The 72,089-nt window shown below is 45.7% G+C and overlaps 2 protein-coding genes across 11 annotated transcripts; one reads left to right on the top strand and one right to left on the bottom strand.

Annotated features, from left to right (window-relative positions):
* The first annotated feature begins 10,906 nt into the window (after window positions 1-10,906).
* Window positions 10,907-13,468, top strand: LOC136551369 (probable indole-3-pyruvate monooxygenase YUCCA9). 2 transcript variants are annotated; one of them, XM_066542935.1, is made up of 3 exons: window positions 10,907-11,792; window positions 11,886-12,257; window positions 12,715-13,468. In XM_066542935.1, the coding sequence occupies exons 1-3, from the start codon at window positions 11,118-11,120 to the stop codon at window positions 12,895-12,897; spliced, it is 1,230 nt and encodes a 409-aa protein (XP_066399032.1). In that variant the 5' UTR covers window positions 10,907-11,117; the 3' UTR covers window positions 12,898-13,468. The 2 variants fall into 2 exon arrangements, with proteins under 2 accessions (XP_066399032.1, XP_066399031.1); XM_066542934.1 differs by having other exon boundaries at window positions 11,883-12,257.
* A 22,413-nt stretch (window positions 13,469-35,881) lies between these two features.
* LOC136549627 (pentatricopeptide repeat-containing protein CRR2, chloroplastic-like) lies at window positions 35,882-45,427 on the bottom strand. Of its 9 annotated transcripts, none has more exons than XM_066540979.1 (7): window positions 43,414-45,427; window positions 39,527-40,159; window positions 39,380-39,445; window positions 38,436-39,161; window positions 36,802-38,322; window positions 36,327-36,527; window positions 35,882-36,246 (listed from the first exon to the last, which is right to left on the bottom strand). In XM_066540979.1, the coding sequence occupies exon 1, from the start codon at window positions 45,198-45,200 to the stop codon at window positions 43,680-43,682; it is 1,521 nt and encodes a 506-aa protein (XP_066397076.1). In that variant the 5' UTR covers window positions 45,201-45,427; the 3' UTR covers window positions 35,882-36,246; window positions 36,327-36,527; window positions 36,802-38,322; window positions 38,436-39,161; window positions 39,380-39,445; window positions 39,527-40,159; window positions 43,414-43,679. The 9 variants fall into 9 exon arrangements, with proteins under 9 accessions (XP_066397076.1, XP_066397074.1, XP_066397078.1 ...); XM_066540981.1 differs by having other exon boundaries at window positions 35,883-36,246; window positions 39,045-39,161; XM_066540977.1 differs by having other exon boundaries at window positions 36,802-39,161.
* Window positions 45,428-72,089: the final 26,662 nt, after the last annotated feature.

Here is a 72,089-nt window from a genome sequence, read left to right as displayed (position 1 = left end):
CCGATAATGTGTTATTTCCCGGAGGCAACCACGTGTTTTGTCTTCTTTTTTGGGGGAAGGTTAGTTTGTGGGTTAGGTAAAGACAAAAACTTGTGCGACATGTGAAGCGAGCACCCAAGGGTCATCTTGGTAGCCTAGATTGTCGAGGTCCACGACTGTGAACCCGGCCTCATTTACTTGGTGTTGTTTGATCCAGTGGCATCGAAACAAGGTTACCTGTATATCCCTTTCATAGTCAAGTTCCCATATATCTTCAATGATGCCAAAGAATTAGATCTTTCACCCCATTCCATCGAGAGCTTCTATTCGAACATCGTTGTTTTGGTTCATACATGTACTATACTTTGCATGGGTATAGTACGTGTACCCATTGATCTCGTAAGCTTTCTAAGATGTCACTTGTCTCAATGGCCCCACCGCCAACCTACTCATTGTAATATCATCTGTGCTTTCTCCAGTCGGTATGTTTTGGTCCTTCAACCATGTAGATAATCGTTGCTTGTGTTGTTTCATAACCCACTCATCTGTACAGCTATTTCTCTCATTAATGATAGCCAAGTGTTCATCAATGTATGGTTGCATCAGTTCTCTACTCTACAAGACACTATAATGCGTCTAACTCACTTCTTTGTAATCATGGTCGATGAACACTTTTCTCCCATTGGTGCCCTTCCTAGCTAGCCTACCCTTGTACCAATCCCTATCTATACTTTTAGGGACTCTTGACAGTACTCAATAACTTTTTCAATACTGTAACCCTCTATCATGGAACCCTCTGGGTATGCTCGATTATGCATATATCAGCTTAGAACCAACATGAATAGCTCATTGGACCACATTTCATGCAAGTAGCAAGGGCCCAGGGCCTCTATCTGATGAACCATGTGAATCATGAGATGTGGCATTCTATAAAAAAAAGCGGGAGATAAACACATCTCTAGTTGGTTCTGGGTCTCCACCATGAAATCATGTAGGTCACTCAGCTCTTTCTTGCCAATCGTCTTCTATGAGATCTTCATAAAGAAGTAGCACATGCGGGTGATGGTCATTTTCAAGAACTCTGGCTTTATAGCCCTGATAGCAATGGGTAGGAACACTGTTAGCATCACATGACAATTATGAGCCTTGAAGTTTTTATTGATAGGTCCTTCATCGACACTAGCCTCTTCACGTTCGATGAAAACCTAGTTGAAACTTTGATCCCCCTAAGGAAAGTGTATATCGCCCTCTTCTCTTCTAGGGTTAGGTTGAAGCTAGCCATAGGCAGAGTGTATTTTCCATTACCCTTAGTTACCGGGTGAAGCTATGCTTCACATTTAGCTGCACCATGTCTTTCCATGATTTTATACCATCCTTTGTCTTGTCTGTGTCCATCAAGGTAGTAATGAGACTCTTAAAGATATTCTTCTACACGTGCATAGCATCAATGGCATGGGGGACCTTCAAGTTCGGCCAATAAGGCAGATACTGAAAGAAGATCGATTGTTTCTTAAAAGGTATGCCGACGACAGGAGATGTGCTTCTATCTTTCTTCATCCTATCCGGATTCTTCTTTTCGAGGACCACACGTATATTTTTCACCATTTCAAACATGTGTTGCCCATTTTTATGTCTCTCTGAAGGGGGTTCATTCTCCGGCTTGTTGTCATAATACCTTAAGTATATCTTGTTGTGGTATTTGTGATTTGTTTTTAAGAAGCGTTGGTACCTTAGGTAAATTGTCTTCTTGGATGCATCCAGGTATACCCATGTAGTACCATCCAAGCAGACTAAGCATCCCATATTCCATTTGATCTGTCCAGACAAAGCAAACAGCGCGGGGGTAATCATTGATAGTAACAAAGATCATGGTTCTACATATGAAGTCCTCCTTTCAAAACACATCGTACATTGGTTCCCCAAACCTCCATAGCCTCTCCATTTCTTGCATCAAAGGCTTGAGGAACACATCTATATCAATGCCTGCTTGTTTTGGACCCAAAATGAGAATAGTGAGGAGAAGGTACTTTCTCTTCTAACATAGCCATGTTGGGATGTTGTACATGGTCAAGATCATTAGCCATGTGTTGTGGTCATTGCTCCTCTCATTGAAGGGATTCATTCCATCAGTGCTCAAGCCAAACCAAACATTCCTTGAGTCAACGTTGAATTCTTTGTGCTTGTCATCAAAGCATTGCCATTGAGTACCATCGGCCGGGTGTGCAATCACATCATCAACCACCTTGTGCTCATCATCCCACCATGTCATGAGTGTGGCTTCCTTATGGTTTAGGAAGGTATGCCTCAAGTGATCGACCACTGGCGGGTACCACATTTTCAAGATAGGAATTCTTCTCTGCTTTGCATCATTGCCTAATGGAGTGCTCTCTAGGGGTTGAGAATCTTGTACCACCTTTTTCCCACCATTTTTCCTTTTGTTCCTTGTGGAGGCTTCATCTTCGTTGTAAAGGTCGTTGTTCTTATACTGACTGGCCCCACACCTAGGACATTTATCTAGTGACTTAAACGTGTTGCCACAAAAAAAGATATAGTGGTTGGGGCATGGATGGATTTTTTCAACCCCCATTATCAATATACTTATAACCTTCTTTGCTTGGTATGTGTTGATAGGAACTGAGTTTGGCTGTGGCAGCAACCATGACAGCAGACGCAATAGATCATTGAAACTATAGTTTAACCAGCCATACTTAGCCTTTAGGATGAGTAACTCAAGCACAAAATGTAGCATTATCCAGCGTGTCAGACAACACTTGTCAACACCATATACAGTCTCCTTCGATGCTTTTTTCACCCTATCTAAATTTTCTAGACCTTTCGGGCTCTTTAGTAAAATCTCTAGTCCAAGGGCCCAAATCTTGTCCTCTAAAGCATCAAAATCATCTTCATCCCCAATACATGCTCTGCCATCATTATTGGCACCACCTTCGTTGTTACCATCCCAACCACTAGCATCAATACCTTGTTCATTGCCAAACTCGGGATCCATTCGTGTATCAAGCTCTGCTGAATATTAGGATAGAGTTTCTAGGGTTTCATCGTCGTCTTCTGGATCATTGTCATTGTTAACAACCGTTTTACCATGATGAATCCACAATATGTAGTCCTGTAACACCCTAAATTTGCATCAATTTAAAATAGTTAATTTGATTTAATTATGTATTTTGTGAGCATTTAAATTTAGAAAAAATAATTAATTTGTTAAAAATAAAATCAAATATAGGTCTACATATATGTGTGTGCATCCATGCTGCTGCATATTTATGTTGTGATGCTTTGGTTTGATTGGAATTTATAAAAGAATTTGAATTTGAGTTTAAATTGGATTTGAAATTGTGTTAAGAAAATCGAAAAGAAGTTTTATTCTTTTTCTCTCTCTTGATTTCGGCCCAAGTAGCCCAGCTCTAGCCCACTCCCGCTGCAGCCTAGCTCGGCTAGCTTCCCCACGTGGCCCAGCTTTCCTACCATGCCGCTTCGGCCCATCCAGCATGCCAGCCCAGCAGTAGCCGCAGGCGCCGCGCTCTCCTCTCTCCCACCATGTCTCGCTGATGGCCTGGCCCTAGCTGTCAGACGCCTTCCCTCATCTCCCGCTCATGTCTGGCATGGACACTGCCACCGCCACCTGACTCCACGCCGCCCTAGAATCCCTGACCGCCACGCCTCCTCCCTTGCCTTGCGTCCCAAGTTGTTTCTGCCCCATAAAAGTTAAGCCACATTGTTCCGTTCTCTTTGTCCTGAGCACGCTGAATCGCTATAGCAAACCCTAGCGCCGCCGCCATCACCGCCTGCCTTGCCAAGCACCACGCCGCCCCCGTTCGCTTAACATCGCGGTAAGCTACTTAGCCGAGTTTGCCTTGCTCTCCTCTCTCTCCCGGTGTCTTTGGCCCATGAATCCATGGCTCGTAGGCCATGTTCCATGCGTGTCGCCCGCCTTTGGCCATGGTGCCACAGTCGGAGCTTGCCACCAACCTCACCGGTCGTTTCTCTCCCCCTCCGATTTAATCTGTGCCGTCCAAGTTAGATTTAATGGTCCAGATCTCACCATACCGATTTGGCTGTCTATTTTGCAAAAGAGCCCCTGCATTTTTTTTCTAAAGAACCCCTATATTTCTTCGTTTTCATGCCCACAGTCACTGGTTCAGTTTAAAATCCGATTTTATTAATATAAATTCTAAAATCAAGTTTCATCTATTTACAGTTTTGCCACAAATCTTGTTTTAGCCATAAAATCTTTGTTTTAACTCCAATTTGATCCGTTCAAGTTGCATTAGGTTCATAATTGAGTAATCTACATGTTCATATTACTGTTAAGTATGTTTTCAACTTTTAAAATTTGAGGTTAGATTTAATCTATTATTTTAATCAAGGAAATCTTTTTTAATTCGTAACTTTTTTGTTCTAGCTCCGATTTTTGTGATCTTCACGTCTGTGTGCTTATAGTGAGACATATATTCATTTTACAAACTTTTCATCTTGATTTTATGTTGTTGGTGCATTGTTCTAATCTATACCTTTTGTTTGCTATGCATGATTGCTTCTGGATGCTTGTATATTGCTGTGATTATCGAGTATAGACGGTGAGCAATTCGTGAGTGACCAAGAGTATTACTTTGACGAGTAGGATCAGCAGGAGCACTTTGTTCAACGCAAGTATAGCATGGGATCATCCTTGTTTCCTATTCACCTAAACACATTTAATTCATATTTGCATGTGTCATCTTGATAGGGATTTCCTAGAATTGAACTTATACCTTGTCTCCTATGGGATATGCATTGGGTAGCTTTGCTAGTGCTCAATTAAACCGTGATATTGTAACTTGACTAATGGTATATGCAATAAACATTAAAACATGACTTTTTAGCAACTTGGAAACATGGGGCTGGAGTATTTAGCTACTTTCTAAATGCTTCAGATTCCTCTCCCTAAGGACTTATATGTAAGTGATCATCCGAGACTTACAGTACAGCTGTGAGGGCTACATGGCTGTGGCTTTAGCTCAGTATGGGGACCTTTTATTGCTTGTTAGAGGTTACCTTTATGGCTTAAGAATGACTTGCTGAATCAGGTATAGGACAACATCTACTCTTATGTGTATAGCCATGATGGAATTGTGCCATTCGACAGGGGGTTCCTATATCTATTTGCCGAGTGAATCTAATGGCCCTAACTTGTTAGATGAACCTTTGAAAAGCTTCATAGTGAACCATGCCTGCTCACCTTGGAAGTGTTTTGGGAGTTATAAACCCGAGCATATGGGTATCACGACTCACAGTCAAAGTGTACAACCTCTACAGAGTGTAAAATTGGTATAGCGGCCTTGGAACATTTATGGAATAGATGATCACTAAGAATTACTCGTTTATGCTATTCATTATTTATGTTTACTTTGATCATTTGTTTTACTTTGGGATTGGAACAACTTATTGCTACTCTTATACTAAAATTGTGACAACTAAAAGCTAAATGCTATCAAAACCTATGTCAAGCCTTTTGAGCCTCATGAACCCCATGTTACACTTGTTGAGTACGACATATACTTATGCTTGTTTATTTTTATTATTTAGATAGAAATCCTAGATGAGTAACAGATGGCTATGGTAATGATGACTTTTCTGAAGATTACTAGACTTGTGGTCAACCAGTTGACACCCCTATGATATGGAGCTTCTACGAGAGTTTTTTTTATACTTCCGCTACATTTATGTGAAGACTATATCTTATTATTCGTGATGTAATAAACACTTGTGATGATACTATTTATAATTTATCGGCTTATGTGTGTGACTGATCTTTGGACGCACATAAGATTATACATTCCATTTTATCCTTGATATCGGGTGTGACAAGTCCTCAACAAATCCTCGCATAATCAAATATGATATAATGATATTCACATCTCTCCACACTATATGGTTCTTATAATCGTGACACGGACAAATAATTGAATCCTTATTTTGTGTCAACGTCATTGCATGGTTCTTTGCGGCTTGAATAAATTTATCCACCTCCTCACGGAAACCTGGCTTCCACCTTAACAAACCATACATCCATGACTTCTTATACTCCATCTTTTATGACAACAATAAAAGAAAATACATTAAAGGACTAATTATTCGGATATATATAAATGTATATACATGAATCAAATTAATAATTCATTGAAATAAATAATTATTATTGTTCCTAAAAGCAAATATAATGATATGATGCATATCAAACACCATGCTACAAAATAATTAATTAATGACCTATTTATCCATAACTAATTAAAATATACATTTCTTGATTACAATAAACAATTTCAAAGACAACAATTAGCAACAATTAATATTTCACCCACTAACCTTCATGCAAACTTAGTCCCATTTCGATAAACAAAAAATTACAAAAATGAAAAAAATAAAAAAAAAACCCTAGATCTAGATCTAGATCTAGATGTACATGACACATCCATAAAACTTTACTAATAGTCCACTAAATTAAAGAAAGATCGACTAATAAAAGGTGTACTCTTATTACTCTAACTAATTTATCCTAGTACTATCAAAGCTAGGGTCTAATTTGCTTCATACATGGCTCAAGTACCATAGAAGAGAGAGAAAAGCAAAACTCTAATTACTCACTGACCAACCATTAAAATTACAAAAAAACGCTTGGAATAGCATTTTTTTACCTTTTACAATCTCTCCACCAAACAAAATGAGACCAAAACCTCCCCCTTAGTAGAATAATTTTTGGGAGGTGCCCAAGATCTCCCTATCTTTTTTCATGGGTTGGAGTGGGCGACCCGAGGAAGAAGAAGAGTGGCTGCTCTATATATACATGGAGCATTTCTAGGGGTGGCTGGTAATAACCGTCACTACAAATCGAACAGTAAGGGCGGCTGGTGATTGAGCCGCCCCTACAAATCAACCCATTTGTAGGAGTGGCTCATATCACCAGTCACCTCTACTATTCCATTTGTAGGGGCGGCTCCTCTCGTGAGACCCTGGCGTGGCCACTGTAGGGGTGGCTGCAGAGTGAGCCACCCCTAAAAAAAGCCCCGTTGCTACAAAGCTTTTGTGTAGTAGTGATATATGATGGATAAAATTAATATAAACCTATGATAAAAGAAAAACAAACATGATAAGTGAAAGCAATGGTGAAAGGTCCTAATATGGCTAGAGGGGGGTGAATAGCCTATTTAAAAATCTACAAATCAATTGGAGCAATTTGATTAGTATGACAAATAGCGTAATGCAAACTTGCTCTAGCTCTACAAGGGTTGCAAGCCACCTATCCAACAATTCTAGTTGCAATAATTACTAAGGCACCCAAACTTGCTATGTAACTACTCACTAAGAGCTCTCAATCTTGCTACTCTAAAGAGCTCAACTAGATAAATGTAAATGATAAAGCAAGCTCTCAATTCTAATTACACTAAAGAGCTTGTATCAACTAGTTTGCAAGAATGTAAATAGGTGAGTAGGGTGATTATACCGCCATGTAGGGGATGAACCAATCACAAGATGAAGATTAAGCCAATCACCGAGAGAATGCAAATAACAAGAGACAATCGATTTTCTCTCGAGGTTCACGTGCTTGCCAACACGCTACGTCCCCGTTGTGTCGACCAACACTTGGTGGTTCGGCGGCTAAGAGGTGTTTCACAAACCTCGTCCACATGATAGGACACCGCAAGAATGGACCCACAAGTGAGGATAACTCAATGACACGAGCAATTTACTAGAGTTACCTTTCGGCACTCCGCCGGGAAAGGTACAACTCCCCTTACAATCACCGAAGGTAGCCACGAACAATCACCACCTCGTGCCGATCCTCCACTGTTGAACTAAGTTGTCTAGGTGGTGGCAACCACCAAGAGTAACAAGTGAAATCTGCAGCGCAACACGAATACCAAGTGCCCCTAGATGCAATCACTCAAGCAATGCACTTGGATTCTCTCCCAATCTCACAAAGATGATGAATCAATGATGGAGATGAGTGGGAGGACTTTGGCTAAGCTCACAAGGTTGCTATGCCAATGAAAATGTGCAAGAGTTAGAGCTACAACCGGCCATGGGGCTTAAATAGAAGCCCCCATGGAATAGAGCCGTTATACCCCTTCACTGGGCAAAACGCGCTCTGACCGGACGCTCCGGTCATACTGACCGGACCCTGAACTCAGCGTCCGGTCCACTGATTTATGCCATGTGTCACTCTGAGTTAAAACTGAACTGTCAGATCACAACGGCTAAGTGCTGACCGGACGCTCTGGCTAAACTGACCGGACGCTGGAGCCTCACCGTCCGGTCGAGTACAGTAAGGGTCCAAATCCATTTTTCCTTGACCAGACGCGTCCGGTCCACCTCGACCGGACACAGCCCAGCGTCCAGTGGTATACCCTAGCTACTGTACCACCAAGTCAGCGCAACCGGACGCAGGCAGTCAGTGTCCGGTGCATTCCTATCCAGCGTCCGGTCACTTGATTGACGCTAGCATCTCCTCTGTCTTCTTCACCCTTGCTCAAATATGCTAATCACCAAGTGTATCACCTTGTGCACATGTGTTAGCATATTTTCTCAAACATTTTCAAGGGTGTTAGCACTCCACTAGATCCTAAATGCATATGCAAGGAATTAGAGCATCTAGTGGCATTTTGATAACCGTACTTCGATACGAGTTTCACTCCTCTTAATAGTACGGCTATCTATCATAAATGTGATCACACTCACTAAGTGTCTTGATCACTAAAACAAAATGACTCCTATATTTTATACCTTTGCCTTGAGCCTTTTATTTTTCTCTTTCTTCATTTCCAAGTTTAAGCATTTGACCATCACCATGCCATCACCATTGTCATGATCTTCGTCATTGCTTCATCACTTGAGTAGTGCTACCTATCCTCATAATCATCTTGATAAACTAGGTTAGCACTTAGGGTTTCATCAATTAACCAAAATCAAACTAGAGCTTTCAAACGGTAGTATCTAGCTCAATCTACTCTATTTATACTCCATTCATCTTGAAATATAAAGGATCGAAATTTGTCCTAAGTCAAACTATGTTAAGTTTGACCAAATTTATAGAGAAGCGTATTAACATTTACCGCAACAAAAAAGGTATATTACACAAATAGATTTCATGGCGTATCCAATTAAGCTAATTTGAAAGCCTACATATTTTTCTTCTTTTCTATAAACTTGGTCAAGTTAATTATAATTTGACTTAACACAAAACTGGATCCCTTATATTTCAAGATAAAGACCTACTAATTAGTATTTTTTTGCAAAACCTACATGTCATGGTTTATGAAGTAGATTATCCAACTTATATTAGCATGTGGGTGCTCAAATGTTTGGTTACGGTTCTTTCACTAACAGGTGATGTTGCCATAGGCAATGAGACGTCTGTTATAACATTATCCTACTATTTTTTTTTTGCGAACATAACATTATACTATTAGTGTAAAGATAACCCCCTATCTTGGTTTTTTTCCGTTCAAAGCCATTGAGATAGTGTGTACAAAGCGTCGACCTATCTCTACTATGTCAGGGGGAAAATCTTTGAAAAAAAAATATCCTCCTCTAGTTTATTTCAATGCTTGCTTGAACAATAATCTCTCTGTCCCAAAATAGATGACATTTTAGATTTGGATACAAGAATTAAGGAAAAGTGAAAATGTGTTATGCACATAAAACAAGGAAAGAGATAGGGAGAAATATAGCGATAAATATGTGTTGGAAGAAGAGAAATGTGTATTGAAAAGTGAGCGCGCCAAGTATTTTGTGATAAAATTTGAATCCTATAAGGTAAAGTATTTTAGGACGGAGAGAGTACATTTTATTAATGGAAGCTATACATATATAGATATAGGCTCGAGCACGTACAATTGGTGATGCATGGTAGCTAGGCAGGCAGCAGGCAACACTTAAAGTTTGAAACCACTAATCTAGAAAATGACTAGGTTGAACCCGGATAATCAATCCCGAATCAAGCAACCGCGCGCCATGAATGTTGATGAACACGATCGATACACACACACCAGTTGGTGAGGCGGTAGGCTAGGTCCAACACGTCACGTACGGCAAGCAACATGCATTTAGCACCCGGCAACTGCACTGCACTGCACTGCACAGGATCGGATCGGATGGTGCCAGGTGTGCCATACCACGTACGAGTAGGATCGGAGGACGTACGTGCTAGCTCTCGGCCCACCGGGTTGGCAATTGCATATTCAATCCATCATCCATTGTCCCCGGCCTATTGGTTTGCTAAATGCTAGGTTGCTAAATGCTACTAGGTATAAATAAGTATAAGTCGGCTGTCCTGTTAGGTATGCATGCTGTAGTACTGATTCAGAAAATATTTCAGGAGGGCTGAACAACATTATTGTTCGATCTTAAGTCTCAGTCCTTTCTACACTATAGAACTTTGCCTAAAAATTTATAGAGGCTCCACAGGGGTTCCACTGCTGCGATACTGATAGGAGGGGCTTGAGCCCCCCGCCCCACCGCTGTGTCCGCCCCTGGTACTAGCTAGCTAGTTCGCTATCATGCAATCATGGTCCTTGATGCATGTTTATTTCCCATGATTCTATTTCTACACGTACACGGATCGATTGGAAAGGGGGACGAAAAACTGAAGGCACGCGCATGCTTTGCTATACTAGTATATGCTCGATGGAAGACTGATTGCAGCAGCTGCAGCTGCAGCAGAGCACAAGAGAGAACCAGATTCGGCTGCCGCCCGCCTGCATTGGCATATAACTAATCCCCACCCAGTCACCCACTGTCCGATCGAGTGGCCATCCGCCGCATGTCAACTTCCCCTGCCATCGCCCTCCGTTGGTTCCATTCCATCCAGCGCCTGCCCCCGTGCCCGCCCCCTTATTTAAACCCCATGAGTGCAACCCCCTCCTCCTACACAACCCGCCCATTGCACCTCCCTTCTTCCATCCTTCCTCTCTCCCTCACTTTGTTTCGCCCATCCGTCTCTCTCATCTCATACATACATACTCGAATACTCGATCCATCCATAACATATCCACACACACCCATACAGAGAGAGAAACAGCTACTAGTCTACAAGTAGGTAGCGAGCAGCTAGACTAGTGATTGATCATTTGATCGATCCATCGATGGCAGCAGCAGACGAATCAGCGCCGGCGGCGAGCCGGGTGGTGTGGGTGAACGGGCCGATCGTGGTGGGCGCGGGTCCAGCGGGGCTCTCCGTGGCGTCGTGCCTGCGCGCGCGCGGGGTGCCCTGCGTCGTGCTGGACCGCGCCGACTGCATCGCGTCCCTGTGGCAGCGCCGCACCTACGACCGCCTCCGCCTGCACCTGCCGCGCCACTTCTGCGAGCTCCCGGGGATGCCGTTCCCGGACCACTACCCGGAGTACCCCACCAAGCGCCAGTTCGTCGACTACCTCAACGCCTACGCGGAACGGTCCGGCGTCCAGCCGCGGTTCAACCAGGCGGTCACGTCCGCGCGCTACGACGCCGCCGCGGGGCTCTGGCGGGTGCGCGCCGAGGACGTTAGCGCTGTTGCTGCTGCTGAGGACGCCGCTGCGACGACCGAGTACATCGGCCGCTGGCTCGTCGTCGCCACGGGCGAGAACGCCGAGCGAATCGTCCCGGAGTTCGAGGGCGCGCGGGACTACGCGGGTCCTGTATCACACGTCTCCGAGTACAAGTGCGGCGAGGCCTACCGCGGCAAGCGCGTCCTCGTCATCGGTTGCGGGAACTCCGGCATGGAGGTCTGCCTCGACCTCTGCGACCACAATGCCCTCCCATCCATGGTCGTCAGGGACGCGGTGAGCACGCACGACACGACGCACCGACCACTCCATCCATCACTCGATTATTTCTCTTTGGCTGACTCGATTCAATTCTTTCTCGACAAGAAGGTGCACGTCCTGCCTAGGGAGATGTTCGGCGTGGCCACCTTCTCCGTCGCCGTCTTCCTCCTCCGCTTCCTGCCGCTCTGGCTGGTGGACGCCATCCTCGTCCTCCTAGCGCGCCTCTTCCTCGGCGACCTGGACAAGCTCGGCATCCGCCGCCCGCCCGGGGGCCCGCTCGAGCTCAAGAACGCCAGGGGCAGGACCCCCGTGCTCGACATCGGCGCGCTCGCCAGGATCCGCTCCGGACACATACAGGTCGTGCCGGGGATCAAGAGGTTCTTCCGCGGCGGCGCCGAGCTCGTCGACGGCCGACGCGTCGCCGCCGACGCGGTCATACTGGCCACCGGCTACCACAGCAACGTCCCTCAGTGGCTCAAGGTACAACATGTTGATTAACTTCATGCATGTCACATCCATAGTGCTTGGCTCACCTTTTTTTTCATTCATTCACAATAATAACGGTGGTTAATTAATAATATATAAAAACCTTAACTTTCATAGGATTTTAGTTGTTGAAGAAAAGAAAAATCTAAAGAGGAAATTATGCTAGCTAGCAACTAACTTTACAAACCATTTTTATGTGAACTTGATAAGAAGAGGTGTATTGTATTGTACCCAAAAGGGCCTCGCTGGCTCTAAAAAGGCTGGATAATGATGCCTAACAAAGCAGGGCTTAATTTCTAATGCCAATTTGACAGTTCTAAAGCCGTTAGGTAGTACTAAAAGTGCCATATCCTCCATCCTCTAAATACTATATCATAAAGTTTTTTTTTTTAAAAAAAAAACAGAACTTTCACTGTCATCTAAATTGGGGCTCTCCTCTTGTGCTGCTCAGGGAAGTGATTTCTTCACCGAGGAAGGGTACCCAAGGGTGCCGTTCCCACACGGCTGGAAGGGGGAGTCAGGGCTCTACTCTGTTGGCTTCACCAGGAGAGGCCTCTCCGGCGTCTCCTCCGACGCTGTCAAGGTTGCGCAGGACATCGCCGTGGAATGGGAGAAGCAAACCTCCACAAGATGATGATGACGATGATGATGATGGATGCCCATCAACTTACCGATTGATGACCTCTCATGCATGCATGGACCTGCTAACTTCAGATATCAAGCTTGTCATCATGCATGCATGTCCAGCAAAAGTGCAAAACTTGACCTAATTTGGCCAAGAGCTGTCCAAGCACAAATTCAGAGATATATAGGTGATCGATCATCTTGGAGCAGAGAACGAAGTTCAGGGTAACCATAATAAACCAAGAAACAGAGGAGAAGCAAGCGCGCATCGGCATACTACAGCAGCGGATCCAGGCTCCGGAGGTTCCGAAAACTGGAGAGCGAGCCTGCTTGGGCAATGGCAAGAAGGCCGGAGATATTGAGCGCGTCATGTAGAGCCCAGATTTTGCTGTACCCATGGGCCCTTGTATATGTACAGAGGAGTGTTATTATGTAGTAAAGTTGTGTATAGTAGTAGTAGTACCTTACCTCTAGTGGTTGGTAGAGTGTTAGCGTTGACATGCATGTGTACCATCTTGATGTTTATGTATGGAGTTGACAATGAGAATGACCTATTCTATTTAATTTTTTAAAACATTACAGTAACAGCTAGCTCCAAGTTAAGTTGTGTTTTTCTGTTCTATTTGGGACCATGTTTCCATACTATTTGCAATCAGGAAAAGGAAAACAGAGATTATTCAAGGTAGTCTTCTTCCTAACCATAGAACTCGGTCACTTTAAAAATGTCCAAAGAGATTTGACACTGTTAGGATTTCATACGAATACAGCTTCTGTAAAGTATCTCGCAGGATTGAAGTACAAGTCTGTCTCTATCCTGCCACAAAAGTTCATCAAAAGTTTGCTGCAATATGCAATTAATAAAGCAGGATAGGAAAAAATATCACATTTTGAGCATCCAGCAGCAACAAGTCATTATCTAAAAAAGGGCAGCAGACACGTAACAAGTTAACGTGATTTCTGTCACGCACCTAACTGTTCATATTTTGTGTTTTGTGTGTTTGGCATATGTCGAATCATTAAAAAATGTTACTAAAGTTCTTCACTTTGGAAGAAAAGAGAGCATTGAGCTATAGAGCATAAGTTCCTGCAAGAATTTCATATGATATTTTTGCGTACGGTGATAAGAACCTATGTTTCTCCATTGCAAATTAATGGGACCAATATGCTGGTTTTGGTTTGGTTTTACTGAAAGGAGTGGCAGGAGTTCTGCTGTCCATTATTAAAAAGAGAAAAAAAAAGGCCTACAAAGTACAACGCCCGGACGGTCCCAAATAAACTCATTGACATATATGCCGTTCTAATGATGCCTGAACTTTAATCTAACTTTGTTGTAGTGAAAGAACAGCATCATCGCGCTGGAATCCATGGATTACCTTTACATTACCTGGGGTTGCAGGGAATAATAAGGTTCAATACTATTCATCATTTGTGGTGGAAAATCTAGTAGAGAACACCAGATCTCATCTGACAGTAATACCACCCCTGAGCAAATTGCTGAAGGACCCAATGAAGAAGGGTATGCATGTGTATTTTGCCAAAAAGAAAACCCAATAACGTAGATCCACCGTCTCACCTATATAGTGCAGGTTAGAAGGCTCGAAGCTAGAGAGCTACTCGGCCTTGGCTCGCTTCAACAACCATGAACTTGAACACCTTTTTTTGAAACGAACCATGTAGAAAAGGTACTGATGATATTAAGTAGAAGAAAAGACAGAGACTGGGTAGTACAACAAAGCAATAAGAGCAACCTCAAGGGGCGGAACCAAGAAAAAACGACGACGATGACAACTAAGCCGAAAAACTGAGCTTGAACACTATGGTTAAGAGTTACTGTAATACTTTTAGTAATTGCTAGTCCCACACAGTCTCTGACCATGTTTTTTTCCCAAATCGTGTTGTTAAAGCCAAGCTTCAGCACCTAGTTCTTACATTGACGGATTCTAAGGAGCCTGATCGAGGAATGTACTCAAGGGCTCTTTTGGATACACCCATTCCTCATGTGGATTGAGTTTCCTCCTCAATCCAAAGGAGTTCCCTAACAGTATGATGCATGGTTCCACATTTTTGGTGACTATATATGGTCAGCCAACCTTTTTTGGAAAGTATCGTTTGAAAGTATATTTACCCACTCTTTTGTGGCCAAACAAGTCTAATAGACAATTTTTGAATTGAAATGTATCTGCCAAAAATTTTGCAGCAAACCTTGAACCTAACTTAAATCTCCGAAGATAAATTCCAGCTTACAGGCTGATCATCGTGTAGCACTCAAATCAGCCATTTTTGCGAAGACGGCAAGCAACCATGTATATTATATACGTTTAAATAGGCCAACGTACCAAGGGAAATAAAGCTGCTGGCATCCCTAAGCATGTGCGAAATAACTCCCCGCGCTTTTAACGATTCCTAATTAAGCAAATCCTATTTGGGCATGTTGTATGTACGTACTACGTACACTAAACGCGTGCGAAACGAGTCTGTACAAGCTCGTCGAGGCCACTGTGCAGAGCAGAGGAGGCGCCAGCGCCATGCTCCCTATCAGTGGCATTATGGCAGTAGACCCTCGCAGGACGCCTACAGGAAAGCGATGTGTCCGGAGCATCGGCACAAGGCGTGCAGAGGCGCTCCTCCCACTCCCTCCCCTCCCATCTCTTGGCGTGTCGTTTTCGATCGGTGGCCAGGCCACGGGAAGGATCGCCGATTCTAGCGTCGCTTTCCGAAACATCAAAACGCCTTAGCTGTGGCAATTCAATTCGGCGACTCCCATCCGTCCATTCAGCGGCCGGCCGGCCGGATACCTATGTCGACCACGCCACATACGCTGCTGCCAAGGTACTGACGGGTCTGGACAGGGGTCGATTACCCGGTGTCGCTGTTCAGAAAGTCAAACCGCCGTGAGATTGAATTTCCTCCCTCAATGTTCACCAAGTTGGTTTTGCCCCTATTCTCACACAAGTGGCGGAGCTAGACCAAAATTTTAAGTGGGCCAACACTAGAGCAACTTGGCCGATCATCGGCGGGCGATAGCCATATGCCCCGATGAGTGACGAGCAGTGGTGCATTGATGCTCTAAATGCAAACGAATGAGAAAGTCTGCCGCAACGAACGGTGTCTAGAGTCAGGAGAGAGACTAAGAGGGCGGTGGCGCCCTGGTGCTATGTTAGAGTGTGTTTGGTAAAGCTTCTCAATCAACTTCACAAAGCTGTTTTCATCTTCTCTTGCCAAATGGGTTCGGGTGTTTTTCAGCTCCTCTCACATGCACGGTTCTCTAGGTGAAGCTAAGTGAAGCTAAAAATATTAGTTTCTTCTAGTTTTCTCTCTGCTATCTTTCCTCAAAAGACGTTTTACCAAACGTTTATGAAAATAGATTCAGCTCTACTCGGTAAAGTTGTTTTTAGAGCAAAGCCATCAAAAGTTGATTCACTGGTGAAGCTGAGTTGTACCAAACAGACTCTTAATGTGTTAAGGCTAATGGGCTCAAAGTTGAGCCATTGGTTAGCATGTCAAAAGGCACCCACTCGGCCTTCTTTCTCATACTGTCTCACCACGCTGCCATAAGTGTCATTGCAGATGTTACATGACCACCTAATAGATCTGCTAGGAGGAAGGAGGAAGAGAAGAAAGGTGTCCCGACAGGTGGTGGGTGAGAGGCCAAGAGCGACTGCCTCACCCCCTAATATTTGGAGGGCTTCATCTAGCACATACATTCAATGAATACATCGTAAACTTATGATGGGCGGGTCACCATAGATATACTCTTAGGACAACATTGAGGATAGACATACAACTTTCTAGGAAGTAGGGATGAAAACGGATCAGATACGGACGGATATCACCGATATTACATTTGTTTTCATATTTCTGTCTGGATTCGGATTCGAATACGGATAGTGTCAACTACGTCGGATAGGATACGATTGGATATCGACATCATAAATATGCGATTTGAGTATTCAGATACGGATACGGCATCGGATGTTGGATATCCGGACTTGCATACGGACAGATCTCAACCCCTCTAAACGGATTCGGTTTTGAATACAATCGAAAAATATCCGTACCGTTTTCATCCCTACTAGGAAGGATTTTTTTAATTTTAACCCTTTTTTAATATAATTTTAAATCTAACGCTGTCAGTTTTTTTAAAACTAACACTTTTGGCCGTGTCTATTGCCATGGCGCGGCCAAATGCCTGTGTCGTGCCATGCATGGCGGCGCGGCAGACGCGTTACGTGGTGGCGACCATTACCACTGGCCGCTGACGTGGCAAGGCTCTGCCGCGCCCTGATCTATGGCGCGGCAGAGCCCGGTATAAACGCTGCCGCTGCCTCTTGCCCGAGCAATCGGCGTTCCACGAGAAATAGAGCAAGGCAAGGCCGCCGCGCCCGCCTTCGCCTGCGCCTGCCCGCGGCCGAGGACGCCGTCCACCGCGGCCGCATCCGCCCATGCCAGTTATCCCGCCCACGCCAGCAAGCCAGCTGAGGCAGTAAGCGAGCCGCGCCTGCCAGGCCGCCGGTCGCCCGGTGCAGCCACCGCGCCCGCACATAGGCACGCTCCCCCTCCGGCCAGAACCTCCGGTCACGCAGGGCGGCTGCCCGCCTAGGTGCTGCAGCGAGGTACTCCACTAATATAGTTAGCACAGTTAATAAAGTTAGTAAAATTATCAAAGTATAGCTAATATAGTTAGTAAAGTTAGTTAGTTTAGTTAGTATACATAATATAATACGTTAGTATAGGTAGCAAAGTAAGTTAGTTTAGTTAGTACAGTTATTTCGACGACTTCATGAAGTTTCTATTTGATTAGTTAGTATAGTTATAGTTAGAAAATGTAATAATGTTAGTATGGACATTACGTACGATGATTTCGATGACTTCATGAAGTTTCTTGAAATGCTTTTGCAGATGGATTGTTGTGTTAGAGTTTTGTTCGGAGGAAGTGTTAGGAGAGAAGATGGTATGTTTGAGGATATGGAAGAAGAATTGGAATAGTTTGATGAATCTCCTAGCTTCAATGACCTTTGTGTCCGTTTGAATACAAAGTTTGGGGGTGATTTCACACTCAAGGGGAGGTTTGATACTGGAAAGACTAGGGCACACTATGTCCTCATGCCCTTGCGCGACCCTACTCACTGGTCTCGCTACACAAGGGTTCTCCAAGGTTCCAATGTGCCCATGGCTGAGGTGGTGGTGGAGAATGGGTACAGGATGCATGGTGTGCAGGACGGCCCGTCCATTGATGGTTTTGGAGGCAATGAACAAGAATTAGGTGTCAAAGGGGAAGCAAGTCAGGATAACATGGATTTGGACGGTCAGTTGACGCAGGAGCAGTTTCATTCAACTGCAGTAGGCTATATAAGCAATGACTTCGATGTGAATGAGTTCGAATAGGAAGAGGAGGAGCAGGAGGAGGAGGATAGGATCGGTGATGTAGTTAGCAGTGATTCAGATGATTCCGATGATGACCAAGGAGGTACAGATGCTGTGGCAACATCGGCTGATGCCATGCCAGTACCGGTTCATACTATGCCATTACTAGTATGAACCGAGGTTTTACATGGTGTCCATGTTCAGGGTAGACTAGTCATAGATTTGGCTGTAGATGATAACCGCTATGATTCATGGGCCAGAATTAGCGAAGCGCAGCAGTATGTTCCACCACCACCATACACAGCGACTGAGCTTGAGCAACTAAGGTCCAAGAACGTACCTTTTAGGGGCGTTTCGAACTATAGGGATGTTAGCATGACGGATATGGTAGTTTGTGATACCGGTCTCCAGCTATGTAGGAATTTATTGTATAACCATGAGAAAGAATCCCTTAGGAAGGGGATGATATTCAACACAATGTCAGAGATGAAACTCTTCCTTCAGGACTATGCTGTGTACCACCATAGACCATACACCGTCACTCATTTGGACCAGGAGTTGAGGTACCACTTGATATGCAAAAATGGTTGTCTGTGGAGGTTAAATGCACGAAGGAGACAAGGTGATGGCAAGTGGAGGATAACTAAAGTTGTTGAACCCCACACTTGCCTAAACAATAGGGGGAAGGAAAATCATCAGCAGCTCACTGCACGTTACCTTGCCCGTCATATATTGGGCCTCGTTGATGACAATAACGACATCTCGGTGTCTTGTTTACAACAGTCCATATATGGATTCGTTAGGTATGATGTGTCGTACGGAAAGACTTGGCGTGCTAAGCAAATCGCTCTCGCGATTCGATGGGGTACTTGGGAGGAAGCATACAACAGGGTGCCCCACATCTTATGTGTAATGCATTATTACAACCCTGGCTTGAAATGGTTTGTGGACACTAGAGGGATGTTTTTTCGGGACCCATTGAGGCATGTCCTCTATCGTGTGTTTTGGTCGTTCGCGCAAACAGAATATGCATTCCAGTTTTGTCGGCCAGTCGTACTTGTTGATGGCACTTTCCTGACAGGAAAGTACAGGGGCACCTTGATGATGGCTGCTGCTGTTGATCCTAAGGACCAGATAGTACCCATGGCTTTTGCTTTGGTAGAGGGAGAGAACAATGAATCGTAGTCTTGGTTCATGCGGCTACTACGTGTCCAAGTGCTTGGCCCAACTCGCACTATATGTTTGATCTCCGACCGTCACGCAGGGCTTCTTAATGCTGTAGGTGAGCAAATAGATGGGTTCCCGCCTCTAGTACATAGATGGTGCATGAGACACTTTGCCGCAAATTTCTAGCGGCGTTAGTGGAAGAAGGAGGTATGTGACAAAGTAAAGGCTCTATGTTGTGTACGTACAGAGCACGAGTTCAAGGAGACAAAGAAAGAAGTAGACAAGATGGTAAATGTAGCGGGAAAGGCCTGGTTAGAGGCGCAGATGGAATAGAAGGCTTAGTGGGTGTGGGGGTATTAACCCCTATACCCTTACGGCTAGGCTTGGGCCGGCCCGGATCAGTGGGTCCGGTCCACCAAAAGACGACGCGCGGCCCGGCCAACCTGATCGGAGTCCCGCACAAGGAGTCAAGGCAGATTTAGCGATCAAGCAAGATCCTGGTCGATTAGAATAGGAATCCTTATCCGGCCACATATGGCAATTCTAACTGGCTAGGATTAGTTTCCAGATCTGTAACCCTGCCCCTCGGACTATATAAGGCGGGCATGGGACCCCTCTAAAAAACATCTCTCATTGACATACAGCAATACAATCAGACGCAGGACGTAGGTATTACGCCTTCTTGGCGGACGAACCTAGACAAAACCTCATGTCTGTCTTGCGTCACCATCTTGTTTGAGGCTTGCGTATCTATCTACCAACAATCTACTACCTTGGGCATACCCCTAGGTAGACTGTCAACCATATTTCATCGACAGTGGCGCGCCAGGTAGGGGGTGTGCGTACTGCTCTCCAAGCAAATAGGATGGTCATCATCTCTGGCTCCATGGCTACGCCGAACGGCCTCACGTTCACCGTTGGCCAGATCACCTAGACCACCGGCTCCGACGACTTCATCACCATGACCACAGAGGAGGCGTGGATTCAGTATGCGCCGACCATTGCCTCACCTACATCGGCTACGGCTCCGACCACGATGGATATGGCTCCGACCATGGTGGATACGGCTCTGACCACGATGGATCTGGCTCCGACCATGGTACATCTGGCTCCAACCACGCCCGTATCACCTTCAGCCACGCCGATAACCCGTCATCCACTTCCTCGCTATAAAGGGAAGCAGATCGACAACACTGACCTACTCGACTCCATCGATTGGGTCAGCACCAAACTCGCTGAAACCCTAGCTCTGGTAAGTATGATTCAAAGTCAACCTAATGAGCAGGTAACCGCACCCCATAATAGATCTACCCGACCAGCTCGGGCCAGTCGTCCTGCACAACTCGGTACTGGTCTCGTGGTCATATCTACTCCTAAAGGGCGCTCCGCTCGTCGCCGGCCAACCTCCGTGATGGGTCTCTAGCTCTCCAAGTACGAAGCCTCGACGAAGAACTACCAGACCCAGCCCTACGGCCTAAGCAATGCTGCCTCCAACTATGCGTATAACATATGACGCTGCTCAGACCTAGGTTTTGTACATCAGCCTCGTCCGAGGCCAAGCAACTTTGTCAACATGATCCAGATTGAGGATTATCAAGAAGGATCCATCCATACGGTCCAAGAGGGTGACTCTAGCTCCTCGTCTGGCATCGCATCTAATGCCTCTGTGCACACTGAGCTCTAGCATCACGACGATGAAGGCGTCAAATACGATCTAGATATCCCAGACCACGCCCTAGGTTTTTCGCAATTCCTATCTTTCCCACCAAGGCAAGGGGGTTTGATCAACGTTGTCAGCAATGATGAACCGCCAGTAGTTGGTGAAACAGAACAAGAAAGGATTGCACGCGAGGCATGCAATATTGACCGGTTTAATCGCCGGCAAATCGAAGCTGAAGCAGAAGAGGAGGCATGACGCATAAGGGTCCAACCACGCGACCTCAATAATGCTTTCGACAGCATGGGGGACAAACAGGTCTTCAGGACCCCAAGCGCCAATGTAGCCATCGCCATAGTGACAATGCAATGGCTACCCAACACCCCGGAAACCCAGGCAGTTCACGATAATATACAAGCTTATCTGACGGCTGCTATGGCTCAGACCGCAGAGATGGTGAATCAAGCCCGGGCTCCATCCGTTTTAGTCGAGTCAAGCCACAGCCGCCAATACTCAAGTCGCTCATAGCCACTCAACCAATGTGGCTCGCGCAACAACAACCCATCAGACAACCATCAAGGCGGAAACGACGGTCATGATGGTGGTCGGGACGACAACCGCCGTCGAGAGGACAACCGCCACGATGTTCGGGATGATAACCGCCGAGATAACCGCGATAATCGCCGCGGTCATAGGGTTAATCAGGATGGCAACCGGGATCGCCGTGATGGCAATAACGATCTTCGCCGCTACCTCGGGGAACGCGATTTGCGCGATCACATCAACCAGAGAGCCAACGATCGAGCATCCCATGAAAGTTATCGCCGTATGGAATATGACACTGCCCACAGCCCACCGGGTCTAAAGCAGTTTACTCCACACCTTTGCTAAGTCATATGGCCCAAGAACTTCAAGCTCGAGAAACTTCAGAAGTACGATGGCAAGGAGAACCCTGAATTATGGGTCATGCTCTACGAAATTGCATGCAGATCAGCCATGGCTGACGAGCATGTCATGTCTAACTACTTCCCAGTCGCTGTTGGCCACGCAGGTCACCAATGGCTGGTCAGCTTGCCAGCGAACTACTTTGATTCTTGGCAAGAGCTCAAGCAGGCTTTCATTGACAATTTCATTGCAACTTGCGAGCAACCGGGAAACAAATACGATCTGCAACGGATTCAAGATCGGAAAGATGAGCCACTACACGAGTACGTCCGGCGTTTCTCAGAGATGTGCATCAAGGTCCCATCAATCTCCGACAATGAGGCAATTGAGGCTTTCATCACTGGCCTCCGCTTCCATGATGCCCTAAGGGACAAGCTCCTGCGCAAGAGGCCCGAATCGATTACAGCGCTCCTGGCCACCGCTAAGAAATATGCAGACGTCGACGACGCTAAAAAGATAATTATTGAAGAAGCAGCAAGGGTTCCACGCTCCGACCACCCCCCACACCACAACGACTACCACGGCAACCATGGTCGGAACGACAATTTTGACCGCCGCAACCAGCGCAACGATTCCCGCAACCACCGCCACCAACGTAATTAGCGGCGTAACCACCGTGACGATTACAGGAGCAAGCGTGCTCACGAAGACGACGGTGAGGTCAACACCGTTAAAAAGGGTGGCGGACGTCATAATTACGAAGATGACTACGCCAAAGCATTGAAAGGGCCCTGCCAGCTCCATCCTAAGTCAAACCATACCATGGAGAATTACCGCATTCTCAAGTCTATCTACACGCGTCAACAGGCTCTGGATACATCCGACAAGCCTAACGACGCAGGGGAACAGCGCAACGAGGATAACGACGATGGCGATGCAGACCCTCGTCATAAGTACGTCAAGCCAACCGATCGCGTGCACACCATCATCGGAGACAAAGTGTCCATCGAGACCAAACAAGAACGCAAGCTGCTCGCCCGCACTTGCTTGAACGTGGCCAACACCGACAACCTCCTCACCGATCCGCGGCTCCCTCTGGAAAGATGAGCCACTACACGAGTACGTCCGGCGTTTCTCAGAGATGTGCATCAAGGTCCCATCAATCTCCGACAATGAGGCAATTGAGGCTTTCATCACTGGCCTCCGCTTCCATGATGCCCTAAGGGACAAGCTCCTGCGCAAGAGGCCCGAATCGATTACAGCGCTCCTGGCCACCGCTAAGAAATATGCAGACGTCGACGACGCTAAAAAGATAATTATTGAAGAAGCAGCAAGGGTTCCACGCTCCGACCACCCCCCACACCACAACGACTACCACGGCAACCATGGTCGGAACGACAATTTTGACCGCCGCAACCAGCGCAACGATTCCCGCAACCACCGCCACCAACGTAATTAGCGGCGTAACCACCGTGACGATTACAGGAGCAAGCGTGCTCACGAAGACGACGGTGAGGTCAACACCGTTAAAAAGGGTGGCGGACGTCATAATTACGAAGATGACTACGCCAAAGCATTGAAAGGGCCCTGCCAGCTCCATCCTAAGTCAAACCATACCATGGAGAATTACCGCATTCTCAAGTCTATCTACACGCGTCAACAGGCTCTGGATACATCCGACAAGCCTAACGACGCAGGGGAACAGCGCAACGAGGATAACGACGATGGCGATGCAGACCCTCGTCATAAGTACGTCAAGCCAACCGATCGCATGCACACCATCATCGGAGACAAAGTGTCCATCGAGACCAAACAAGAACGCAAGCTGCTCGCCCGCACTTGCTTGAACGTGGCCAACACCGACAACCTCCTCACCGATCCGCGGCTCCCTCTGTGGTCCCACCGTGAAATCTCCTTCAGCAGAAAGGACCAATGGGCCGTAATACCTGAGCCAGGACATTTTCCCCTGGTCCTCGATCCTTGTATTAACAAGGTTCAGTTCGACAGAGTACTGATCGATAGTGGCAGCTCCATCGATATACTGTTCAAGAATAGTCTGCTCGCCCTGAAGATAGCTCAGGCGGACCTCAAGCTGTACGAGGCATAGTTCTAGGGTGTTCTCCCTAGATAGAGTTCTACACCTCTCGGGTGGATCATGCTACCTGTGCAGTTTGGGACCCCGGACCACTTCCGCACCGACTACGTCAACTTTGTGGTCGCTGACTTCGACAGCACCTACCATGCTATTCTAGGTCGGCCGTCGCTCACCAAGTTCATGGCCATACCTCATTACAGGTATCTGGTACTCAAGATGCCTACCGAGAAAGGAGTTCTAACCCTTTGAGGCAACGTGTACGCAGCTTATACCTGCGAGGATGACAGTTTCAAAATAGCAGAGGCTCACAACCTCTCTATTCGCATGGCCGAGACCATGCTCGACGCCAAGAAGACCTCGGCCGACCACCTAGAGATCCTAGAGCTCGAGGCTCCACGCAAGAACATCAAGTCCAAGGAGCACAAGGTGATCCAGCTAGTCAACGGTGATCCCAGCAGAATGGCCCTTATCGGGGCCAACCTGGATCCCAAATAGGAAGACGCGCTCGTCAGGTTCCTGAGGAGCAACGTGGATGTGTTCGCATGGAAACCTACTGACATGCCCGGTGTACCTCGGAACTTGATTGAGCACTCCTTGAATGTCAATGGCAAGGCCAAACCTATCAAGCAGAAGCTACGACAGTTCGCTCGCAACAAAAAGGAGGCGATTAGGGTAGAAGTTACACGGCTTTTGGTAGCCGGATTTATCAAAGAAGTGTATCATCCAGAATGGTTAGCCAACCTGGTTCTTGTATGCAAAAAGAATAATGAATGGAGAATGTGCGTTGATTACACTGATCTCAACAAACACTGTCCTAAGGACCCCTTCGGCTTACCTCGCATAGACAAGGTCGTAGATTCAACCACCGGTTGCGAGCTCCTGTCCTTTCTCGATTGCTACTCTGGTTATCACTAGATCACTCTCAAAAAGGATGACCAGATCAAGACATCTTTTATCACGCCTTTCGGTGCCTACTACTATACGACCATGTCGTTCGGGCTCAAGAACACCGAGGCTACCTACCAACACGCTATACAAGCTTGCCTCAAAGACGAGATAAAAGATGACCTCATCGAGGCTTATGTTGATGATATAGTTGTCAAAACCAAGGAATCACATACCCTTGTTGACAACCTAGAACGCACCTTTGCAGCCCTTAACACATTTCAGTGGAAATTAAACCCAAAGAAGTGCATCTTTGGTGTTCCTTCTGGCATACTACTTGGCAACATCGTCAGTCACGATGGCATACACCCTAACCCGGAGAAAGTCAAAGCTATCTTGGACATGAAGCCGCCCAAAAAGGTGAAGGATGTTCAGAAGCTTACCGGATGCATGGCCGCCCTCAGCCATTTCATATCAAGATTAGGCGAAAAAGGATTACCGTTCTTTAAACTACTCAAAGCATCCAAAAAGTTTGAGTGGTCGGAGGAAGCAGACGCTGCCTTCACATAGCTGAAACAATACCTTACATCACCTCCGGTCCTCACTGCTCCAAGAGAAGACAAAACACTCCTGCTTTACATTGCGGCTACTAATCGAGTGGTCTCCACGGCCATGGTGGTCGAGCGTGACGAGCCCGGCCATGTCTACAAGGTACAGCGCCCAATCTATTTCATCGGTGAGGTACTCAATGAGTCCAAGACCAGGTACCCACAGATTCAGAAGTTGATCTACGCCATACTGATAACATCCTGAAAGTTGAAACACTACTTCGACGGATATCGTGTGGTGGTCATGACTGAGTACCCTCTGCAAGATATCATTAGCAACAAGGATGTGAACGGGTGCATCGTCAAATGGGCAATGGAGTTATGCCCCTTCTCCTTGGAATTTGCAAGTCGTACTACAATCAAGTCTTAGGCACTCGTCGATTTTATCGTCGAATGGACAGACTTAAGCACGCCTGCCTCTCTGGGATCCGACGAGTATTGGACGATGTACTTCGATGGCTCTCTCAACATTGACGGTGCGGGAGCAGGAGTCCTTTTCATGTCACCATCCAAGGAGCAGCTTCGGTACGTCCTCAGGATTTATTTCCCAGCATCTAATAATGTCGCCGAATACGAAGCATGCCTACATGGTTTGCGCATTGCAGTTGAGCTCAGCGTTAAACGTCTCTAGGTCTATGGAGATTTGGCTCTGGTCATCGACCAACTCAACAAGGACTGGGACACGACCAGTGAAAAGATGGATGCATACTGTAAATCGATCAGAAAGCTAGAAGGCAGGTTCCATGGCATCGAGTACATACACGTGGTCCAGGACAAAAATCAAGCAGTAGATGTGCTATCAAAGTTAGGATCATCTCGAGCCAAAATCCCACATGGCGTATTCGTCCAAGACCTGCTCACGCCTTCCATCGAAGAGGAAGATTCCACGGTCGACAAGCCCCTAGACCAGCAATTGGTGGCTATGGTTCCAGCGTCGAGCACCACCGAGCCGCCTCTGACCACTCATGAGTCTGACTAGAGAATACCTTTCATCAAGTACCTAACAGATGGCAGTGGCTACACTGATCGGATAGAAAACGAGCGCCTGATGCGTCGCAATAAGCAGTACTTGCTCGTCGATGGCAAGTTATGGCGCAAGAACGTAAAGGAGGAAATCTTGATGAAGTGTATAACCCAGGAGGATGGCAAACATCTCCTAGACCAAATCTACTCTGGCTCCTGCGGCAACCATGCGGCCTCAAGAACGCTGGTCGGTAAGGCTTTCCGAGCAGGGTTCTATTGGCCGTCAGCAGTAGCCGACGCAGAGAAGCTAGTCCGCCACTGTGAGGGTTGTCAATTCTTTGCCAAGAGAATCCACGTACCAGCACATGAGATCCAGACAATACCAGCCTCTTAGCCCTTCGCATGCTGGGGACTGGATATGATCGGGCCCTTCAAACCGGCTCCAGGGAAATTTACATGCGTCTTTGTGCTGATCGACAAATTTTCTAAGTGGATAGAATACATGCCTTTGGTACAGGCATCCTCAGAAAAGGCTATCACGTTCCTCGACCAGGTCATCCACTATTTCGGCATACCTAATAGCATCATCACTGATCTGGGTACTCAGTTCACCGGGAACGCTTTTTGGGACTTCTGCGATGAAGGGAGCATAGTAGTAAAATACGTCTCGGTGGCGCACCCTAGAGCTAATGGACAAGTCGAGCGGGCAAATGGCATGATCTTGGACACATTGAAGAAGAGGATGTATAGAGAAAATGGCAAAGCTCCTGGAAGATGGCTCAAAGAGCTACCAGCCGTGGTCTGGGGCCTCAGAACTCAGCCCAGTCATAACATCGGTGTCTCACCATACTTTATGGTTTACGGCGCTGAGGCAGTCCTCCTAGCAGATATAGCTTTCAGATCAGCATAGGTAGAGAACTTCGATGAAGGCAAGGTCAATGAAGCACGGGAGCTAGAAGTGAATAGCACAGAAGAGAAGCGGCTCGACTCTTGTATACGTACGGCCAAATACCTTGCTGTTTTGTGTAGGTACTACAACAAGAACGTTCAAGAGCGGTTCTTCGTGGTCGGGGACCTAGTCCTAAAGTGGAAGACGAACCAGCCTGGTGTCCATAAACTCGCAACCCCATGGGAGGGCCCCTTCATGATCAAGGAAGTCACACGACCAATGTCTTACAGGTTAGCTCAACTAGACGGTACGAACATACCAAACTCGTGGCACATCGACAAGCTTAGACGTTTCTATGCTTAACTACTGAGATATGTACTCCTCTTGTACTTTCAATTTACTTCAATAAAGCTATTATGATTCCTCCGACCACTCTAATGTGTCACTTCTAATTTTATGGTTATTCTAACTTAGCCAGTAAAAGCCGACCACCATTCCTTCTATGGTTTCCGGAGTAGGCCCTGTCTCCAGTTCCTCCCAACACGTGCATGGGATCCGCTCTCTATGTTATGGGTGATCGGCAGGTCCCCCTTGGTTTGACTTGTCCGCGTCTACGTGTGTACAGGTCATGCACCTCACACTCCGACCATATGGCAAACTAGGGCCACAAAAACTTTTCGGGATGACGTGTCGAGCAAAGTGGTACAACTAAATAGAACGTTAACATGTTCTCACTTAGTTACACCAACATGAGTTTTCAAGCTTAAATACGTTTTATACAAAGCAAATAAGCTTATGATGATATACAGTTACGTTATTACAAGCTTGCCTGAAGAGGCCCAAGTTTACAATAACACAACTATGTCCTTCTTCTATAGCTCTAAGCCTATTACATTGGCTGGTCGGGGCGCGCGGCACCTACTGCTCGCTGCTTCCGATATCCTACTCGAGTCTCGGGGACTCTTGTGCTGGTCGAGCTGAAGGGGATGGCCCCACCGATGCCTGGCTGGTCGAGACCGTAGGCTTCGTCGGCTGGCTTACAGCTGATGGCGTTTCCAGCTGACTTGTCGATGGCATACCCTGTACAGGTGTTGTCCCACCTCCACACAGGTTAATGTTGCCAATTATCTTTGACGACAGGTCTAGCTGGGCCATCCGAAGCTCCTCAGCCTTGTCTGGGTCTACCTCCTTTAGGTATCCAGCCTCCAGGCGCTTGAGATCGATCAGGGGGTAGTGGGCACGCACCATGCTTAGCACATGTGCACCCGTGTACTCACCGCCTCCTTCACGAACTCTTGGAACCATCCCCATGCTTTTTCGCATCTCTCAACTAGTCCGAGCTGAGGCATCCTTGGCTCTTCCTCTGTGAGCGCCAGGTCGATAAGGTCGAGGACGGGCAAAATGCCAGTTGCCACTTCCTGGCACCGGTTCTTCCATGTATCCTGATCCTCGGTGGTCTCTAGACATCGTGCCTTCCAGCCATCACGATCTTTCATCATGGCTTCTAGATGTTTCTTAGCATTGACTTTTAAAACTGCAAACCGTACAAGACATCAAAATGTAATGGCACGACAAGATAAGGCGGGCAACAGAATGAGAAAGGTGGTCTAGAACACTTACTTTTTAGTTCCTCCTTCATCTTGGTTGTGCGGTCCAGGAGTTGAGACTGGTTGCGCGCCAGTTTCTCGTTGTCCTCCTTCAGGCGACCACACTCTGTGGTCACATGGCTATTCTCCTCCTGGAGGCGGGTTACTTCGGCTTCTAAGCCTGCACTACAGCTGTCACTACCAACAATGCAACAACACGTGTCATGCATTTGCTGTGATAAAATGACAACTTACTTGTTTTTTCCTGCTCTTTGTTACTGAGCTGGACGACCAGGTTCTGGTTTTGTGCCTCTTGCTCCGTCCTCTCCTGGTCGGCGGCTTCAAGTTGGCGGCGCAAGCGTTCCACCTCGACCGCCAGTTCTCTATTGTTGGCCATGATTCCCTCAATCTGGTTGAAGCACCTCTTTCGGTACTTTGCGGTCTTCATCAAGTCCTGTATATAAACAAGCTAAGTCAGACAGTTCGACTAAATAGCAGGATCAAGTGGTCAAGCCAAACATACCTGGACTTCTGTCACCAGACGCTTTGCCGCTCGTTCAACTTTTAGGGTCTCTTCGACCTCTGGGATTTCCTCATGCATAACCCATTCGTCGTTCCGCCAGCGCGACACATATACATGTTGTCGTTTGTCTTGGGGACGGCCTAGGATCTCTTCTACTTCATCCTCTTCGGCCTCTTGTTCAGGAGGTGGTGCTGGTCTGGAGTCTGTAGTCTCTGCGACCACTATGGCTTTCCCATGAGCCGTAGCATCAGCAAGCGTGCTCTATGCCACCTCCGGCTGCTGCTCCTCGGCTTGGTCTGGTCCCCTTGGCGCCGAAGTGTCCCCCTCAGCAGGGTTAGTGCTTGGAGCACTTGTACTTGGCTTGGCTCTCTTCTCGACCAGTTGCTCGAGGGCTGTCGCCTGGCCGCTCGTCTGCTGAGGTGCCGTTGGATTTTCTTCCACAGGTTCCTCCATGGGTGGTTGCTGGGCAGTTTTTTCCGCCATTGCTGGCGAAGTCGTACCGCACCCAGCTAGCTGGTCAGGATTTTCGGTGGACGCCGACCTAATATATCAGAGAAAAGTTCAGAAGACATTATTATTCAATACAAATTGTAAGCTTACATCAAGGTTACAAATACTTACAGCTTGGAAGCACGGAATGACGTGGTGAAGGAGCATCTCTTCGACTGCGCTTGCTCCACGTGCTCGGCGGGTTCCACCGGGTCTTTTTCCACAACCAGTACTAGCGTCGGGGTTTGGTGCTCGACCCTTCCTCTGCTTGTCCTCTGTGTTGTAGTGGTCGGTGATGCGATCCCTACTGGCACAGAGGAGCCACCCTGCTCTGTCGACTCCATTTGTCTCCTCTTTCAAGGGACGAGTCAGAAGATGTTCGCATCCTCTGTTTCATCATCTGAAAGGGGGAAGATAGCCTGACGACGTTTGTTGGCTACCGGCCGCTTGCCACTAGCCCTAGCCATTGCCTCCTCCCCAACCCCGAGTACCGCTCAGTCGACGTCTTCGGTCCTAGCACTGGTCTGGGCGGTTGAGCCAGCAACTTGCGGCCAATCCACACCAGGGGGTGGAGACACGAACACTGCTGCCCGGTCATGACCATTACTCTGGGAAACATAAAGGCGACAACACAGTCAAATTTTGTTACAACATAACTCTACAGGTACAAGGAAGTATCATTTACCTTTGGGGGAGGTCGGGCCAGCTTGAAGGCGTGCTCGATGTTGCTTAACCTGACATAATTGGGATCAGCTAAGTTGAATAGCTCCCTAATCCTGGCCTTGACTTCAATCTTTGTCAAGTGCCTCTTTCCTGGTCCTCGTTGGATCTGCGGTCCCCTGGTATTCGTATCCAGGATGTACCCTCTTCTGGTAGGGCTGGATCCTTCGGCTGATGAAGTTCCCGACCACACTTGGACCGTCCAGCTTTCCCCATGGGATCATCCCGAGCAGTTCTGTGATCTGCTCCAAGTGCTCGGGCTTCTCCGACCAGCTATTCTTCTTCTCCGGAATCAATCCCACGTCGCACAGGGTGATCGTGTTTGGCTCTTCGTGGATGTAGAACCACTTCTTGTACCATTCGTCCAGTGAGGTGTTCTAGGGGTAGTGCAAGTACTGGGCCTTCATATCGTCATGCAGATTGAGGTATACGCCTCCGGTTATCTTCGAGCCACCGCTCCCTTTCTTCCACAGACAGAACAGATGGCGAAAGAGGTCGAAATGGGGCTGGAAGCCACCATAGGCTTCGCAAAGATGGATGAAGGTGGAGACAAGAAGAATCGAGTTGGGATGCAGATTGCAAATCCCAATCTCATAATACAAGTAGAGCCCCTGAAGGAAAGGGTGCACTGGAACCCCAAAACCCTGCTTGAAGAAATCCTCGAAAACCACAATCTCACCTGGTTGTGGATCGGGGAAGCTTTCTCCTTCCGGCGCACGCCATCCCGTGAGTGCCTTGTTGTGGAGCACTCCCATGGTGACCAGGTCTTCGATGGTTTGCTCATTGCTCCTTGACTTCCACCACTCCTTCGCCATGACTCCGCCTATCTTCTGGGCGTCTCTCTTCGCCATTAATCTACCCTTGCTAAAGGGGTGGATGTGGTGGAGCGGGGATTGGTGATGATTTTCGGAGGAATAGGGTTCGGCAAGAGGAAGAAGAAGGTTGCGGCAACGAATGACAATGGGGATCGGTAAAAAGTAACTTACCAGTTCTATATTATAAATAACCAAGAGTTCTGTCGTTTCATCCACCAAAGATTCTTGGGAGACGTGCGCACGCGCCACAGACGGTTGTTTTCACAACCTCGAGATCTATGCCAATAAACGTGTCCCTTTGTTACCAGTGTATGCGCCTCTTCATTGATAGTGTGAGAGGGCCCACACTGACGCACCTCCATACAGGTGCCAAGCGACTGTTTGCCAGAAAGAGCAAGAAGACAGAGTGACGTGTTATACCCTCTGCTTTTTTGACCAGACGTGTCAGATTGGACTTGACAGAGTAAGGAGATAAATAAATACACCAAATAATAATACAAGCGGTGTTTGTTTTTTTGTTGCATGTCTTGTGCTCAAGGATGGACCAGACCACTGCCGAGATCGAGGACTGCCCAGACCACTGCCGTGCTCGGGGACTGCCAGACCACTACCGAGATCGAGGACTGCCCAGACCACTATCGTGCTCGAGGACTGCCAGACCACTACCGAGATCGAGGACTACCCAGACCACTGCCGTGCTCAGGGACTACCAGACCACTGCCGTGCTCGGGGACTGCTCCGACCACTGCCGTGCTCGGGGACTGCTCCGGCTACTAATGTGCTCGGGGACTATCCCAACCACTGCTCGGAGATCGCTTTCCTCGGCTACATGTGATTTGTACTCACAAATAGTTGAGAGACATTTATTTAGACCTTGCTACAAGGCTCATACTTCGCCTTCCAGCAAGCTCGGGGACTACATCGGTACGATGCACCTACCGGTGCATCTCGTATCGCATGCACGACGATTGGATTCTTAACTTCAATAGAAATTCTTTTTTTAGACCCTGGCACCACATGCCTGCGTCACCTACTACCAGGCTCAGGGACTAAGTGGGCACACTTCACCTTGCGGTGAACATGTTTATTTAATCGACCCTTATGCTTTGATTGATTGTAATGATTACTATCGTGCCCGGGGACTGTCCCGAACACTGCTCGGAGATCATTTTTCTCGGCTACATGTGATTTGTACTCACATACAGTTGAGAGACATTTATTTAGACCTTGCTACAAGGTTCATACTTTGCCTTCCAGCAAGCCCGGGGACTACATCAGTACGATGCACCTACTGGTGCATCTCATATTGCCTGTACGACAATTGGGTCCTCAACTTAACTAGGAATTCTTTTTAGACCCTGGCACCACGTGCCTACGTCACCTACTGCTAGGCTCGGGGACTAAGTGGGCACACTTCACCTTGCGGTGAATGTGTTTGCTTTTCGACCACTACACCTCTGATGATCAAGGATGCTACGCTTCAAGATTCACTTACATTTCTTTTCAGAAATACAAGTGGGCACACTTCACAGGATGGAAATCTTTTTCTTTTTTCTTAAGAGCACCATACATTCTTCGGACAACCTACTTCTCTAGCGACAATGGTGGTCAGGGATGTCAAGGACTCAAGCCTTACTTGTCGGAGAAGGTAAAAATGGCGTGTCGCAGCATAATACATGGTGCTCGGGGACTAGCTATGGGGGTATTAACCCCTATACCCTTACGGCTAGGCTTGGGCCAGCCCGGATCAGTGGGTCCGGTCCACCAAAAGACGACGCGCGGCCCGGCCAACCTGATCGGAGTCCCACACAAGGAGTCAAGGCAGATTTGGTGATCAAGCAAGATCCTGGTCGGTTAGAATAGGAATCCTTATCCGGCCACATATGGCAATTGTAACTGGCTAGGATTAGTTTCCAGATCTATAACCCTGCCCTCCGGACTATATAAGGCGGGCCGGGGACCCCCTCTAAAAAACATCTCTCATTGACATACAGCAATACAATCAGACGCAGGACGTAGGTATTACGCCTTCTTGGCGGCCGAACCTGGATAAAACCTCGTGTCTGTCTTGTGTCACCATCTTGTTTGAGGCTTACGTATCTGTCTGCCGACAATCTACTACCTTGGGCATACCCCTAGGTAGACTGCCGACCATATTTCGTCGATAGTGGGCGTTAGCATATGACGAGGGGTCCTTCAACCGTGTATTCAGCGGAGTTCAGTTGTTGCCTGTGTCTGGAATTTTTGAGTTCTCCTTTCATAAGTGAACGAATATTTTGTGAAGAGGTGGGAGCTTGCACAGAGGAATATAGCTAAGCAGGGGCGTTTTGGAAAGGCTGGAGCTGAACATTTGAAAGAGGCCAAGGAATTGGCCAAGTAGCACACTGCCGAGCCATATGGACCTCGCCGCCATATCTTTAGTGTACGGGGCAAGGGTGGCACAAGCTTGGGCGGTGAATGTTATAGTGGACGAAACTACCGAGTTGATCTTGAGAGGGTAGAGTGCAGTTGCAACGTCCCTCAGATCATGCATGCCCCTTGCTCTCATATGATCACGGCCTGCAGGTTTCGCAGGTACAACTATGAGGATCTACCATATATGTCAACCTTGTATCTCTGTTCGAACACCGTTAGTATTTGGGAGATGAGCTTCGAGCCATACCTAGACCCAACACAGTGGCCACCTTATAATGGTTATGACTACGTGCCGCATCCGGATCTAATGAAGGTAGGGAAGGGTAGAAGGAAGAAGAAGCGACTGAAGGGGGACATGGATGCTATGAGAGGGTACGGAGAAGACATGTACGGCCGGGGAGACTTCAACGAGACCCATGGCAGGAATCTTTGCTCCGTTTGCAAGCAATCTGGCCACAAGGCTAGCCGCATAGAAGACAACAGGTGATTTTATATTGTGTTCGTATTACATAACAAGTAGTTCAAATTATGCTATGATACATAATGTTTATCTAAAAAATATTAATTTGAATACTCTAACCCGTTGTTTATCATTTTGTAACAGGATGGCCCCTCCCACGCCGCACCAGCTGTACCCCCTTCTTGATGTGGAGTACAACGATCCCCTTCTTCTACTGGACGACGAGGTTTCCAAGAGGCATTCAAGGGATCCTTACATTCATGGGACTTTGTTCATTATGTCGAACTTATGTCGAACGAATATTATCGTTGAAAACTTGTACTCATAAACAAATGAAAATATTACTCCCTCCGTTCCTTAATATAAGCCATATAGATTTCTAAAGAAAATTCCAAAATATAGGTACGTATCAGTTCCCACGCCGATTAGTTTGGAAACCTTCCCACCGTACATAGCACATGCCCCAACCAATCCCTTAGATTTAGGAAGCAATCTAATTGGGAGAGAGAAAATGGCCTGATTTTGTTTTTTTCTTCGGTCTCACATCCTTCCCAAGTCGTGCGTTAATATTGATGCTAAAAACTATATGGTTTATATTAAGGAACGAATGGAGTATGTGCCAACTCATCGTCCATTTATTAGCTTAATGTTCGTTTTGTACAACACTTGTAGTTTAGCACAACACCGACAACAACTAAATTTTTGCTAGCTGGCCATTGGCTGACCGCCTCACTGACGCGCCATGTGCGATGGCGCATCACTGACACGCCATGTACTATGGCGCGGCACAGACCGCCGTGGCCTATGGCGCGGTAGAACCATCCTATGTGGCAACTGAACCCGGGCTATGGCGCGGCAAATGATTATGTTCGTTTTATAAATTTTGAATGCATGATACAAACAGTTGTGATATCTTAAGATCGATCACTTAAGATAAATAAAAAACTCTCAGTCAGAAACATATTGAGTCAGCAACTCGTCATCTGAGTACCAATCCTCAACCACAACCCTGTTGCTGTGGCTAGGGTCACCTGCATTGCGCTGATCTGCCTTTCGCCTATAGTAAGCAGCCTCCGCTTCATCTGCGGCCTCTGCGGCCTGAGTGAAGAACGCGTCGTCATCCTCCTCCGCCTGCAAGCCCGCCTCTGCTAGAGCGATGAGCTCGCTCAGTCTGGCAGTGTCATCCTCAGCCTCCTCCGCCGGCAAACCCACCTCTGCTAGAGCGATGAGCTCGCTCAATTTGGCACTATCGTCCTTAGCCTCCTCCGCCGGCAAGCCCGTCTCTGCTAGAGCGATGAGCTCGCTCAGTCTTGCAGTGTCGTCCTCCTCCTCATCCCCCTCATCAAACACCACAATCGGTGATTCAACGGTGCGACCAGCTCGCTTTCTGTACTCATCTAGCTTCTTTTGTTTTGCTTTTGGAGGTTCTTCGGGCCATTTGTTCTTAGGACCATGCAACCACTCCTTAAAACGACACTTCGCTATTGAATACACCTAAATAACGTGACATTAGTACATGACACATATACCTCAACTTTTGAATAAATACACTTTGCACTTATTTCATGCTTGTTTGGACACACAAACTCCAACATATTGTTAAGGTTTATCACAGCTCGGTCTCCGCAATGGCACAAAGGAGGTTCCTCGAGTCGTCTAACTGCGGCTAAGTGCTTCTCCTTAGCCGTCATTGGAGGAGGGTTAGGGGGAGGTGAAACCCACCGCTCGAAGTGCTCTCGTATATGTCGCCCTCTCCACCAATCGTCGAAAAGGAGGTACCTGGGGTCAAACTTGTCTGCACCATCCATCCACTGAAAGAAAAAGCACCTCTCATGGCCCTACACAACAAAAATTCAACAAAATATTAGTAACCTAGTAATACAAATGAAAAGAAAAATATACAGCAATAATTACTTACATTAAAACGATTGCACGTGTAGAAGCAACGAGCCGCTGTGTCCGGATGTCTCGATTAAAACACGTCGGCCGGACGACCACAATCACAATTAGGGACAGGGAGTTCAGGAGGAACGGGGGCATCTTTGCTAGAATCGTCGGGGTACATTTCTCTAAGACGATCCCGTTTTCGCCGTAACTGCTCCCGAAACATGTCTTCCATCTAATAAAACGGTTCAAATTAAACATCAATCAAAACAACGCAAATTAATGAAAAATGTAATCATTTGCAATGGAACTAAAATATTATAAACAACAATTATAGCAACAAAAAATTATATGGCAAACATACTTCTAACTAAATAATTAATCTTAACATTGACAAACTCAAACTTATATCTTCACCATAGTTCCCAAACAAAATTTTTCTGCTAACCTTAACTCCATTCATAATATCATATCCATTATTCAAACGAAAATAAAATATGCATCAGAACCTTAAACGAGGACGAGGAGGGATGGAGGCGGCCGGAGGGGGAGGCGCGCCTGCGTGCGGGCGCGATGGCGGCGTCCTCGGCTGCGGCCAGGCGCGGGCGAAGGCGGGCACGGCGGCACTGCCTTGCCTTGCTCTGTTTCTCGCGGAACGCCGACTGCTCGGGCAAGAGGCAGCGGCGGCATTTATACCGGGCTCTGCCGCGCCATGGATCAGGGCGCGGCACTGCCGCGCCAAGATCGGTGGCACGGCAGAGCCTTGTCACGTCAGCGGCCAGCGGTGATGGTCGCCGCCACGTAACGCGTCTGCCACGCCGCCATGCATGACGCGGCACAGGCATTTGGCCGCGCCATGGCAATAGACACGACCAAAAGTGTTAGTTTTAAAAAAACTGATAGTGTTAGATTTAAAATTATATTAAAAAAGTTAAATTAAAAAAAATCACTAGGAAGTAAGTACCCCACCGGGAGCCTTGTATGCCCTTTCTGGATTGCACCAGCGGATAGGAAGTAAGCAGACTAGTCCATGAACCTATATATATAAACTTAAATTTATGCGTTGCTCCAGGCAACCCATAAGATTAAATTTATCATACGTTGGTTGGTGAGCTAGCCTGCTTGCATCTGCGGATGGTTCCTCACCCACCCTCACGACAAAGATGGCCAGCCCCGCATGTACCGTGCTCGGATTCTCGGAACATACGAGCGTCACGTGTACGTGTCCGTACACGGATAGTACTGGATACATACGCCCTCCATTATAATTATAATGATGCTGGGCTTACTCCGACGTCGTACTGTATCAGGTTCATGATACCTCGTCTCCAGTGATCCGACTTGTCACGTGATGTGCACTGTGATGTATACATCCTGCAAAGGCGAGGAGAGATCCGACTTCTCCAATGTATCTACAGTGGTTTGTACATCCTAAACTAAATCTTCTAGTGATGTGCACTGTGCGCGTGTATGGATACTGGACCCCCTAATGTGCCGTTGCGAGTTGTGTGCGCTGCAAAGGCGAGGAGAGATCCATGCATGCGCCCACGTCCACGTCCACCTGGATCAGCTCACCTAGCTGCATCCGACTTTCACTGTGGCACCCCATGTGGTCCAGATGAAGAGAAGAGAGCATCATAATACATCATCATCAGTCTCACTCTCCCCTCCGCTCCCCTCCCCTCCCCTCCAACAGGGGTCAAGCGTGGACTGTCAAGTAACTATTGCATGGCGAACATTTGCAGGTGCCTCAACAGCAGCGGCGCCCAGATTTTCCAAGACATTCCTTTTCACTGATGCAAAGGTGGGTTAAGGTTGATGCACGCACCACTGTGCGGCCTTAACTCCCGGCCCGGCGTCGCCCACAAGGAAAGCTAAGCGTTGTCGGCTCACCAATCTGCGTAGGGGCACTGTCGCCACGAGGCTACACCATCTTGGACACCTGGCCGCTGCCAATCTATCTCGAAATGTTACCATCTTGGGGCCAGGTAGGATAAACCGGTGGAAAATTCGGAACTCATAACCAGCCCCTGCATTAGAGCGAGGCATTCGATGGTGAGAGACTTGAACCTGAGTAGGGACGATCGATCGATCGCCTTGGCGCGTAGTACATACAGTACAAACATGTAACAAGAACCCATACGGGCGTGTGCGTGCGGCCAAACGCGTACGGACAGCAGCTAGCAAGGACGCGCAATGATGACGGACGGACGGACGGGCGGAAGAACGGAGCTCCCTCGCTGCCTGCCATCCGTCCCGTGGCAGCGGAGGGAACAGGGAATGGATGTCCGGACTCGCCCCCGTCCGTCCGTCAAGCCCAGCGACCCCCATCTTGCTGGCCGCGACAGCGACCGCCCGGAAACCCGATCCGTCCAGTCGCGCGGGGAATCATAAATACGGATCACCGTGGCCCCAGCGCCCCGCTTCGCGCTCAGCACCAGGGCGGGAGAGCGACGGAGCCGACGCCCGCCCGCGCCAGCTCGCACTGCGCGTGCTACATGACCCCGCCCTCCCTCCGACATGGCGCTCGCACGCCCCTTCTGACGGGGAGGGCCGGACGGCCGGAGGAGAAGCGCGGGCCGCCAGCCAGCCAGCGCACGCAAGAGAAGAGAAAGCATATGCTGTGCACTCCATCGGTGGTCGTGGGTCGGCCGCCGGACGACCAGACCAGACCGGCCGGCGAGGCGGCACGGGCACGGGCCGTGCGTCCATCCGGACGTCCGGATGCTTGATTGGCTCTGAGGGCGCGTACCTTCGGATCCAACAGTGACAGTGGATCCCATCCACGTGAGATCTTCATGGGCGAAGGGGAAGCCGCTTAATGGCGCGAGGTACAAAAAGTCTCCATGATTGGCTGGTTATCAGTGCCCTGTCAAGTCCCGCATCACCATTACTTCGCCGAGAGCAACGGGCGAGACCAGGCTACCACCACATGGCAGCATGGACCGATATGTATGTAACCAGCAGATAGACTGTACTGTACTACTCCTATGTAAATGAGATTTTTCATCGACAGCTACTACCAACAGGTTGTAGATTAGATATCAGAAAAGAAAAAGAGGCCACCACAAACAGCAAACCGCGTACCTGATACTGTGATGCACATGCAAAACTGGAAACCCATCCTGCCACTGCTCCCTTCTCAAGAATTACCTGTTCAAGACGAGCAGATTCAGCAGTCAGACATTAAAAGAGCAATTCGAGCCAAAACTGAAGTGGGAATGCACAACGCACCAGGGGATGACACCGTGCGTCCCGGACAGTTATGCTAGGTGTGGTTGGACCTTTCCAATCATATATTAAATGGCTAATCATCATGCAATTAACATGCCGCCATCTTTTAAATCAAGGGAACAGCCTACAAAAGAGATCTAGCAGCCCCTACACAGAGCATGCTAAGACCGGGGAACAATTATGACACAGCACCAACAATGATCCCCGATGAAAGGCTACAGCGCCTCAAGCTGTTCCAGTCAGGAGCTTGCTTAAATCTGAGATGACACTCCTCTGCACGCATGTGATCGCGAGGACCGAACCAACAACATGGGAGCCAGGCACGCAGTCCTCGCAACCATCACAAGATCTCAATCCGTGTGAGTCGTGATATTCTGGAAAGGGTCACAAGACCAAACCTGCTGTCACCTCTGAAAGCGAACAAGCCTGGTCATCCAATAAGGAAAGGGCTGATGGAACCAGATGGCAAGGCTGTTCATGGCCAGAACCAGAGCAAAGAGTAACTCTTTACGGCAGACACTAGGAGGTACATGAGATACCAACGGGAATATGATGATAGATTCGCTCCAAAGATAACATGGTGATCTGACTTCTTATTTCCGCTTCCGTGATCTGTCTGTTCATTGAATTTCCCTGAAATCATAGCCAAACATGTCCGTGAGAACATTGTTATGCGAATCAAACAACATCATGGCCAAAAGAACTAACCAATGGGAAACAAGCAATGATAATTGTATTACTAGGCATAAATGGAAAGATAAAAATGTCACTCCATGATGCCATAGCAATGCAGGATACATAGTTTGTTTTCCTAAGTGTTATAAAAGATGCACACCCAAAACTAGCCTCCAGCCATCAGAAATGTATAGTTTGATCTCCGCATTGTATGTGAAGGCTAGCTGCTCTATTGTCAATAAAAACTATGTGTTGCATTGTTTTCCTTCCTGGAGCCAACAGAACAGGGAAAGCTAACACAACAGAAGCATGTCCTTCAAATGATTACTATTTTGATATCATCTGAAAATGGCACACGCTAAAGACAGTTGCAAAATGCCAAAATGAAACAGTTTTTACCAAGAGAATGCTCTATACAGAACTCTAAAAGTGCCCTTTACAAATTATGATCCTAGAGGCTAGTATGCTTAAACTAAAAATAAAGTAAAGGGTCAAATCAAGCACATGTATCAGAGCTTTAAAAAATTTAAATAAAAGCAAGTGTTTTTTTTTGGACACCAAAGCAAGCGTTAGGCTATTAGCAACCTCTACTCTGGATACAGTATGGGTCATATGGGTGCATAGTGCATAACAAACTATGCTGAATGGCTGGTTATCATTTGCCCATCACATCTTACATAATGCTAGATGCGTGATGGCAACTGAGATACAAATAAATGGACAGGTTGTAATATTTCGATACAGCTCTGCTTAAGGACTTCTTTGAGACCTTTGAACAAAGACTTGGACAAACGCATGCTACATATCCAGCAAAATATATAAAACTAACAGGAAGGCATGTCGTATCATGTTCTAGTTACATCGCTCAAATGGCCTCCTGATTGTATGTCTTTTCCATGTGTACAGTGCAAATAGCATCTGCAAACGGTTGCGGAACATGCACCTGAGCACAAACTCATCAACAAACAGCACAACAGAAGAAGATTTGAATCATGTAGAAGTAACTTCAGTACATGTATTTGTGATCCATGCACTTTATATATAATAACTGCACCGCCAAATACTCATCCTACATGTGTGAATGGGGAAATGTGGAAGTTACATGATCATGATCAAGAAGTTGGGGGCCAGCCAAACAAGTTGAGAAAATTTTTGTAGTGACAAATTATATGAACCATATCAGTTCCCAGAAATTCCCTATCCTTCACAAGCACTGGTGGCTATCTAACTAGCCATTTAGCCAAACCTGGGATCGATGCAAGACAAATAGCATTTCTTAGACCAGAACAATAATCATAGAATTATAACTGACAAAGATGAAAATCTCAACAACATGTTACAGAAAGATACCTATTTAGAAGTTATACAATTATATTTCTTTATTCATGTATCTCATATTTGAATCCTTAATATCAATAATTGATCACAGACCACAACCAACAACAAAGCCTTTTAATCCCAACCAAGTTGGAGTAGATCATAGAACACAAGCTTTAAATGCAGGAAACAAACAGTTGCAGCAGTAATAGCGATTAACCCTAAGATGTGATACTTAATGTTTCTACAGTTATGCTATCAAGATTGCTGAATAAACATAGGCATAGGCCCGAGTTTCAATCAAAGGACAAAACCTTGACACCATATAACAACCATATACTCCTCACAGAGACTTCACCACATGAGGTAGCCAAATTATTGCATTGAACAAATCAAAAGTTAGTGAATACAAATACATCACTTCAAATCATGGACTGAGCACTGCATTTCTCGCTCCATCACTTCAAGAATCAAGACTGCACTTTGCTGAAGCTCTTATACCTACAAAAGTCATGACCTATTACAACACCTAAACTAGTTCAGCTACCGACCAGACACTAATACCAAGCAAAAAAAACATGGGACCAGCACCCCCAAGGCATTATAATTAAGAACCCTCAACCACATAGCCTGAGTGTATAAATTAGGACTGACCACAAAAAAAAATTATATTTTTGTAGTTTGCACAAACAAAGAAGCAAAGAACATGCACCTTTGAGGCAATGTTTCACATTCTTATAGTGCCACTTATGCAGATGCAGGAAGTAAAGGAACATGATAAGCATCGGATTTTTTGCCTTCTTGCAGTTCTTTTATGGTTTCATTCAATCTGGTCTGACTGCAATTGTCCTGCTTCATGTAAATGGTCTAACCTAGATATGCAAATTCACAGCCAAACAAATTTTGAACCAGGTTCATGCACCAGCCAACTAATTGTTATCCAGGCAAAGTCAAAAGTTCTAGTAGTAGGTTGCAACCGACAAGGCGACACAAGCATTTATGATATGATAGACCTTTTGTGAATCCATGACCAAGACCTCTTACAAGCATCATCCAACAGTTGTGGACCACTTACAAAGCATCATCCAACAGTTGTTCATTCAGTTAAGGAACAAATTTCAGCCATATCCTGTACTGACTTGTGAAACAATGCAGCAAGTAATTTCAAACTCAACATATAAAACTGAGATGAGCGCCAACCAGTCAGGACCCAGGAACAGGAGATGGACCTTGATGCAAAGTTATCATGAGCTTTTATATAAGATAAAACCGCTGAATATCAAGTTGGCTTCATGCATCCTCAAGTTGCAGCTTGGTTGTTCACACAAATTGCTCAACTACTACTCTTTTCATTTTCTACTACTCTAGCTCATTGTAAGACCTAACAAATATGTTAATGTCAATCAGTAACCTTATGGTCAACCCCACATCCAAATTTAATAAGCCAATCATATTGTGCGACTGTTACTTCAGCATATTTAGAAAATAAGCAGCCAAACACTTTTTTCCTGTTGCTCTTGTTTTGAGTACGAGTGTCAAAGAAAAAGGAGAATAGGACAAACATTCAATATATTGCAACAAACAAAGAAGCTAAATGATGCTTGAGTTGGTAAAAGTAATCTGTGAGGATGCTAACACAGAAAATTGATAAAGACTACCTCAACAGAAAAAGAACATAATTATAACATTGTTACAAATGTCTTAAAATTTAATACTATTGTAAAACAGCCTGCAGGTAGAAGATAAGCTTGTCAGCTTGGGGAAACCCTCTGTAAGCTTAAGCTTACTTATTCTACTATACATGTACAATTTAGCCTCATGGATGGAGAAAAACACCAAATTCTGAAGCAATTAAAAATTTTCTATACCTCAAATAAAATAGAAGCAAAATTTACCTGGAAAAGAGGAGATTGCAGACAACCTTGACATCATCGTATAAGGCAGTTTTGTTGTTTAAAGACTCCAACAGTAGATGTGTCATAATCTACTCATCTATCAACATACAATTATTGCAGCTTTGTTGTTGTAGCTTCAATACACCTTCCAGTAATTTGTGCAATCTGATGTGATTGCTCCCAGAGCATAGCCATCGGAAGTGTACACTTTGAGATCAGAAGCATCGAAAGCCTATCTGTAAGTCGCTCGAAGAAGCATTGTTAACCTATATTGGATTTACCCAACTGCAACCAGTTCTTTTCTTCAATGATCCCTGGTTGATTGTATCCCTTACTTGTTCAACAACATTCCACCTTTCTGAAGAGGCGTTTAGGTTAGATACTGCAACTAGATTTGATGGCTTCCCTTGTTCCAATCTAAGAAGGGACCTGGAAGCCAGATCTTGGATTTCTTTGTTGCCGTACTTAACAGAGGCATCCAGAAGTGCTCCCCAGACACTAGGGCCTGGCTCCACACTCATTGACTTCACAAAATCCAAGGCATGGTAAACATGCCCAGATCGGCCAAGTAAATCAACCATGCAGGCACACATCTCCTCGGTTGGATGAACCCCATGATCGTTTACCATGGAGCTGTATGTATTAAGGCCCTTCAACACCAAACCTGCACGGCAACAAGCTGAAAGAACACCAAGTCCAATTATACTGTCAGGTTTAACCCCAGAGGAAAGCATCTGATCGAACAAAGCAACTGCTTCGACACCCATACCATGAATGCCATAACCCAAAATCATTGCACCCCATGAGATCACATCTTTGCACCAACTGGTATCATCAAAGATCCGCCTTGCATAATGCAAGGCCCCACACTTTGTGTATGTATCAATCAAAGCATTGTTCAGCGACACCTCAGCATGCATCATCATTCTCACCGCAAAAGCATGCACCTGCTTCCCCTCTGCCAAGCCCGAGAGGGCCTCAATGGCCGAGAGCACAGTGATCAACGCGATCCTGTTTGGTGGAATGGCATCAATCAGCCACATTGCCCGGAAACAATCCACTGCATCCTCAAACATACCATTCTCCACGTACCCTCCCACCATGGCAGTCCAGGAAACAACGTTCCTCCGTTCCATCCTGTTGAAAACCGTTCGTGCAGAGTCCGGGTGGCCAACCCTGCAGTACATGGACACGAGACCGCTGCTGACATAAAAATCATCCTCCCCGAACATCCCAGCCCTGACGGCATAGCAATGCAGCTCCCTGCCCCGGCGAGCGGACGTGCACGCGGGCAGCACGGCCGAGACAGTGAACCGGTCTGCCGCGCACCCGTTGGCGACCATCCGCCGCACGAGGCCCCACACGTCGTCGGGCGAGTGCGAGTGCGAGATGAGGGTGTTGTAGGAGGACGTGGTGCGCGCGGGCATTTCGTCGAACAGGCGGCGCGCGAGGCCCGGACAGGGGACGGGTGGGCGTAGGTAGAGACGGAGCAGAGAGTTGGCCAGGACGGGGTCGGCGTGGAGGAGTCCGAGGCGGAGGGCGAGGGCGTGGAGGGCGTCGGCGGCCGAGGGGAGGGACGAGGTCAGGGCGGAGAGGGTGAAGGCGTCGGGGCGGCGGAGCGGGAGTAGGCGGCGGCGGAAGAGGTGGAGCGGGAGGTGCGCGTGGGAGGGGTCCACGGAGGCGGCGAGCGCAGAGAGGAGGGAGTTGAAGACAGGCAGCGGGACGCCGACCGGGTCCGCGAGCACGGCCGCCAGTCGGGAAGCCACGGGCGCCGGAAGCGGGTGCATGGTGTAAGCCACGGCAGGCGGCCGCGGCCGAGGCCTGGCGCCCCGGCGGTACGAGGCGGTTGGATTCTTTTTTTTTCCCCGAATCTGGTTGGGTTGGGCGAAGAGTCGGGCCGCGTGGGGGAATGGAAATGGAGCACGCCGCTTTTTCAGTGGCAAATTCCTCCCCAGCACTCAGCGCGTGTGAGGTACACTCCAGTGGGCCTGATGATGCGGAAGTTCCGAAACTTAGGTCTTTTTTTAGTTTCTCTCACCGGAATATTTGACATAGGCATAAAGGATTAAATATAGAATAAAAATAATTAATTACATAGTTTGTGACTAATTTACGAGGTGAATCTTTTAAGCCTAATTAGTCCATAATTTGATAATGTGTTGCTGCAGTAACATATGTGCTAATGACGGATTAATTAGGCTTAATAAATTCGTCTCGCAAATTACTGACGGATTCTATAATTTATTTTTTTATTACTATCCGAACATTTATGCGACACCCGATATGACACCCCAAAATTTTACATTCTAAATTTAAACACGACCTTGGGCCCAAAGGGGAAGGGCATGAAGGTGGAACGTCTGAGTTGTCTTCCTGGCTTCCCTCAGAGATGATGTTACCATGAAGCTTGGGTAGAGCTGGTGATGAAATGTGTGACTACGGTCAAATATCGAATCCGAGTCAATAGAGAGCTGACAACGGAATTTAGCCTGGAAAGAGGACTGCGGCAAGGAGACCCGATCTCACCATAACTTTCCTACTGTGCGCTGAGGGTTTTTCTGCTCTGTTGAGGAGAGAAGAAGAGGAAGGCAGACTGCACGGGATCCGAATCTGCAGGGGAGCTCCATCGGTCAGCCATCTTCTTTTTGCTGATGACTCCCTAATCCTATGTAAAGCCGATGCTACTGAGGCCCAGCGGTTGAAACAAGTTCTACAGATTTATGAGGAAGGGTCGGGACAGCTGATAAATGCGGATAAATCAGCAGTGATGCCCCAATACTAGAGACGATGATAAACAAGGCGTGATGGAAGTACTCAGCATCCGATCAGAAACAATGGATGAAAGGTACCTTGGTCTGCCGGTCTTCGTTGGGAGATCAAGGAGTAAGGTTTTCTCCTACATGAAGGATCGAATTTGGCAAAGAATCCAAGGATGGAAAGAAAGGTTGTTATCTAGAGCCGACAAAGAAATCTTAATCAAAGCAGTGGCACAAGCGATTTCAGTTTTTGCAATGGGCCTGTTTCGACGTTACCAAGGAAATGTGCAGTCAAATCAGCTCCATGATGGCTCGATTATGGTGGAACAATCGAGCGCCCTGTTTGCTTGGGCTTGTTTAGCTTATAAGTCATACTTTTTTAGCCAACGAATATTATTTTTCTCTCACACCAAATCAGTCAACAGTACTTTCAGCCATGGCTTATCAGTCAAACAAGCCCAGACGAACAGGGCGAAGATCGCATGCATTGGGTGAGTTGGGAGACTTTAGTTAGGGGTGTTTGGATTCGGTGACTATAGTTTATGCGGTGTCACATGGGGATATTGCATGGAGTGTTCGGATACTAATAAAAAAATAAATTACAGAATTCGTCAGTAATCCATAAGACGAATTTATTAAGCCTAATTAATCTGTCATTAGCACATGTTTACTGTAGCACAACATTGTCAAATCATGAACTAATCAGGCTTAAAAAATTCGTCTCGCAAAATAGTCTCAATCTGTGCATTTAATTTCCTAATTAGTCTATGTTTAATACTCCATACATATGTCCAAATATCCGATGGGACAGCGACTATGAATCCAAACACCGCGTTAGTCCGAAAAGGTTTGGGGTTTAGAGATCTCCATTCTTTCAACATGGCGATGCTTGCCAAGCAAGCCTGGAGATTATTACAGAATCCCACGTCGCTCTGTGGTCGACTACTGAAAGCAAAATACTACCCAAATTCAGGTGTCCTGGAGGCGCAGGCGAGGCCGGGGTGTTCATATACATGGCGCGGTATCAGTATGGGTATCGAAACTCTGAAATAGGGGGTCATTTGGCGTGTGGGTGATGGTCGTAGTATAAAAGTTTGGGAGGATCCATGGTTACCAGGGGGTACCACTAGAAAGCCAATCACGCCGAGAGGAAGGAACATGATTCGTGCTGTTGACAAACTGATTGATCCAAGCACCGAGAACTGGGACATTGAGCTCTTGAACCAAACGTTCTGGGAGGATGATGTCAGATTATCAGAACAGTTCCAGTTCACATAGATATGGATGACGTGGTGGGTTGGCATTTTGATACAAAGGGTTGCTTCTCTGTGAAGTCAGCTTATAAGGTACACCGAGCAGCTGTGATTAGAAACCAGGAAAGGCAGCAGGGATCGGGCTCTGGGGATGACACTTCTCATATAAAGTTTTAGAATAGCCTGTGGAATCTTGATTGTCAGGCGAAAGTGAAGCATTTTCTTTGGAGACTAAGCCACAACACTTTGGCTATGAGAAGAGTGCTCCAGAGGAGGGGGATGAAGCTTGATACACTTTGTTGCATGTGTGGTAGGCTTGATGAGGATGGAGGCCACCTGCTATTTAAATGTAAAGAATTAAAGAAAGTTTGGCAGGAGCTGAATTTAGAGCAGGCAAGATGCAGGCTTGCTGAAGCCCAATTGGCCTGACATATGATGGAGATGGTTCTAAAGATGAAGGGAAAGGAGCAACTCATGGTAGTCATGATGCTATGGCTATGGTGGGGAGAGCGGAACAAGTGGAGAGAGGAAGGAACGAGAAGAACTGCAGCTGAAATGGCCTATATTACTACATTCCATACTGATCTGGTGCTGAAGACTGACAGCCGGCTATTGTCGAAAAATCGTCAGAAGCGGAGATGGCAAAAGCCGAGGACTGGTGAGCTCAAGCTGAACACAGATGGAGCTTTTAACAGCGATAAGCATGACGGAGGATGGGGTTTCATACTCAGTGATGATCAGGGGCGGGTTCTGAGTTCAGGAGCAGGGCGAGAAGGTTTCCTCCTTGACGCTTTTCAAGCAGAGTTGCTGGGCTGCCTGGCAGGCCTTCAGGAAGTAGCAAGGATGGGGATTTCACTCATTGGACCCTATGTACTGTTTTTGTTTGTAAGCATGATTGTAATAGTGATGCGCATGCTCTTGCTGCGTATGGCTGTAATCTCCCAAGTGGAAGTTATAACACTTGGGAGGGGGTTCCTCGTGTCGTTGAGGAATTGGTGACCAACGATTTAGCTGGGTTAGTTGAGTAATAAAAGTTCTGAAAGTTCAAAAAAAAAAAAAGAGTTGTCTTCCTGGCCACGGTATAGGATTCAGGGCTCCTTCGTTTACTCTAGAACCGTTCCAGCTCTCTTCAAAAAACATTCCAACTAAAATTATAGGCTTATTTGTATTAACATTGATTATTTGGAATAGTTCCTAGCCTCAATCCAGGCCAAACGAACGAGGCCTCTGTTCACACCAGGGGTGGCACACATAGAAAAGGCTGTAAGCGCATGGTTGTCAGAGTAGCTTTTCACCAAGGAGAAATCCTGGGTATCAAATCCATAGGGAACGATGAGTGATCTAAATCTAGAACTAATTGATTCCTATGGATGTTGGGGAGGAAAGGAGAGGAATACTATGGGTTATTCAGTAACTATTACTTGAACAAGGAATGATAAATAATAGTTGTTTACTTTGGGGCACAGCCAGCCTATTAACCAGAAGGGTTAACTAGACAAGGTCTGCCACGAGCACTTCGATTTAATAACTAAGCCTATCGTGGTAGAATACAGAGGATGGACAAGGCTGTCACCACTTGCCACCTACCACTATCTATCCGGAGACTTAGCCACAAACACAGGTAAGGTATAGCCTAAGCACCATGCTTAATCTATGCGCTTACTACTCTAATCTGAATCCCGATAAAATAAGACTAGAGCACTCGAACCAAGCGGTGAAACCCGTAAACAACAAAAATGTAACAAAACTTATTGCAAGAATGGAAATAGAATTACCATAGAAGAGCCGCGGAGCTACAAGAAGAAGAGGATGCCGACAAGCACGGCTCCTCCTCCAGCTTCTCCTCGCCTTCTCTCTCTCTACTCTGGAGACTAGCTATCCTAAGCTAAGCTACTCTCTTGAGAGCTTTTTCTTCACTTGTGTGTTTACAAATGAGCATCACGAGTCCTATTTATAGCTAAAGTGAGGCAGAGGGTACTTATAGGCAGCCACCAAGGCGGTGGAGGTTACTTGGGCGCCAGGCGGCCTCAAGGGGGCGCTGCCCGGCGCTTGGTTCCACCGACCTTGCATCGTAGGGTGCTGGTTAGCTCTCCAAGGCGGTGGTAAAGACAGCATATGTCAAAATTCCCATTGAAGGTCGGTGCTTAAGTCGGTTGGAGCATCCTCTTTGTATGACAATGGGCCCTTCAATCCAAGCGAAGTGAATCTTTGCCACTGAGTGAACCGACATTGGATCAACGCTCCACAATGCTCTAGGCCACCCTCCCATGGATTAGTGACATGGCAGGGCACCAGGTGAGGCCGGGTGGGTCTATGTTGGCACCGGACAGCGCCCCTAAAAGGTCCTAATGGCTAGTGGGGGTGAATAGCCTATTGAAAAATTCTACAACAAAACTTAGCAAAGAAGTTAGACAATTAAATGACGAAGCGTGTGTTGCGCTAGCCTACTAAAAATGTAAGCCACCTACCATAATTCTAGTGACTATGATCTCTAAGCACACAAAGGCTAAGTCACTACCCTAAGTTAGTGTGCTCTCAAAGGCTAACTAAAGAGCCACACTAACCACTAGACCCGACACAAGCTTACTCTCAAAACTAATTAAACTAAAGAGCGAAGCAACACTATAAATGTAAGTGCACAAGAGAGGGTGGTTATGATTATACTGCCATGTCAAGGAATTGAGCCAATCACAAGATGGAGCCAATCAATCAATCACAAGGTAACCAATGAAATCTTCGGACAATGATGACACAAGATTTTTTTACCAAGGTTCACTTACTTGTCAGCAAGCTAGTCCTCATTGTGACGATTCACTCACTTGGAGGTTCACGCGCTAATTGGCATCACACACCAAACCCTGCAACCGGGTGCCGCACAACCAACACAAGGTGAGGATCACACAAGCCATGAGCAATCCACTAGAGTACCTTTTGGCTCTCCGCCAGGTAAAGGTCAAGAACCCCTCACAATCACCACGATCAGAGCCAGAGACAATCACCAACCTCCACTCGACGATCCTCGCTGCTCCAAGCCATCTAGGTGGCAGCAACCACCAAGAGTAACAAGCAAAACCCGCAACGAAACACGAACACAAAGTGCCTCTAGATGAAATCACTGAAGCAATGCACTTGGATTCACTCCCAATCTCACAAAGATGATGAATCAATGATGGAGATAAGTAGGAGGGCTTTGGCTAAGCTCACAAGGTTGCTATGTTAATGCAAATGGCCAAGAGAGTGAGGTTGAGCCGGCCAAGGGGCTTAAATAGAGTCTCCCACGAAATAGAGTCGTTGCCCCCTACACCTCACTGTCCTCGGGGTGATCGGACGTGTGGCACCCCAACGTTTGGTCATGGATCACCATCCATGTGTCCCCGTTTAAACCACGGCCGCCCGACCTCCAACGATCAAAATTTCTCATGAGATCACTTAAGTTGCGATTAGATGCGCCAACGGCTGACCTGACTCTCCCGCGCTACGTCAGGTCAATAGAACCACGCGCGCCACCAATAGATGACTAGACGCGCCGATCAACTCGGCCTCCCAGTGTCAGGTCACTTCTAGAGAGCTCCCAGAGCTGCAAAACAGCTATTGGATGTGTTAGATGCGCCATGACTGGACATGCCACCGCGTTAGGTTCTCACTGCCTAAGCTCAGCATTTGCATCATCATACATCACCTATGATCGGACACAGGCCCTGCACGTCCGATCACTTTTACTATGCTATGTCCCGTCGATGAACCGACTAAGCCCAAGCGCGCCAACACTTTTATAAATGACCAGACTCACCACCTCAGCGTCCGGTCACCTTGGGTTCAGCGTCTGGTCCCTGATTTTTAGTGAAAATCACCTCCTTCACTTCACCAACTTCTCCACCCTTGCTCAAATGTGCCAACCACCAAGTGTATCTTCTTGTGCACGTGTGTTAGCATTTTTTCTCAAACATTTTCAAGGGTGTTAGCACTCCACTAGATTTAAATGCATATGCAGTGAGTTAGAATATCTAGTGGCACTTTGATAACTGCATTTCGATACGAGTTTCACCCCTCTTAATAGTATGGCTATCGATCCTAAATGTGATCACACTCGCTAAGTGTCTCGATCACTAAACCAAAAAGCTCCTATCAAGTTTCACCTTTGCCTTGAGCTTTTTGTTTTTCTCTTTCTTCTTTTCCAAGCCAAGCACTTCATCACCATGGCCATCACCACCATCAACATGATCTTCATTTGCTCCACCACTTGGAATAGTGCTACCTATCTCTAGAGCAATAGGTCAGCACTTAGGGTTTCATCATTTCACCAAAAACCAAACTAGAGCTTTTAGCCCCCTTGTGGGCCCTGCCTCTCCTGGCCACGTGGATGGCTTCTAGAAGGTATGTTTTTGCTCCTTTTTACCTATTTTGTTCCTACAAGCACAATTCTCCAAATACATGTGGAACCAAGTGAAATCTAAACATAAAATGCCATTTCATGCTTGATTTTATGCATTCCATGGCTAATTGTTGATGGCAAAAGAGGGTGTTAAGAGCCATCAACAAGCTCCCCCACACTAAACCTTTGCTCGTCCCGAGTAAAGAGTGTGAAATAATATGTGATTGACATATGCTTCTCTCCAAAATCTGAACAAGTATAAAGACTATTCTAATACTCATATTCATACGTGTGATCTTTCCAGTGGCTAAAATCAAACCTTGAGTGGTTGATAAGTGGAACAACTATGATCAAATTGGTTACATCTTTCCTTCTCAAAATTCCTTGGAGTTTTTAATCGGATTTTTTAGGGAAACATGATCCATGTGTATCCTCATGTGAGCTCTCCTTGTCACTCAAAAGGTGTTTAGTGATAATCCTCTCGAGGGCATAAGTACTTTACCTTTCTCTATCCTAAAGCTTATGTGGAGTTATAGGTAGGGATCAAAGCTAGGCATATTTGTCCTACTTATGTTTCTAAGTCAAGCAATGGATCCTAGGAGGGTCATGTCATGCCATCATAAACCAAGATATATGAGTGGATAAGATGGTGGATGATGTCTTTTCTCCTTATCTATTCTTCTCTTTTCTTACAGGGAGCATGGCTATCTCTCTCTCTCTCTCTTTTGGAGAGAGTTGAACTCATGAGCATTTGTGCTCAAACTTTCTTTTCTTTTTCTTTCTTTCTTTCTATCTCTTTTTTTAGATAGCCATGCCCTTTGTGGAAAAAGAAGGTATGTATATATATTTTCAAAAAGGAGAAACAAGACTTTATAGTGGAATGAATGAGCCTACTTCTAGTGTAGAAGTAGCATGGAGAGGTGGTATATGTGGACTTGGTTATAAAAGCATGACACAACTCTAGAAAGCTTAAAGTAAGATCAAATAACATTTTGTGCTGGTTTTATAAGTAAATATACTTTGGCTTTGGTAGGCATTTTTCTCACATGAGGAATGATGATATCATAGCATTTATTTTTAAAACAAATATCTCCAAGGCTATGAGTAAAGAAAAAGCAACTTACTTTGTCACTACTATATCTCACAAATCAACAACTTGGGTAGACCATACTAAACAAAAGTAGATCACAAGTTCTAAGCATGAGAATAGAATAAAATTTATACTCATCAAATTTTATAGATCAACATAGTCATATGTTTAGTCATTTAAATTTATTTTCATGTGTGTAGAGATGAAAATAACAAATTCTAACATGAAAATCATGTACTAGAGAGAAATAGGGGTGCAAACCTAAGTGGTGGATCAAGGTGGGCCCGAGGTCCGGCCTTGTGATGTCGACGACGGTAGTAGGGCACCGGGTGATGGCCCAGGGCCCCGGGTAGTGGGCCTAGGTGGCCCCTCGCGTCAGTCTTTCGCTCGAGGTGTTTTGCAGTGCATGCACGACTTAGTGATGGCACTTTTGTGATTGTGGGAAGCCGTCAAGATCTGAATGGAGGCTTCCCCCACACTATCTTCTTTGGTAATCTATTTCTTTTATTCAAAACAACAAATGGTAAAATAACAAAGTCCTACTGGTGGGAAAACACCAGAGGATGGGACACACTTGACTTTATTTATTAGGCACTTGATTGGAATGATGAAAACTTAAACTAATGGAAAGCAAATCTAACACAAACAAATCGAACCTAACACGACCTATAACGAACTAAGGAAAACAAATATAAACCTAAGAGTGCCTAATCTAAAAACCTAAGCGGCCATGGGGTCTAGGGGAGTGGCGCCTCATAGAGGTGCTCATTCCCTATGGCCTCGAACAGGCGCTTGAGCTTCAAGGTGAGCCCCTTGCGGAGTAGGTCCATCTTATCCTCGATGTCAAAGCACCAGAGCTCCTGCTCCGCCATCCTTTCCCCTAGGGTTAGGTTCTCCTCCTTAAGGGCACATAGCTAAGCTAAAGCCCTCATGGGTGAGATCCTCTTTCTCATCCATGCTGTGCTCCATCTGCCCTAGAGATCCATGAATGGGCGGAAGAGTCAAACGGCGGCACACAGAGGGGGTCGACAGCGATCCCTCTGTAGTCTTGGGCATCGCTGGAGTCGAGGTAGTGGAGCATCTTCTTGTATCTCCCCGAAGGGTGCTGGCGCTCGGAGAGCTCATACTTCACCCTCTTAGGATTGGGGGTGATGCTACGAGTACTCTCGCTGTTGGTGAGAGACAGGCTATCCTCTAACTTATCGAAGATCACTAGGGCATGATGCTTGTTGGTAGGCATGGACGTAGGTAGATTTGGCATAGGGTAGAGGTGCACCTTGATTGGCTTCTTTGGGGTGATGTCCCTAGTGGTTGGACAAGCGGGCTAGTCATTGCGAAGCTTCTTGCTAGAGAAGTCTAGCGGCTAAGGATGCTGCCTAGGTAGAGGAGAGTTTAATGGGTGCTTCACAGGGGCTGAGCGATGGCCCATGCTACCGAGCAGTGAGGCTAGGGCATCGGGCGGTGTTGAGCTAGCTCCCCTCGGGCTCCTGGCAGGTGGAGTCCCCAGTGGGCTCTTCGGTGGCATGGTGTAGGCTAGCGATGCACCACCAAGACTCCCTCTTGATCGATCTTGTCTCTCAAAGTGCGAGCGACTACGGGAGAAGTGGTGATATTCTTTAGAGGGTTGCTACCCAGGTGGAAGGACTAGTGAGTCTACACCTTGGATGCGAAGGAATGGAAGGAATGCTTGTGGAGATGGAAGGAATGGTCGGTGGTATTTATAGGGAGGTAGCTAGATGGGATGAGGCTTCCCATGATTATCTTGTGCTTTGGATCATGAGAATCAGTTGGAATCTTAGATAAACACGTTGGGATAATGAAGGCAATGCCAAGGATCATCATCCCCTCGCACATGGGATAATAGAGGACGTGCCTAGACATCGAGCGGTGGCCTAAGGGCACCGGGCGGCGTGGCCCAGATGGCCCATGCCTGCCCCTTGCCTTAGTCATGTCTACTGAGGGTCTATAATCCCAAATGTACATTTTTCTCGCATTGGGATGGGTCGTATAGCCCTTTTATACAAATAGACTATCTAGCCATTTTCAAAACACAAGAGCACAAATAGGCGCTAGAAGGTTATAAATTCTATCATATCTAGCTCCTTTAATTCTTTCATGTCAGGTTCATAATAAAGTTTCAAGCGTTGCCCATTTACTTTGAAAATGGTGCCTTCATCGCTTTCTAGCATGATGGCTCCATGGGGTGAAGTGGCAACTACTTTAAACAGTTCATCCCATTTACTCCCTAACTTTCCATGCTCAAAAAGTCAGACCCTAGAGTTAAAGAGTAACACCTTATCTCCAGGGTTAAATTCCTTTTTCTTAATTCTCTTATCATGCCATTGTTTAATTCTCTTTATAGAGTTTGGCAGTATGATAAGCTTTTTCTCTTCACTCTTCTAGCTCGAAGATTTGCATTTTCTGATTTTGTCCTACTAAATCCAGGTGAAAATTCCATTTCTTAATGGCCCAGTGAGCCTTGAATTCTAGTTCAATAGGGAGATGGCAAGTCTTCCCGTACACTAGTTGGTATGGAGACATACCGATGGGTGTTTTACAGGCCATCCTATAAGCCCAAAGTGCTTCTGGCAACTTATGTTTCCACCCTATCCCCATCTCCTCTACAGTTTTCTGTAGGATATTTTTAATTTACTTATTAGAGGTTTCAACTTACCCACTAGTTTGAGGATGGTATGGTGTGGCTATGCTATGTTAGATTCCTTGCTGAGTCAAATAGCGTCTAAAGTTTTTATAAATAAATTGAGGTCCACCATCGCTAATGACCATCCTAGGGACACCAAAACGGGGGAAGATAGTTTCTTGAAACTTCTTCTTAGCATGCTTAGCATCAGCTGCTCGGCATGGTATGGCTTCTACCCATTTTGAGACATAGTCAACGGCCACTAAGATGTATTCAGAATCATAAGACTTTGGGATGGTCCCATGAAGTCTATTCCCCAAACATCAAATACTTCTACTTGGAGATTATTAGTGAGTGGCATAGCATCTCAGGTGCTTATATTTCCATGTTTTTGACACCTAGTACACCTCCTAATAAAGTATTTTGTGTCTTCATACATGGAGGGCCAAAAGAAACCACTTTGCCAAATTTTTGCATGTGTTCTAAAGGCTCCAGAATGGCCTCCATATTCAGCAGAGTGACATCTTTCTATGATTTTTTGGCTTCTTCTAAAGGGACACACTTTCTAATTAGTCCGTCTGAACATACTCTATAGAGATATGGATTGTCCCACAAATGGGTTCTACTTTGGTATAGCAATTTCTTCCTATTTTCACCAGGCGGGACATAGTCGGTTACTATGAAATTAATGATGTTTGCATACCAAGGATTTGTGTGTGTAACTTTTAGAAGAGTATCATCACGCAAGAAATCATTGATAGGGAGGTTATCACTATCATGAAATTGCAAGAGTGAGAGGTGATCTGCTATAGAATTTTCTACTCCCTTTTTATCTTTTATTTCTAAGTCAAATTCTTGGAGTAACAAAATTGAGCGGATCAAATGGGGTTTGGCATCTTTCTTAGCAAGGAGGTATTTCGAAGTGGCATGGTCTATATAAACAATTACCTTTGCCCCTACTAAGTAAGATCAAAATTTTCAATGGCAAAGACTATAGCGAAAAGCTCCTTTCAGTGGTTGCATAATTACGTTGTGGTCCTATTAAAGTTATACTAGCATAGGAAATTGCATAATGCTTCCTATCTTTAATTTGACCAAGAACAACACCAACAGCAAAATCACTAGCGTCACACATTATTTCAAAAGGTAAGCTCCAGTTAGGGGGTTGTATGACTGGGGACGAAACTAGAGCCTTTTTCAATATATGAAAGGAATTTAGACATTCATGATCAAAGTTGAAAGGAACATCCTTTGCTAGCAAACTAGTTAAAGGTCTAGCAATTAGAGAAAAGTCTTTTATAAACCTTCTATAGAAACCAGCGTGGCCTAAGAAGCTTCTAATTCCCTTAATATTAGTGGGAGATGGAAGTTGCTCGATCACATCGATCTTTGCTTTATCCACTTCTATCCCACGTTCTGACACTCTATGGCCTAGAACTATCCCCTCTCTAACCATGAAGTGGCACTTCTCCCAATTTAGGACTAAGTGCTTCTCCTCGCATCTTTGAAGGACTTTATCCAAATTTTCTAGGGAGTCATCGAATGTCTTGCCATAGACAGAGAAATCATCCATAAAACCTTCCATGATCTTTTCAATCATGTCAGAAAAGATGGACATCATGCATCGTTGGAAAGATGCTGGAGCATTACATAGTCCAAAAGACATACGCCTATAGACATAATTTCCATATGGACAAGTAAAAGTGGTTTTACCTGAATATCCGTCTAGAAAGCAGAAGAAAGAGTGATTGGCTAATCTTTCTAACATTTCGTCTATGAAAGGTAGGGAGAAATGATCTTTCTTCATAGTTTTATTTAACTTCCTATAATCTATGCGCATCCTCCATCCCGTGATAGTCCGTTTAGGTATGAGTTCATTCTTATTGTTTTGAATGACTACCATTCCACCTTTCTTAGGAACTACTTGCACAGGGCTTACCCATTCACTATAAGGGATCGAATAAATAATCCCTACGTGCAAGATCTTTAACACATCTTTCTTGACAACTTCACGCATAGTGTTGTTAAGCCGTCTTTGGGGTTCCCTAGATGGGATTGAATCAGGGTCTATAGGAATACGATGTGTGCAAAGAGTAGGGCTAATCCCTTTTAGATCTTGTAGCGAATAGCCAAAAATAGATCTATGCTTTTCTAGCACAGTGAGGAGTCTGTAGGTCTCGACCTTGGATAGCTTATTGCTAATGATCACCAAGGTCTCAAGATCATGGTCAAGAAAAGCATATTTAAGTCCAGAAGGGAGATGTTTCAACTCGATTGGAGATCAAGGTGGTCTCTTGAATTCATCTAGACGAAAGGGTTCGTCCGTTTGGCTTCTTCTTAAGTAAAGAATTGAGTGTCCTCCTCAAAATTAGGCTAGGCTGTTTCTTGTGAAACACCCATTATTGCCTGTTCTAAAGTGTCAGGATCAGGAGGTTGCTCGACAATAGCATTTATTGCCCGAGTGCTAGGAATAGAATATTCCTTCCTACTAAATCGGACATCTAATTGGCCTTTGGTAGACCCTTCTGATAGAAATTTGGACCAAGGTTGTCCTATGATGACATTAAAGTTGGCAGATTCAAAGACATAGAAGTCCAAAAAGGATTCCACACCATCAATGATGACCGGAACAGTCTTGGCTAATCCATGACTTTTGATAATATTACCATCCAGGTTTCTAAGACATTGGTTTGTTGGATAAAGAGAAATGTAGGGTTGATTCCTAGCTATAAAAGATGTGGATATTAAATTTAAACCTATGACAGGGTCATATGAGGCTTCTATATCCCTTCCTCTGATTTGATAGTGCACCGAATCTGATGCTCCATCAATTCAAAGAACATTCTCTACTACCTTAGCCTCCATAGTCCATTCATGACTAAGGATAGCAAAAAGGTCTTGCCGGTCTTCATGGCTAAATTCTTCATCGGAAAGGTCAAAACGTTGTCTCGAAGTTGGTTTTGCTTGAAGTGGATAGTTTTTAACATTTCCAAAATCTTCAAACAGATTATCCTCGATTTCAAAGGGAAATTCTAAAGGGCTTTCTTCTTCCTCCTCTAGGGGTTTAGAAATTGGCTTGGGTATTGGTTCAGGAGAGCTACTAGGGGGCTAAGCGAGACTAAGAGTCAGTGTTTTGGCCTCTAGAGCTTCTAGTTCTTGTGGTTGAATATTATCTATTTTAGGACATTCATCATGAATACCCATGTAGGGAGTATTCTCAGCAATTTTATTGAGAACATCTTTCCCTCCTCGGGGAGACAAATGAAGGAATGATCCTCCTGAAGCGATATCTAGATAATGGGTAGTTTCCTTACTAAGTCCTAGATATACATGTTGTAACAATATCGGGTCAGGAATAGTTAGGTCAGGCCCCATAGATATTATATCATTAAAATGGGCCTAGGCTGCACCTAAGGTTTCTTTTTCCTTTTGTTGGAAATTAAGAACTTCACGACGGAGTTGAGCTACCCAGAAGATAGGGAAAAATCTATGCAAAATTTAGTTTGCAACACCTCCCATTCTCCATGTACACATCCTATGTTTCGAGTGTACCACAATTTGACTAATCCCGTCAAAGAGAATAGAAATAGCTTCCACTTAAGGGTCTCTTGTGACATGCCTAATATATGCAAGCATGAGCACACTTGCTTGAATTCACGCAGATGAATGTATGGGTTTTCTTTCTCATCTCTAGATAAAATATGCTCCTAAACTTTAGTTATGAAACTAGGGCGTAGTTCATAACTATCGAAAAATATAGGTTAGGATGATAAAGGTGGTTCTAATCGCATACTCCGTGGAGCAACATATTGGTATATAGACATGTTTTCCATAACAAGCTCAAACAAGGACGAAAATTGAAATCCTAATTCTAGATTCAAGATGATCAACTACCGTTCCACGACAACGGTGACAGAAAAGCTTGTTGACACCAGGGGTGGCACACACAGAAAAAATCGCAAGTGCACGGTTGTTAGGGTAGCTTTTCACCAAGGAGTAATCCTAGGTATCGAATCCATAGGGAATGATGAGTGATCTAAATCTAGAACTAATGGATTCCTATGGATGTTGGGGAGGAAAGGAGTGGAATACTATGGGTTATTCTATAACTATTACTTGAACAAGGAATGATAAATAACAACTATTTACTTTGGGGCACAGCCCGCCTACCAATTAGGAGGGTTAAATAGACAAGGTCTGCCACGAGCCCTACGATTTAATAACTAAGCCTATCGTGGTGGAATACAGAGGATGGACAAGGCTGTCACCACTTGCCACCTACCTCTATCTATCCGAAGACTTAGCCGCAAACATAGGTAAGGTATAGCCTAAGCACCATGCTTAACTATGCGCTTACTACTCTAATCTGGATCCCAATGAAATAAGACTAGAGCACTCTAACTATGCGGCGAAACTCGTAAACAACATAAATGTAACAAAACTTAATGCAATAATGAAAATAGAATTTCCATAGAAGAGCCGTGGAGCTACAAGAAGAAGAGGATGCCGACAAGCCTGGCTCCTCCTCAAGCTTCTCCTTGCCTTCTCTCTCTCTCTACTCTAGAGACTAGCTATCCTAAGCTAAGCTACTCTCTTGAGAGCTCTTTCTTCACTTGTGTGTTTATAAATGAGCATCATGAGTCATATTCATAGCTAAAGTGAGGCAGGGGGTACTTATAGGCAGCCACCAAGGCATTGGAGGTTACTTGGGTGCCGAGCGACCTCAAGGGGGCATCACCTGGCCCCAGATTCCACCGACCTTGCATCATAGGGTGCTGGTTAGCTCTCCAAGGCGGTGGTAAAGACAACATATGTCAAAATCCCCATTGAAGGTCGGTGCTTAAGTCGATTGGAGCCTCTTCTTTGTATGACAATGAGCCCTTCAATCAAAGCGAAGTGAATCTCCGCCACTAAGTGAACCAACATTGGATCAACGCTCCACAATGCTCTAGGCCACCCTCCCATGGATTAGTGACGTTGCAGGGCAACAGGTGAGGCTGGGCGGTGCCATGTTAGCACCGGGTGGCGCCCCCCTATGGGGCCTGTCTCTCCTGGCCACATGGATGGCTTCTAGAAGGTATGTTTTTGCTCCTTTTTACCTATTTTGTTCCTGTAAGGACAATTCTCCAAATACATCTAGAACCAAGTAAAATCTAAACATAAAATGCCATTTCATGCTTAATTTTATGCATTCCATGGCTAATTGTTGATGGCAAAAGAGGGTGTTAAGAGCCGTCAATAGCCTTATCAAGTTTTGTTCCCATGTGGATGGCGGGTGGGGCTTTGAGCATTTTTGCAAAAAGATTCTCTATTTTGATTTTCAGTAATAAGAAAAAAATGCCCTATAGTTTAGTGAAAGACCTCATTGAAAATAAAAGGTCACCAAATATGATAATGCTTCCTGTAGGATGTTTGTCCATCCGGATGACTCGTTGAAAGGTCCTAAATAGCTAGAGGGGGGTGAATAGCCTATAAAAATTTTCTACAACAACACTTGAGACAATTGGTTAGATAACTAAATGGTGAAGCGAATGGTGCGCTAGCACTACAAGGGTTGTAAGCCACCTAACCAGAATTCTGGTATTCTATGATCTCTATATATATCACACAAAGGCTAAGTTACTACTGTACACCTAGTGAGCAAACTAGAGAGCTAATTACAACTAATTAAGCTATACTACTCACTATCTACAACTAGCACTACACAAGAATATAGAAGTGATATACTGAGCCGAGCAAGAGATCAATCACAATGAATACAAATGAATCCATGGAGACAAGATGACACTATGATTTTTCTCTAAGGTTCACTTGCTTGCCGACAAGGTAGTTCCTGTTGTGGCGATTGACCCACTTGGAGGTTCACACGCTAATAGGAATCACACGCCTAACCCACAACTAGGTGCCACACAACCAACATAAGATGGGGATCCACAAGCCACAAGCAATCCACTAGAGATGCCTTTTGTGATCTCTCACAGGGAAGGCTCAAGAACCCCTCACAGTCACCATGATCAGAGCCAAAGATAGCACCTTCCTCCGCTCGATGATCCTCACTGCACCAAGCCGTCTAGGTGGCGGTAACCACCAATAATAATAAGCGAAATCAGCAGCGAAACACAATCACCGGCCAAACCACTTAAGGCCTTGTTTGGATGCACATGTATTCATCTCAATCCACATGTGTTGAAGTGGAATTAAGCTAAGTTACATTCCATTCCACTCCAACACACGTGGATTGAAGTTGATACACTATAACATCCCAGAAGAAACACAACAATCCTTTGGAGAATTACCACAGTACACTACAATAATATAGTACGCAGAAGCAAAACACGTCATCTAGATTAAGCATTAAATTAAGTCTTCTACGGTGACATAAAACAAAGGCATCTTCAAAGACATCTAGCAAACCTACAGTGTTTATTACAATGCACAAAAAAACTCCGATAACTAACTAATTTGTGGTAACAAAACTGTTTGGTTGAATTATATGTCAATAAATGTGGACTCGTGCTGCTACTCCCATCCCGCCAAGCATCCTTGAAGCTCATGTACCTGAGATGGTGGAAACAAGCATATGAGGTTTATGGAAAACCTCAGCAAGCAAACTACTTTAACCAAGCTATTTAAATCACTGTTTGATTAAACATAAAATTTAAATGGCATAATAATAGATAAACCAACACAATAGATACTTCAATATAATATATTCAACAATTGCTCCATATAAATATAAATATACTTCAAAATGCAACCGCAAATGATGCAATGCAACGCAAATGAGAATGATGCAATACAATGCATGACTTCACTTCTACCCACACATCCCAAGGAGAGGGAGTGAGGGTTGCAACCACAATGCTTATCAATGTGCGTTGCTGTACCAGTACATACCGCACCAATTTGGCTATGGTTTCTTCAAATGCATATCAACGGGAAGAGTGCAAATGCAAATGTTGCAATGTATGCACTTCACATACTTCATATATACCTCATAAATCATAATTTTGAGAGTAATACCACAAGCTATGAAAAATAGCATACTTTAAAGTAAATAAATAACTTTGATTTCAGATTATCTGGCTAGTGTGAGAAACTAAAATTTAGTGGAGGCAATTCAAACAACAAAGCTAAAGCATGTGGACCACGATGCCATGTTTACTTGCCTTTACCAACGATCAAACAAAAGAGCTAGGCACTCTTTGAAGGCAAACCACCTGATAAAAAGCAATCCTTAGTACAAACATCATCCCACCAACAAGTATAAACAACAAAAAATGCATCTCCCATAAGTTGAATGAGCTAGGAACACAACTAGGAACACAACCACAAAAAGGTTATAACATAGATAAGCATAACCACATATATATACAAGCAAGACAACTGAGTAAATAGAGCATTTAAAAAAACCCATCTCCCATCCTATAAGTGCAAGTGTGTCAAGTTTTAATGAGTCCAAATTTTACAACAACAACTTAAGCCTAGAACCTATAACCTAGGCTCTAATACCAATTGTAACACCCTAGAAGAAACACAACAATCCTCAGGAGAATTACCACACTACACTACAATAATAGAGTATGCGGAAGCAAAACATGTCATCTAGATTAAGCATTAAATTAAATCTTCTACGGTGACATAAAACAAAGGCATCTTCAAAGACAACTAGCGAACCTAAGGACAATCTTATAAAATCCATAACTGTAGATATACTTATCCAACAAATTTATTCTTTAACAATCTAGAAAGCATAAGAAACCCTCTACAACTTTTGTTTAGATCATAAGTTCAGATTTGTCAAATATGATGACCAAAAACAGATTATATCTAAAACTATCCAAAATCTCATCACTAAAAATAGGCTACTTTAAATGATCGTATATTCCAAAATATAGAGGCTATGTAGGTGATCTTAGTGTCACAAGAAATATATTGAACTCCTCTACAACTTTGTCAACAGTGACAAAATTTATTAAAGCCATTAAGATGCCATAAAATGATGATGAACAGGAACTACACAGTTTGACGGGATTTCTGAACTTGAAGAAGATCAAATTCGGGAATTTCGGAAATTACTCCAACTAAATCCTTTATAATTAGATGTTTCGATCCACCAATTTGACCAAAACGAGTGGATTAAAATTTTAGCATCTCACCTAGGATAACCACAGTGAGCACGAGGACAAGCCCCCGGTGCTCCAATCTTTCCTTCCTTGTTTTTCTCCAACTCACGACGATCCTCAGCGCTTTACTGTCTCACCGTTCCAATCTATGCAGGAACATGTTGTGTTCTCCATGAACAGCGAGGGAAACAAGGAAAATTGTGGGCAACAAAAGAGAAAGAAGATGACATCTAACCGGTTTCTGAAGATGAACGAGCACAACCGCGATGGAGCTAAGCCCTAACTTCTCTCTTCACTCTTCTCCCTTCCAATTCTTTTTCCCGTTCATGTGCCTTGTGTTCTGGGGCGGCTTCTAGGGCTTCAGAGGGACGAACTGGTCAGCCTGGATTAGATCATGGTAGGGAAAAAAGGAAGGAAGAAGAAAGAAGAAAACGCCCACATGGTGGCCACTATAGCAGGAGTCGGACTCCACCAAGAAAAGGAAAAGAAAACACATGCTAGTGGTCCCAAAAAGGAGGTCATGCCAGATATGGAGATGGCGACTAAAGTTGTTGTTTCCATTTTTGTGGCCAAATACTATACCTAATGGTACTCTAGCATCCTATTTTTTCCTTCTTAAATCTAGCAACTGATATAACTCCATCATATGATCATCGTTTAGAGCGAATAGATAGCTAAGCAGAAAGCATTCAATGAGCTTGACATATCGGTGGTCTCCGTTCATCCATGCGAGAGATGAATCAAAAAGTCAAATTTTGGGCTACCTATAAAGCCGGTCAACCTTCACTAACATAAATTGGTTATCAATCTATATAAAAATATGTAATTATACCATGCTTTCTTAGGTGTTACATACACATGCTTCCAAACAAGCCCTAAATAGGTGCCCCCTCGAAATAGAGCCATTGCTCTGTCAAGGGGGTACCGGACCCTATGACTGGACCTAGGGAACAAACGCACATAGGGCAGGTCCAGTCGCTGGATCATGGCCACATGTCCCCTTGTTCAACCACGCTCATCAGATTTCAATGGTCGAGTTGACCCCGCATGTCACCTCAGGACCAGACCCTGACCCCTTGTGTTAGGGTCCGGTCACTGCTTCATGCGTGAGTCCGAAGCGATAGAAAGAGCTCCCTAAGGCACAAATAATGACCTGACCTAGTCCAGTGTGACCAACTAGACCAAGAGCCAAGTTCGGTCCTCATAGATTTACGCTCGTACACCTAGTAAGCTTGACCGGACCTAGGATAGTTGAGTCCGGTCCTACCGAGATAGACAGAGCCCAGTCACGCTCAAATTCACATTAGGTGGTTCTAGAGGCATAGGACCAAGTCTGGTGCTGGTAATCGGACCTAGACCCATGGTCTGGCCCTCCTCGTGCTGCCACATCACCACCTTCACATAGTGCTCGCCTCTACATCAACGTCATCGCTCAATTGGACCCTCTTGTTTTGACTGATTTGTCCATAAGACTTTGACATATTTGATAGTCCGATTGCACGTCACACGCTAAGAGAACTCCAATATTTGTAATGGTCAACATTCCATAGTCATAGCTTGCTCTATGATCACTAGCTCAACTTCCATCATCTGCTCTGGGTCTTTCAAGCATTTCCTCAATGTAGAGACATGAAACACTAGGTGTACTATGACCATAGACTCCGTCAACTACAACTGATATGCCCAACATGAGCGACAATCACATATGGTCCAATGTACCTCAGGCTAAGCTTCCCTTTGGTACCCAAACAGACAATGCCTCATTGGTTAAACCTTCAAGAACATCTCATCTCCCACTACAAACTCTAAAGCTCCCCGTCTAATACCTGCATAGCTCTTCTATCGACTCGAGCAATCAACAAGTTTTGTCAAATTTCATGTACTTTATCATGAGTCTATTGTACCCAATTAGGACCAACTATGGAGCGCTCACCAACCACATCCTCACAAAATGTTGAAATACAGCTACATCTATACAACACTTTGTATAGAGCCATCCAAAAAACTAGCTTGATAACTATTGTTGTAAGCAAACTCCACCAAAGCCAGGTGATCTTCTCAGCTTCCCTTCCTTGAAAGCACATAGGTAGACAACATATTCTCCAATGTCTAAATAGTATGCTCAAACTGACCATCTATTTGAGGATGGAAAGCATTACTCATATCAAGTTCCGTGTCCAAAGCACTATATAGACTTCTCCAAAAATTAGACACAAACAAAGAGTCCTAATTTGACACAATAGACTTAGACACACTATGCAACCTAACAATCTCCTTGGCATACAACGGAATCAAATCTATAGCTGAATTAGCCATCTTCATTGGAATGAAGTGAGCCACTTTGGTCACTCTATCAATAACAACCCAAATAGCATCCATGCCTCTAGGAGAGCAAGACAAACCAACCACAAAGTCCATCATAGTATTCTACCATTCCATTTAGGGATCTCCACTAGCATTAGCGACTCAATAGGCCTATGATGCTTAACCTTTACACCTTTTGACATATGCCACACAAAGCTACATACTTAGCAATATCAACTTTCATCAGCTTCCACCACACACTGTGCTTTAAATGTTGATACATCTTAGTCATGCCTGGATGTACTATATATGGAGTGCAATGAGCTTCCCTCAATATATCCATCTTCACCCCAGCTTCCTATGGAGCACATAGATTATCTCTGAAATAAATAGTGTCCTCAACCTCCATACCAAACTCATGGAGTTTACCTACCACAAAGCGCTTGTGAATAGTCTAGAGTAAGCAATCATGCAACTATGCCACTCTCACCTTCTCATACAATGATAACTGAATCAATAATTGGGTCTCCTCATGTGCAACACCAGCATAACAAAGAGAAGTAACCTTGCGGTCGAAGTCACCAATCAATGCCTTGCATGCTTTGGGAACACTTGTCCTACTAAGAGTAGGGATGAAAACAGAATGGATATTTCCTGATATTCATCTATCTTAAAAAGGTCAAAACCTTGTTTGGATAGTTCATATCCAAATTCAAATATTTAATATCCAACTGTTGAAACCGAATACTCAAAATATTGGATTTTCTGATATGTATACTAGAAAGATATCAATATCCGAATGATCTATATCTGGTTCTAAGATATGGGTGAAAAATATAGGATAGAATGTGGATATGGTACGTGATGTAGAATCACTAGTATCCATCTGAATTTGATCCTGTTTCACCCCTAACTAAGAGCATTTGCATCAACATTTACCTTTCCAAGATGATACCGAATAGCCAAAACATAACCCTTAACTCTACCAGTCTCCTCTATCTCTAGTTTAGATAATTTTGATTAAATAAATACTTGATACTATGATGGTCTATATCAAAGAATCACCATAAAGTTAGTGCATCCAAACCACCTTCAATGCAAATACCACTACTGCCAAATCAAAATCATTTGTAGATAATTCACCTCATGCTTCGTCAACTACCTAGTTGCATAACCGATCACCCTACCTTCCAATTTCTTCTTCAAAGTTCAAAAGCTTGCCGCAAACTCAGTAGTCCAAACAAAAGGAGATCCCTTCATAGTTAACTTTGTGGTAGACTTCAAATAGTAGATTAATTCTGATCAAACCGACAATAGTATTCAACAAGTCTAAGAAAACTCTAAACCTTAGTGATAGCAGTCTATCTCTACCACTCCACCATTGAAGCAACATTCTTGGGATGAATAGTCATACCATCCTTGTTAATGACTGTCGATGAAATATGGTCGGCAGTCCACCGAGGGGGGTGCCCGTGGTGGTAGATTATCGGTAGGATGCATGTAATCAGGAACCAGATGGTGACACAAGGCGCAGAGACAGCGATTTAGACAGGTTTGAGCCGTCTGATCGACGTAATACCCTACGTCCTGTGTCTTTGGTGTATTGTATTGAGATGTATATAGATTAACCTGTCCTCTAGGGGACCCTTGTCTCTCCTTATATACTCCGAAGAGACAAGGTTACAAGTAAAGTATCCAATTTGGTACTATTACAATATCTAGTACAGCTTGTAATCTTGATGTGCACGCCTTGATCTTATGGGCCAGGCCACCTCGGATGGTGCGGCCCATGTACCATCTTGTGGTACCCGGGGGTATATCCCCCACAGCTAGTCCCCGAGCGCCATGTATTCTGATGCAACACGCCGTTTCAACCTTCTCCAAACAGTGAGGCTTGAGTTCTTGACATCTCCGACGACCGTTGTCGCCGGAGAAGGAGGTTGTCCGAAGAATGTATGGTGCTCTTAAGAAGAAAGAAAAAGATTTCCGTCCTGGTAAGTGTGCCCACTTGTATTTCTGAAAAGAAATGTGAGTGCGTCTTGAAGCGTAGCATCCTTGATCATCAGAGGCGTAGAGGTCTAAAAATAAACACATTCACCATAAGGTGAAGTGTGCCCACTTAGTCCCCGAGCCTGGTGGTAGGTGATGTAGGCACGTGGTGCCAGGGTCTAAAAAGAATTCCCAGTTAAGTTGAGAATCCAACCATCGTACAGGCAATACAAGATGCACCGGCAGGTGCATCGTACCGATGTAGTCCCCGAGCTTGCTGGAAGGCGAGGTATGAGCCTTGTAGCAAGGTCTAAGTGAGAAAAAATATCCCAACTGTATGCGAGTTGCCAGTCACATGTAGTCGAGACGCAAAGTCCCCGAGCCGTGGTCGGAGAGTGGTGGAGGCAGTCCCCGACCTACGGTCGAGGAGCGAGACACAAAGTCCTAGAGCCGTGGTCAGAGAGTGGTCGGAGCACAGGTCGAGGAGCGAGCGACGAAGTCCCCGAGCCGTGGTCGGAGAGTGGTCGAGGTAGTCCCCGAGCACATGTCGAGGAGCGAGCGACGAAGTCCCCGAGCCGTGGTCGGAGAGTGGTCGAGGCAGTCCCCGAGCACAGGTCGAGGAGCGAGCGACGAAGTCCCCGAGCCGTGGTCGGAGAGTGATCGAGGCAGGCAGTCCCCGAGCACATGTCGAGGAGCAAGCGACGAAGTCCCCGAGCCGTGGTCGGAGAGTGGTCAAGGCAGTCCCCGAGCACAGGTCGAGGAGCGAGCGACGAAGTCCCCGAGCCATGGTCGGAGAGTGATCGAGGCAGGCAGTCCCCGAGCACAGGTCGAGGAGCGAGCGACGAAGTCCCCGAGCCATGGTCGGAGAGTGGTCGAGGCAGTCCCCGAGCACATGTCGAGGAGCGAGCGACGAAGTCCCCGAGCCATGGTCGGAGAGTGGTCGAGGCAGTCCCCGAGCACATGTCGAGGAGCGAGCGACGAAGTCCCCGAGCCGTGGTCGAGAAGCGAGCGACGAAGTCCCCGAGCATAGCTCGAAATTCCTGCAATATAAATATGTAGAATAGTAGTACATGATGTATAAAATAATAAATTATGGAGAAAAAATCAGCGGTGAAGAAACAACACTCAGCAGTCATTTGCAAATGAGCATGATGTGATAAAGCAGTTGGTGCTTTGTAAACATCAGTGTTAATATGAAGTTTGTGTTTATACTTAATATAAACCGTCCGACCAGTTAGTATATAGCTGAGTCTCTAGCCCTAGTTAGCTTGTTAACCATAACGCGGGGCGCGGAACCCGTGCACGTGTAGGAAGAACAAAGCGTCACTAAGGAGCCTCTGCCGACCACCCATAACGCAGAGGGCAGACGCTCGTGCACGTGTAGGGAGAAGCCAGAGACAGGGCCGTCTCTGGAGGCGTTCGAGCGTCAACGTGACTGGTCGAGGATTTGCATTCAGTATAGATGTATGTTATATTTAGGATGGTATACATGGACAAACGTTATTGGAAGAATAATCATGATGAGGACGTTGTGGAGAAACGTCGTAATGAAAATTATATTAAATATAAATATTAGAAGTGTACTTATCTTTGGATAGAAATCTGATCGGTGGCGATGAAGTTGTCTGGTCCTCGAGCTTTCTGATCTGTCGTCATGACCGTGGTCGCGGTTATCGTAGCGCCGTTCTTCATGGCGATCATCATTGCGACGTGGTCTGGTAGTTGAGGTGGTCGGAGCTCGGCGAAGCTGCTCGGGACATGGTAGAATCAGCGCGTCGTTGAAACCTGGGACTCGGCGCTTCGAGCCGGGTGCACGGCGCTAGTCCGTGACGGCGGGGAATCTCGCAAGCCTTTGTCTTGGGTTGAGTCCTGCAGCCTACTCAGCCACGGCCACTGCTCCGGGAGTCGAAGTCGAACTCGGTCGAGGCAGAGTCGGCAAGGAAAGGCGCCGCTGCAACATGGCAGTTCACCGAAGGATACAGACGAGGGTCCTAGTTGTCGCAGTCATTGTTGATATCATGCCGATGAAATCCGTGCGTAAGCAGCAAGGAATTTATTCCTGTATACACGCGTGGCGCTGTAGATCGGTTTTGTTTGCGACGTCTGCTCGTATGGCCCGATGTGGATCGTTTGATGGCTCGACGCGGCTCGCTCAGCGGCTCGACGTGGCTCGATGTGGCTCGCTGGTCGGCTAGACCGGTCTTGCTTGAAGGCTTTGAAGACGCTCAGCTCTGACCAGATAACATGCAAGCCAATCAATTTTGTCGCAGCTTGCTTGATGTTGGTTGATGCAAAGGTACGTAATCATGTACGTATAAATCTCCCAACAACTAGCTTCTTGATGGCTGCGTCTGGGCACGATTTGGCTCCTGCCAAAAGTAATTACGTAGATGTAGATATATCCAATATATATTCGATAGTATAGTTAATTAAAATAGGAAACATGACTTAGCTTGCTTCTCAGATGTCGAGCCGGGCATGTCGCCGATCGGCTGGTCTACGCGTATATGCACGCATGCATGAAGGCTAATTAATTAGCATGTGCATGCATTGTAGATCATTTGTTCCTTCTGATTGATTGCTCGCTTGGCCTGGCATGACTCTATTGATGTCTTGTACGTCTGGTCCTCTCGGTTTGCCATTGGATCTTTAGCCAAATATGGATACGTGACTAATTACTGCCGCACGCCTACATGGTTGGTGGCTTGGTGCATGTAGATTGGATTGCCTGCCTGTGCACCTTGCGGGCTGGCACAACGAGTCCGCTGTAGGGGCTGTAGGTCATCGTGGGTCGTTGTTGGAGGATGTCGCCATAGCAGATTGTCCATCGCCCAGCACATGAAGCCGAGTTGTCGTTGGTATTGTTTGCTGAAGAAAGTTGCCATCTGATTCACCGGAAGATCAGCACGCACAACCCCAAAAGGGGACCCCTACCTGGCGTGCCACTGTCGATGAAATATGGTCAGCAGTCCACCGAGGGGGGTGCCCATGGTGGTAGATTATCGGTAGGATGCGTGTAATCAGGAACCAGATGGTGACACAAGGCGCAGAGACAGCGATTTAGACAGGTTCGGGCCGTCTGATCGACGTAATACCCTACGTCCTGTGTATTTGGTGTATTGTATTGAGATGTATACAGATTAACCTGTCCTCTAGGGGACCCTTGTCTCTCCTTATATACTCCGAAGAGACAAGGTTACAAGTAAAGTATCCAATTTGGTACTATTACAATATCTAGTACAGCTTGTAATCTTGATGTGCACGCCTTGATCTTATGGGCCGGGCCACCTCGGATGGTGCGGCCCATGTACCATCTTGTGGTACCCGGGGGTATATCCCCCACAATGACATGTCAAAAAAAAACAACCTCAAAAAACTAGAATGCACACTTCATAAGTTTGTCATAATATGTATTCTCTCTTTCTAAAACATCTTGTTCTTGAAGAATATAATGAACTATCTTCAAACCATGGTAACAAAGGTCAACAAGCTTCACTATAGGACAAAATTGCACAATAACCATAGATGCTTGCCAACATGCCTCAAAGCACACCACTTACTACTAGAACTAGGCTTAGAGAAACTCTTCTCCAAAATTTCCTTTTCACTCCTCAATGAAAATGACAAAAACATTAGACCTACTTCACAACTAGCAAATAGAGAGAACTTAGGAAACACATGCATATGGATATATTGTGATAACACTATCTAAACCTTAATCTTTCTTCACCTATGCTCTCCAACAATACTATCTCACATCATGAAGAAGATAAACATTTATGGTGTAGCAACCATGCCAATCATTTCTCTCAACTAGTGTATCGAACCTTATATCTAAATTTTGATCTAGACAAAATACTTATATGGAATTCTTGGTTTAACCGTTGCCTCATCAAAAGATCCTAAAGCAACCACACTCACCTCCTCTATAACTTGAAACCTCAAGCTAGGATTTGGCTTCACTTCCTTAGCTCCATTCGACCCATGAGCAAATAGGAGAGAAAAGCAAGGCACTTAAGTCTCATGAGGAATCTCTAAGGTGATGCAACAACAGTTTCTCCAACATCAAAGCTAGAATGTCTTAGACCTTACCTTGCTCGAGCATCATTCAGAATCACTAGGTCAGCATCCACTATCTTTATATA

This window comes from Miscanthus floridulus, chromosome 4, assembly GCF_019320115.1.
Source record: "Miscanthus floridulus cultivar M001 chromosome 4, ASM1932011v1, whole genome shotgun sequence".
NCBI classification, from domain to species: domain Eukaryota; kingdom Viridiplantae; phylum Streptophyta; class Magnoliopsida; order Poales; family Poaceae; genus Miscanthus; species Miscanthus floridulus.
Note: the sequence above shows the minus strand (reverse complement) of the source record. Positions and strands in the feature narration are given on the sequence as shown.

Excerpts from the sequence above, each read along its gene's own strand:
- LOC136551369 (XM_066542934.1), top strand. The coding sequence starts at position 11,118 with ATGGCAGCAGCAGACGAATCAGCGCCGGCGGCGAGCCGGGTGGTGTGG. Across the intron at positions 11,793-11,882 it reads CCATGGTCGTCAGGGACGCG|AAGGTGCACGTCCTGCCTAG; the intron begins GTGAGCACGCAC and ends TTTCTCGACAAG. Across the intron at positions 12,258-12,714 it reads ACGTCCCTCAGTGGCTCAAG|GGAAGTGATTTCTTCACCGA; the intron begins GTACAACATGTT and ends TGTGCTGCTCAG.
- LOC136549627 (XM_066540977.1), bottom strand. The coding sequence starts at position 45,200 with ATGCACCCGCTTCCGGCGCCCGTGGCTTCCCGACTGGCGGCCGTGCTC.